The 70,948-nt window shown below is 37.3% G+C and overlaps 7 protein-coding genes and 1 long non-coding RNA gene across 8 annotated transcripts in view; 4 read left to right on the top strand and 4 right to left on the bottom strand.

Annotated features, from left to right (window-relative positions):
* Nucleotides 1–2,960: 2,960 nt before the first annotated feature.
* LOC139189530 (uncharacterized) lies at nt 2,961–3,719 on the top strand. Its single transcript, XM_070808499.1, has 2 exons — nt 2,961–3,134; nt 3,381–3,719. Exons 1-2 carry the CDS (start codon nt 2,961–2,963, stop codon nt 3,717–3,719), a joined length of 513 nt encoding a protein of 170 aa, XP_070664600.1.
* Nucleotides 3,720–7,760: 4,041 nt separating this feature from the next.
* LOC103448534 (autophagy-related protein 18f) lies at nt 7,761–15,398 on the bottom strand. Its single transcript, XM_029088945.2, has 8 exons — nt 14,487–15,398; nt 11,331–11,795; nt 10,813–11,244; nt 10,341–10,568; nt 9,418–10,236; nt 9,142–9,308; nt 8,618–8,986; nt 7,761–8,006 (listed from the first exon to the last, which is right to left on the bottom strand). Exons 1-7 carry the CDS (start codon nt 14,763–14,765, stop codon nt 8,620–8,622), a joined length of 2,757 nt encoding a protein of 918 aa, XP_028944778.1. The 5' UTR covers nt 14,766–15,398; the 3' UTR covers nt 7,761–8,006; nt 8,618–8,619.
* Nucleotides 15,399–28,112: 12,714 nt separating this feature from the next.
* LOC103430115 (uncharacterized) lies at nt 28,113–38,030 on the top strand. The gene is made up of 20 exons (XM_029088944.2): nt 28,113–28,477; nt 28,566–28,654; nt 28,985–29,091; nt 29,191–29,245; nt 29,916–30,004; nt 30,796–30,862; nt 30,952–31,014; nt 31,137–31,307; nt 31,456–31,549; nt 31,654–31,733; nt 31,845–31,920; nt 32,146–32,189; nt 32,476–32,543; nt 32,962–33,047; nt 33,174–33,331; nt 33,440–34,775; nt 34,923–35,209; nt 36,798–37,004; nt 37,084–37,240; nt 37,506–38,030. The coding sequence occupies exons 1-20, from the start codon at nt 28,366–28,368 to the stop codon at nt 37,808–37,810; spliced, it is 3,651 nt and encodes a 1,216-aa protein (XP_028944777.1). The 5' UTR covers nt 28,113–28,365; the 3' UTR covers nt 37,811–38,030.
* A 579-nt stretch (nt 38,031–38,609) lies between these two features.
* On the bottom strand, nt 38,610–42,357 carry LOC103419005 (polycomb group protein FIE2-like). The gene is given in 13 exon segments (NM_001328830.1): nt 38,610–38,791; nt 38,932–38,991; nt 39,088–39,151; nt 39,316–39,412; nt 39,810–39,869; nt 40,298–40,369; nt 40,444–40,523; nt 40,685–40,760; nt 40,920–41,012; nt 41,096–41,176; nt 41,353–41,475; nt 41,621–41,686; nt 42,149–42,357. Coding segments are annotated over 13 exon segments (1,116 nt in total). The 5' UTR covers nt 42,329–42,357; the 3' UTR covers nt 38,610–38,727.
* Nucleotides 42,358–57,176: 14,819 nt separating this feature from the next.
* LOC139189529 (uncharacterized) lies at nt 57,177–57,503 on the top strand. The gene has a single exon (XM_070808497.1). The coding sequence runs from the start codon at nt 57,177–57,179 to the stop codon at nt 57,501–57,503; it is 327 nt and encodes a 108-aa protein (XP_070664598.1).
* A 2,012-nt stretch (nt 57,504–59,515) lies between these two features.
* LOC103430126 (umecyanin-like) lies at nt 59,516–60,450 on the top strand. The gene is made up of 2 exons (XM_008368258.3): nt 59,516–59,699; nt 60,134–60,450. The coding sequence occupies exons 1-2, from the start codon at nt 59,516–59,518 to the stop codon at nt 60,448–60,450; spliced, it is 501 nt and encodes a 166-aa protein (XP_008366480.3).
* Nucleotides 60,451–64,861: 4,411 nt separating this feature from the next.
* On the bottom strand, nt 64,862–66,985 carry LOC103413263 (protein ACCELERATED CELL DEATH 6-like). Its single transcript, XM_029089419.2, has 3 exons — nt 66,343–66,985; nt 65,652–66,184; nt 64,862–65,553 (listed from the first exon to the last, which is right to left on the bottom strand). Exons 1-3 carry the CDS (start codon nt 66,935–66,937, stop codon nt 64,957–64,959), a joined length of 1,725 nt encoding a protein of 574 aa, XP_028945252.1. The 5' UTR covers nt 66,938–66,985; the 3' UTR covers nt 64,862–64,956.
* Nucleotides 66,986–70,854: 3,869 nt separating this feature from the next.
* Nucleotides 70,855–70,948, bottom strand: part of LOC139189119 (uncharacterized) — a 1,243-nt gene continuing 1,149 nt past the window's right edge. Inside the window, exon 2 of the long non-coding RNA XR_011572652.1 lies at nt 70,855–70,948. This exon is cut by the window's right edge and continues 184 nt beyond it. This is a non-coding gene — a long non-coding RNA (uncharacterized lncRNA).

The raw sequence follows: 70,948 nt of genomic DNA, 5'->3' as shown, positions 1-70,948 counted from the left end.
TTGTCATTCTCTTGCAACATTTTAGCAAGCCGGAGCCCGACAATCAACTAAAGTGCCAACTCTTCGGGGAGCTGTGTGCTCGAGTCAGGGACCCCTCCCCGCAAGATTTCCTGCCCGAACAATAAAATTAAGAAATTTCAACGTCAAGGTCCATTTTTTTGTCAAAAACAAAAAAGAAAAGTCCATGTTGACTCGTGTACTAATCTAGTTACTGGGTCAGAGTTGCTAGTTGAATAATTCAACTTGAAACATCAAAGAAAAAAAAATTAAAGTATGATATCACCTTCTGTGGTATCAAGTTTACATGTAGAGCAAGCCCGGCCCAGGCCCATTGCCACATGGGCAGCTGTCCAGGGCCCCAAAATGAAGGGGGCACCAAAATAAAAAAAAAACCAAATAACTAAGTATAAAAAATAAAATAAAAAATAAAATGTTCACAGCCCAAATAGGGGCTGGAGGGCAAGAGCCCAAGAGGCAACAAAAAGGCCCAGTTGCTAATTATAAAACAAAAAACAAAAAAAAGACAACAAAACATAACAGGGACCACTCGGTCGCAATTAACCCTAATCCCTAATACTTCCAACCCTTTCCCGATTCCCCACACTCCCCCCTTTGTTCCCTACTTCCCCTACTTCCTTGTTGCCATCCCCTGACTCTCCCTTTTCTTTCTCTCAATTCATTGGCTGCTGCAAGCTTTATTGTTTTGGTGTTTCCTCTTGAGTTGGCAACTCAAGTCAACTCTCAACTGCAGGTGCAAGCTGCTGCACGCAACTAGACAGGAAGGGTTGCAGGGCAATCCTCCACACTCATCAGCTCAGCGCCAGGTCATTCACCATTGGCACTGGCTGCAAGTGCATTCACTCACCACCAACCCTTTTGAGTTTTGAGGTAAACTAATTTTTAAAATTTGAATTATCAATTTATAATTTCATATAAAATTTTGCAATGCAAGTGACATAGAATTATATGATAAATTGATAATTGATGTATAGAATTGTTGCTGTTGATGAATTGAATTCTTGACTAATTGAATTATTTGATTTCATTTCAAACCCAATTTTTAGGTTCAATTTTTATTATATGTTAGACTATGTGTTAGTGTTTTTAAAATATATAATGTGTTGGAATGCTAATTTTGATAGGAAATTTTGTTATATCATGTGTAGGTAATTTTTACAAACAAATTATCGAAGCCATGTCTTTTAGGAAACAACTCTCTGGTAATAAGAAAAGGAAAAAACAAGGCAAAGGATAACGAAATTGCTAAAAGTTTAAGAGGATCTCTTAATAAATTTTTCTCTACAAAGAATGAGTCAGTTGAAAATTTGAGAGAAAATGATGGTGAAGAGCCACAAAATGTTGTTGGGGAGTCTCATGATCATGAAAATGGTAATGATTTAGAAGAAAATGTTGGTGATGAGTCTCAAGACCATGAAAATGGTGGTGATGTGGATTTAAATGTTGATGATGATCATATTGGTGTAGAGGAAAATATTGAATCTCCTGAACCTATTTTCCATTTAAACATTTATGATCCAAGAGTTTGGGATGGTCTTAATGCAGAAATGAGAGACTTACGTGTAGAAAAGGGGGCCAATTCGAGAAAATAATCTCACTTATCCTAAGGACAAACTCTTTAGAAAATTTTCCTCACACTACTATGATTGAAAATTACCAACGGGTGAAATTTATGATAGGAAATGGCTTGTGTACTCAAAAGATGGATAAATTATTTTGCTTTTGTTGTAAATTGTTTAAAACAATTGCCTCAAAAAGTGAGTTAGCAAAAGATGGAATTAATGATTGGAGACATCTTGGTGTGAAGCTTGACCAACATGAAAAGAATAAAGAGCATCTCACTAATTCGAGAACTTGGGTTAAGTTGAAAAGTAAATTGACAACAAATCAGACAATTGATAAAGAATTTCAAATGCGAATCAAGAAAGAGCAAATCATTGGAAACAAGTGATGCTTATAATTATTGCTGTTGTGAAATGTCTTGCCATACGTAATATAGCATTTCGTGGAACAAATGAAAGACCTTATGAAGACTCTAATGGCAACTTCTTAGGTTTACTTGAAATGATTGCGGAGTTTGATCCAATAATGCAAAAGCATTTTCGACTCATTGAGAATAAAGAGATTCATCACCACTATTTGAGCCATAAAATCCAAAATGAGTTGATAGCTACTTTAGCTTCAAAAGTCAAAATAGCAATCATTAAAAAGGTAAAATAAGCCAAATTTTTTTCTGTCATTCTTGATTGTACTCCTGATGCAAGTCATGTGGAATAAATGACTTTAATTCTGAGATGTGTTGACTTGTCAAGTAGGTCAATAAATATAAGGGAGTATTTCATGGAGTTTTTAAGTGTGGAAGATACATCAGGACAAGGACTTTTTAATGAGTTGCAAGATGTCCTAAAGTCTCTTGATCTTGATATTGATAATGTGAGGGGACAAGGTTATGATAATGGATCTAACATGAGAAAGAAACACCAAGGTGTCCAGAAAAGATTGCTAGACATAAATCTCAAAGCCTTTTACATGCCATGTGGTTTTCATTGTCTTAATTTAATAGTTTGTGATATGGCAAGTTCATGTCTTAAAGCAAAAAAAAATTTTGGAGCATGTCAATGCATATATACGGTGTTTTCCAACTCTACAAAGCGTTGAAATATTTTGCTTGAACATATTAATGGTTTAACTTTGAAGTCATTGTCAACTACTCGATGGGAAAGTCACATTGAAAATATTAAAGCAATTAAATCCCAAGTAGCCTAAGTTAGAAGTGTTTTATTTACGTTGGTGGAAATTTCTGAGAATCCCCAATTGAGTAGGGATGTAGAATGCTTAGCATCAAGAGAACTTTCCAGTTTTGATTTGTATTAAGTTTGGTTATTTAGTATGACATTTTGTTGAAGATTAACATGGTGAGCAAAAAAATACAATCTGAAGACATGTGTCTTGATGTTGCTGTAAAGGCATTGGAAGCACTTGTTACCTTTTTTGAAAACTACAGAGAAACTGGTTTTGCTTCTGCCATGCGTGATGCTAAAGAAATTACAAAATTGACCCTGTTTTTCAAACTAAACGTCATAGACCTAGAAAAAGACATCATGATGAAGTTGATGGTAATGAGAGGGAACAACAGTCTGCTGAAGAATCATTTAGAACAGATTATTTTCTTGTTATAGTGGATATTGCTCTTTCTCAACTGAAACATAGGTTTGAACAGTTAAAGGCTTTTGAATCTATTTTTGGCTTCTTGTTTGATGCACCGAAGTTAATTTCATTGGATGATCAACAGCTAAAAGACACATTTGAAACATGGAAATACTATGGATGTAGATGGAGCCGACTTATGTTCCGAATTACAGGTGTTGCAAATAATGTTACATGAAGAAGCATTTCTCTCTAATAACCCTTGGACATTCATGGAAATAGCAAACTTTGTACAAGAAATTGACATGTGTCATAATGTCTTGATTGCTTATCGTGTACTATTGACTGTACATGTGACTGTGGTATCTGCAGAAAGAAGTTTTTCAAAATTGAAATTATTAAAATCTTACTCGCGGACCACTATGACTCAAGATAGGCTCAATGGATTAGCAATCTTATGCATTGAAAATGATGAGATTGAAGACTTGGAGTATGATGATATAATTGATGATTTTGCTTCAAAAAATGTCAGCAGACAATTTCTTAAAGGTTGAAATTTCAAGGAGCTTTGCTAGGAATGGTTGTATATGATTGTATTTTTTATTGTGGGGGTTTAGGTACTATGTCCCCCCCCCCCTCCCGTTGTATATTTTCTCAAGAATATAATTTGGGCGTGAGGGCTTAGCCCCCCAGCCTCGACTAGGTTCTAGCCCTCGTTAAATTTTTTTTTTTTTAACATATGTTTCTATATTAAAAAAGGGCACATTTTGAGCTTTCGCATTGGGCACCCAAAACTCAGGACCGGCCCTAATGTAGATGGAGATTACTTAGTTATCAACGCGTGGTGGCATACCTTCTTTATTCCAAAAAAAATAAAAATTAAAAAAAGGTTTTTCCATCTAAATGTCAAAAACCTTTGAACTAAAGAAATTTACCGAATTTGACCAAAATTTTCTATTAGGTTTTTAAAGAATAAATAATTGATTTTATTAACCAAACTGAACTAAACCGATCTAGACCTAAGATCACCTTCGTAGTCCATACTGGGGTATTCCACCCCTAGTATAGTCGAGTTCTTTTGTAATAAACTTTAACACCTAGTAATTTATGATTAAGTTAGCACAATAAAAGTAACGCTATTGACATACTAAGTTGGGCTTACAAAATTTATCACATACAATACAAGAAGGTAAGAAACTTCAACTTCAGGTACCTTCTAGTCAAATTGAAAAAAGAGTGGTCCACTCATACTTTACAGAGATTCCAGTTCAAAGGTGAATCTTTCTCCAGTAATAATGAACTTGAACATCCAAGAAAAAGAAATCTCATGCATCATGAACAAGTGCCATATGGTAAAGCCCTTGGTCCAAAAATGACAAAACAAATTGCATGAATAGTCAAACTTCAAATGGAAAACGGCAAGTGGCTTAGTCAAGTTGATTAAAGCGGTTTGTTTCTTCTGCACAAATTTCTATTCCCGTGGTTTAGGTGAAGATATGGCGACTTTGGATATGTATTTATATAATTTTGGCTGAGAATTCTTAAATCCAAAGCATCATTTTCCCATGTTCTTGCCAACTGAACTTTATTAAGCATCTGCCATGGAAATTGTGGGTGATGTTTTGGGTGCTTTTGTGGGAGAAACCGTCTCGATATTATGTGGCTGTCTATGTTCTGCCGGCATAGACACTACCAGATTCCGAAAGAACCTTGACGAGTTAGAGAAGGAGATGAAACATCTTAAGGATCTTAGGAACAATTTCCAGCAAGAGATGGTCATATCATAAATGGAGAAAGATGGAAAGGTACTTGTTGCAGAACGAGAAGTGTGGTTTGGAGAAGTAGAACTGCTTGAGCGTAAAGTAGGTTTGTTGCAAGCAGGAGTGGTTGTGATGAACAATAACAAGAAGAAATTTTGTGGGTGTTTTCGTAATTGCGGTAAGCGGTGTAAGGCCGCTGAAGAAGCGACGAGATTGCTCAGGGAGATCGAAATCCTGCAAAGGCAAGGAGTTTCCTAGAAGCTAAAGATGGACAGAAAAAGTGAAGAATGTAGATTTCAAAAGCTCAACAGATATGATAAATTTTGCTCACGCTTAATTAAGAAGCATCAACTTTCTAAATTGATAACGATGCAGATTTACAGAAACATGTTACTTTGTACTATCTAATTCGTAAACATGTAGAGTTGTTTCTAAATGTCTTTTGTTTTTCTTCTTCTTAAGTTCTTACAAGTGTCGTTACCATTCTTTTGTTTTGCTTTCCAATCATGGCAAGAATATCCATGTCGTTGTACGCCCGCCTTCACCTGTTGTTTCTGCATGGCTTTTTATTCTTCTTCTTCGTACTTGCGTTGCTTCTCAGCTACAGCACGGATATCGGAAGATTTTCATGGATTATTTCCTTCAGTGGAAAAAGCGTATGATAGGGTCTCAAGAGACATTTTTTTTGAGGATTTTAGAGAAGAAAGGCGTACGAGTAGCATATATCCAAGCTATAAAGGATATGTATGATGGAGCAAAGACTGCCGTAAGAACTCATTAAGGATAAACCGAAAGCTTCCCCATAACTGATGGGTTACATCAAGGCTCATCCTTAAGTCCTTACCTTTTTACATTGGTAATGGATGAGTTAACGAGACATATTCAAGATGATATTCCTTGGTGTATGCTTTTCGCAAACGATATAGTGTTGATAGATGAAACTCAAAAAAGGATAAATGCGAAGCTTAACCTTTGGAGAGAAGTGTTGGAATCTAAAGGTCTTCGTCTAAGCCGATCAAAGACAGAATATATGGAGTGCAAGTTCAGTGCAAATGGAGATCAAAATAAGTTAGGGGTGAGGATCGAAGATCAGGAAGTACCAAAGAGCGATCGATTTTGCTACCTAGAATATATCTTGCAAAAGAACGAAGAATTAGATGGAGACCTCAACCATAGAATACAAGCTGGATAGATGAAGTGGAAGAGTGTATCCGGCATGTTGTGTGACTGTTGTATGCCACTGAAGCTCAAGGGAAAATTTTATAGGCCGGCGATGATGTATGGCACAAAATGTTGGGCAGTGAATCATCAACACATACATAAAATGGGTGTAGCGGAGATGATGATGCTTCGTTGGATGTGTGGGCACACAAGAAATGATAAGATTAGAAATGAGGATATCCGAGGTAAAGTAGGAGTAGCCGAAATTGAAGGAAAGATGAGAGAAAATCAGTTACGGTGGTTTGGACATGTGCAAAGAAGGCCTACTGATGCTCCGGTTAGAAGATGCGACTACGAGACAAAGGTCCAGGGCCGAAGAGGTAGAGGAAGACCTAGGAAAACTTTGGAATAGATTCTAAGAAAATACTTAAGAGTACTTGGATCTAACGGAGGACATAACACAGAATCAAGCGCAATGGCGTTCTAGAATTCATATAGCCGACCCCACTTAATGAGAAAATGCTTTGTTGTTGTATTTCCTTCCGTGAAAAAAAAAAACAAAACAAAACAAAAAAAACTGAGTGTAGGCATCAAGGTAGCCGCTGCAGAAGAGGACTCAAGGTGGGTTGTTTGGTTGAGAGGTAAGGATAGCTTGATTCACCGATTCGTTACAAGGATAGTATGATCGAGTCCTTGTTGCTTGGCCGAGGCTAAAAGGAAAGGGTGGTTTTTCTTGTGAGTCGAGAGAGGGATCGGATCAAGTGCCACAACCGGCCTAAGGGAGGCAACCTATTCGCTTGCCATAGCGGCAGTGGTCATTTACCTCGACCAACCACCTAGGCAGGCGTAGCACTTGAAAATAATACTGTCTGGATCACAAGTTGGTTTTATTTCGTTTACAAAAACACAAGCTCCTAATCCTAAATCACGGCCGTCTCTGACATTTTGAAGTCCTTGTGCGAATTTAATAAAAAGGCTCTCTTTGTTTAAAAAATTATAATTTTTTTAGCGATATATTCATACAGATTTCAACAATTTTTTAACGATATATTAATACAAAATTCAACAGTCAATATTCAAATTTAATTGAAATCAACCTCACTCTTAATAATTGAATTAACTCCAATTTCTTTTAACAATCTTTTTACAATATATTTATACTCATGTCATATATAGGAGGATGAAAAATTTTAGGAGCCCTCTGAAATTCAGGGCATGTACCACTACACCTTTTGCACACCCCCAACTCCGCATGAGTAGGGCACATTCTCTTGTTCAGGCGAGAGAATTTCCAAGGGGCGGCCAACACCACAAGGGTTTTCCTTAAAGAAATCTTGGAAGCTAACAAAGGTTGTACTAAGCATTCCTCAAAGCTTTTACTTTAAGTGATCCCCTATCAAGGACTTGACAACCTTCCAAACCATTTGAGGATACAGAGTTGGTCCTGGCCTCTTTGAAAACCTAACAAGCCCTAGCTGGCCAGACCAATGCCCATACCCCAAGGACTCGTTTGGTGAGCTGGATGGAATTTGACGTCAGGGATAGGATTGGATTGGAAGGGATTGGTTAGGCATTGAGTTCCAATCTATTGTCCTAAGTTAACAAATTGGGCCATGCAAGTGCAAAACACAAGAACAAGCAAGAATAATAGCCGTAGGAAAGTGTAAAACTAGCTGAATAAAAGGCGAGATTGAAATGAACATACCAACTTAACGCTGTTATTTACATATTATGACTGATTATGGAAATATATATTCATACCGTCACTTATTTACAACGTCAACATAAGATGAAACCGCAACAGAGTATCCACAGTTCAGCATCGGTAAAAAGCCCCTGTTGCTCATGCTTCTCTACAGGCCACCCCCCATTATATAAACAGTGTTAATCTCCCAGTAGAAGTAAAGAAAATCTGCACACCTGAAAACATAAAAGAAACAAAGACGGACTGAAAAATAGCACACAGAAAGGTACCGATGAAAAACCCATAGACCAAGGAGAAAAGTGAGAAGTTGCGAGGGAAAGAGTGAAAATCATGCTTCTCTGCATATAATTTGCTTGTTAAACAATTCATTTTTACAAAAGCCAACAGTAATTCAACAGCTCAGCATTGCCACGGTAAATGCCTGCGTACATAAGTAGGCAAGTGCCTCGCTCGCCTTTATGTACGAAGTGTGCAGTGTGTTTAAGGATATGACAAACCGTGATGGATAGTTTTTTCCTTTGAGTAGGAGAATTTGTGACGCACTGAGAATATATGTAAACCATTTTCGTAGAAGATTTGAAATTTAAGGAGAAAAAAAAAAAAAAAAAACTGAAAACCAAGTGGGAGAGAATGAATGTCATGCCTAGAATATCATGCTTGTACCAGGTCGTTATTTTCAAATCACGACACCTCACTGACTATATCATTCTCACTTCAGTCAATGAAGACATTTGCAGAAGATCACCCAAGCTAAATCACTATCCCGAACTCAGTAATCTTACTAATATATTCACCAAACAAATCTACAACAGTAAGAGGAACATACCTCTAACCAAACTCATCGCCTTCGCCTCCAAACAGATTCCCCAATCCCAGGCCTTCTATGTCATTATTTACAAACTTAAGTTGGGCCTCCGAGTTTAAGCTGCTCTCTCTATTATTTACAGTCTCAAGCTGAGTCTCTGTCTTCGGGCTGTAATTGTTATTTACAAAGCCCTTTCTTTCTATGGGCGTCTGAGAACCACCCCGTCCAGTTTCTTCAATCCCATTAGCAAGTTGTGCCACTCCAGCACCACTTTCAGTCATGGTGTCAAGAGAGCTTGAACTGTTTCTGCACGAAAGCCCGCTATTTTCAGATACACGAGATCTCTGATGTGAAAGTTGCCCGCTAAAATTGCTATCTACAGAAGCAACCCTGCATAAGAAAAGACGGTAATTCATACAGAGTATTATTAGCACTATGTTGTACATGATGAAGCATACATAATATATGCAGAGAGCATGTGAATATAAGCAACAATGACATGACCAGGGGCTGATAATAAATGGATGCATAGACCCTCAGCTCACCTTGTTTGTTGAAATATGGGAGTTTGAAGATATTCAAAAACTGGGACCAAATCCTTTGATCTTGCTTCAATCATGCGAGTTGGAATTCTCTCGATCTCAATTTCCCCTACTGAAGCAGTTTCATCATCCATTTTGACACCTTCCACTACTATCGACTGAAAGTATAGCTGGCAAACAATTTTACAAAAGCAAAGAGCATGTCGAACATCACAAACACAGAATTTATATGAAAAGAAAGCATAACCACAATTTTGCATTTTCCAACTCTCAAAATACCTCAGGTTTTGCCCACACTGGACTTTGAGCTTCATGCATCTGCAGTTCAGCTTCTGAAATATACAACTGATGTTTTTCCTCAGGGCTGATCTTTGCTTTTGTAACAGTACTGCAAGCTTCAGGGTAAATGGTGTTTCCCTTCTTCTTCCCTTCGCGACATATCTTATTGTTGTCGAAATTTCCATTCTCACCATATATGTCAGAAGTATCCTCACGCTCCCTTCGGTTTTGCTTTTGACATATATTCCATTTCTGGATAGCTTCAACTACTAATCTTGCATCATCCTCCAGGCCTGACTCATAAGCAGTGTTCAATCCAGCCACAGCTGTCGAATCTAGATCATTTGATATTCGCAATGCGTATTGTATCATGGAACCAGAAGGAGAAAAAACCAAGAGGTGGTACTTAGCCTTCGAAGAGTTGCGATCCACATAATGAGCATTGCCTTTGCAATTGTGGAATGAAGAAGCAACTGCCCCAGAAAGGGTAGTCATCTTGCCTGTTGCAGCTGCTGCAGCACCACTTACAGTGCCTCTCCAACTATTATTTCCATTTCTTATTCTACTAACAACAGAAAGTGTAACTGGGGGACCAGCTGAGCAAAGGCTTCGCTGATTAGGTGTTTGCAAACCTGGCCAACGAACTGACGATCTAGTTGTAACACCCAATCCTGTACTTTTGGTGGTAAAACCAGCATCAGTAGTTGGGAGATTTACTAATCCTCCCCAAGGATTTATAGCAAACAGATGGCTTGTCCCCCTAGAGGAACTAACCATGATCCAGTTGCTGTCAGCACTAAAACTGATGTCCTGTATGATCTGGAATTGAAAAATGAAAAAGAGGAAATTAATATCAAACACGTGATTGTTGAAACAAATGGCATACCCAACAAGGAATTCTGAAACAAGAGAATGGCTCCTACTGCATTTGTTAATCCACGTTGCAGCCTGTAAAGATGTACATATGATGCACCACCATCAGTTGAAGAAGAGATTCCAGGCATTAACTTAAAAACATTGATGTTATGCCCCTGAGTTGATGCAGTCACTAAAAGGGTGCCACTAGGATCATAGCGTAATGCAGAAATAGGACTCGTGTGCGCCCTAAACTGGGCAATAACAGCCTTACTGACAATATCTCTGACAATTACCTGACAAACCAAAGAACATGATAAGCACAGGGGACCCAAATAACTCAACAGTATCACTTACCCTTATAACAAACTTGATTTGGTAAAAAAATACAATATAACAAAGCATGCGCATGCATTTACTCATGCAAAGTTAGAAAGGTGACTCACTAAATATATGAACTCCAGTCAAAGTCTAAAAAGGAAAAAGTGAACTTACAACTACAAGTGAAAACAGAATTGAGGTCAACAATATGTACCATACCATTCCAACATTATCAGTGTCTGTGGACTGGCCATTGACAGTACCATTGACTTTCCAGACAGGATTCGCTGATTGAAGAGAAGTATTACTATCAGGTATAAGCTCAGAGCAGTACCGGGACAGCTTCTTATATCCCATGTCTCCCAGGGTTACAATCCCAGCAGCTAGTTGCTTGCTTGACTCTTTTGCATAGTGAGCAACCAGGCTTCCATTTGAAGGAAAACCAGAAAAACTTGCAGAAGGTTCCAGATGCTGTGGACTGACACGCCCGGAATTGGATACAGCAACAGGACTTCCACTATAAGCCAGCCATCTATTGCCTAATGCAAGAGGTCCACAACCTATACCTCCAGAACCAGGGAATCCCGTAACTATCGGATTGGTAAGAATAGTATATTCTCTCTCCAATGTCATGGAATCAAAACAGTGAATCTGCAATACATGAGACTAGATACTCAAATACTGGTTAAGCAGAAGATAAGAAATAATGGAGAAACTTTGCATAAACAGGTATCTACCTGAGCTGCTAGAGAAATAGCAACAACTCGAGAACTGCACTTTACTGAATAAACAACTGATCTGAACTTTAGAACATGAACATAAGATTGAGATTTCAAAGAATAAAACCGAACAACAGTAGGCACAAAACTGCTGTTCACTGTGTCATGGCTATATGCAGTAACACCATTGTGAGGAGTGGCGGTGCCATCCTGTATGATATTACCAACAGAAATGGACCCATCGGCACAAACTACCAGCAATGGACGGCTTTCTTCAAATTTGTCTTCTGATCTCTTTGATGCTATTGGTTTAGGTAGCATTTGCATGAATGAGGCAGGACCATCATATCTGGAAACCAGGTCCCGGACATTATCTGCTTCTTCAACATCCCAAACCTGGAATCCAGAACGGTAACCCAGAAGGAGAACTTGACGAGTGTCATTCCCCTCACCTTCTAACTTGTCAAAGCCAGCCCAGTTCACCTTTATTTATTCAAAAGATATATGAAAAGTCAACTCCATTCTCTACTACTTTGAAGACTCCAGAAGGGAAAAGTACATCTTAAAGTCATGCCCATATCAACATAAGAAAGAATGTAGTATCCTAATTTTCAATGAAAAAATCAAATACAGGAAAAATGTAACAAAACCAAGTTTAAAACAAACGAAGAAAATTTATAGAAAACAAGATAAAGAGTCATCAACCTGAAAGTGCACAATTAACACCAACTCTTAGGCCTTATATAATTTTCTTTTTAAATAACCCTTGGCGGAAAAAATGTTGAAAGAGAAAGAAAGACCTTGATGGAGTAACATCGAATTCAAGAATAAAAAATATGATCATGTGTATCCCTGTTGAATGGGAAACATGTAATGGTTAAAGTGCCAACAAAATATCATTTTACCACTTCTAACATATAAACAAAAAGCTAAAATTTCCAATCAATTACATACCTCCATTCAGATATTCATGTTTTGTTCATGTATTTTATACAAACATTAAACTTTCTAAATTGTTATATAGACAATAGAATCACGAAACTTCTTTAACAACAAATGCACCTCAATTGCTCCTTCCAAGTTCTAGTGCACAGGCATGTTTGATGTGAAATAACTATTTAATTGGGTGTCAAACGCTCAAAAAGGCACTGCAATTTGCATCAAATATTTTCATTATGCAAATGCTTTGTTGTTTCCATAGTAGCATTGCACAAAAATAACAAGCAAAAATCCGTTAGTATAATGTTTTCTGGATTCAATACAGTAGATGTAAGTATAATGTTCAAAACTCCTCCATCAGTGAATCACTATTACACCTTGTAAAAAACATGCATGTCATCTTCATCATAATGTTTCCAAAAAAAAAATCATAAAATCTATACTCATCAGAAGGCTTAATTTTTGTAAACAAATCATTTACTTCAAAAGGATAAATAGAGGCTCTGTTTGGCTGCAATTATCACTACCTTAAAATGACGTTTTCCTGATCAATTTTACTTTAAAAGAATGATCACTTCAGATGCATTTCCATTTCTACTGAAATAATTTGCCACTACGTCAACTGAATTATGAAATCTAGTTTACAATAAAATAATATTAACTATACTTATCACGAATTCACTACACCAATCACTAAACATTATTGCTAGTTGCAAAATATCTTTTAAAAAACTCCAAGACAACTATAATGTAACACCACTTAAGTCCCACAAACCCACACTCCATATATTGAACAGATTAGTTATGACTGTATTCTGGATATGCCAACGGATAACATTCAACCAAAGCGTTTACCATGCCTGAAGTAATTTTGTAGCAACTCCTTTATATAATAATTTGAAGGATAAACTCAAGTTGTTAACCGGAATGTATAGTTCCTGTAGCATCAAGTCAAACGTGATATGGAAACCTTCTAATCCTAATAATCTAACAATGAATAAACAAAAATGCTTCACTAAATGTTTTTCTATTGAATCTGGAAATTAGGATGTGCACTTGTAACAGACTTACTCAACAAAGTTTCCTTTACATCTGACCTGATTCACAAACTTTTGTCACAAAAAACATGATCTAATTGAAGTGATGCAATCAAAACTCAAAATTTAACCAAATATTTCCAAATTAATATAATTAATTGCAAAGAAAAGAGCTTAAACAAATAGAAAATTAATGTCATTTGAAATCAAACACGTGGAATATGTAGCACAAATCCGACAAAAGGTACCCACCATACCTCCCATAAGGCTCATGTATATCAAAACATACACGTCTAGAGCCTCATTACGCAACTGAACCAACTAACACACAAATGCTATCCGACATTAAACAAGCGACAAATCAAATTAGCTTGTTGCGAACACCGCATCTGAACTACCTATGAACCCAAACTGCCACTATCTTGAATACGCGTGGATCTTTTTTTTACAAAAATAATCTACTAGATTATCCAGTATGCCAACACCAAAACGACAATATTCATTAAAAATATTGCGTCAACAAGAATCAAATCTTGCGATACGTTTACAAAATAATCTACTAGGTTATCCAGTATCCCGACATGAAAACGACAAACCCTTAAAAAAATTGCGTCAACAAGAATCAAATCTTGCAATGCATGCATAACAACCTCGACCACCACAATCACCCTCCTAATGAATTGCAACTGCTCCACAACTAGTATAAACACTAATACCGTCCTAATTCAATCAGCTTCCAAATCAAGCTTTCTTAAACAATTTTCATCCCTTCGATTATTTGAGGAAATAATCATCACCTCCATAAACAATTTTCATCATTCACAGACCTATTTTGCATTCTCCTTCGGGTTCAAAACTTCAGATGCAACATATTGAAACTAAGTATTCACAGCTAACAATTTTGGCAACTTAAGTACTGCACATATTTTTTCAAGTTCAATCTGCATTTCAAAGTTTGTATTCATAAAAATAAAATAACCAATTTACACTAAATCCAGACTTTATTCCCAGATTTTCATAACAAGTTTAATTTATCTATCCATAAAAGGTAGCAACATCTAAAGTAGATTACACCATCATATGAACAGATACTTGTACATATACACAACAAATGAACTGAATTCTACACTTCTGAACTAATTTTCAACCGGAGTGCTACAATTTCAAATTAAGAAACCAAAGATTCAGCAACTCATACCTGATCATGGTTGGTATCATCATCCCTCTCCACAATCGAGGAAGCCACCGAAGCTGCGGACCTCGCAACGGTGGAAGCACCGGACGAAACGATCCTCAAGTAGCTCGAAATGGCCCGAAAAGAGTTGGGAATGAAGCTGTTGGACCGAGCGGGGCGAGGAACACCACCCTGCTGCTGCTTCTGACCGCCATCATTCCTCATCCCCAGAACCAGAGAGATCAAACTAGTCAATACCCAAATCACGAAAACCGATGATTCTTCGAAAACTGCCTTAATCATAACCCCAGAGCTGTTTCCCTTCAAACTTATAAGGCAAAACCCAAATAAGAAACAGCCCCAAATTCACAAGCTTTAGGTCCCAAGTGTCTCCATCTCCTCCTTACACCAAAAAGCATCCAAATTTTCACAAAAACCCAAAATTATAAAACCCCAAATCAAACCAAATTGGAAACACCCAGACACAGGGCCTTCGCCTCTGATTCCACGTCGTCTCCTCAATAAAAAGACAAAGAAACTCTTATGTAACAGCTTTCAAATACAAACAAAGAAACCCGAACGGACTTTATCTTCAATACCCAGAAGCTGAAATTTGAAAAAAAATAAACTGGGAAAAATGTACAATTTTGCTGAAGAATGAGGGGTTCTTTATACTCCTACAATGAAAAAATAAAAAAAATTTATGGGCTTTTTTTAATTTGAAATTTGATAAAAAAAGAAGAAGAAAAGAATGGGTGGAATTGGAATGGAAAGAATTTGTACAGAGGATTAAAGGAGGGATTTTTAGGGTTTTTGAGGGGAAATCCGCCGAGAAATCGCCAGAAAACCAGGGGAGGTCTGAGGAGAGAGAAAGGTGTTGAGAGAGAAAGAGATTGGATAATGGCAATGTTTTTTTGTGTGTATTTTTTTTGTTTTGTTTTACATTTTTTCGGAAATAAATAATAAAAATAAGAGACTATTCGTTTACGACTCTATCCATGCAAGGCATTTCAAAGTTGGGTTTTAGATTAGTTGAACCAAAACAACTTCAACCTCCTCTACAAGTTAAACCCCCCCCCCCTCCCCCCCCCCCCCTCTCTCTCCCGTTTGAAAGCTTTTTAAAATGATTGGAATTGTTTTGGTGAAGATGTATTTTAAATCAATTCTTAATAAAAATTCGAGTAAATTCTGGAAAAACACTTTAAGTATTTCTTGCAAAAAGTACATATATGATGCTTCTTAAGAAAAAAAAAAACATTTATAGTGCTTTTGGAACCCAAAATTAATTTTAACAAAAACGTTTTAAGTCATTTTACAAGCACTTCCAAACGAACCTTATAACTCTGGTCAAACGGTTTTCACCTATTTTCGAACTTAAATGGTCACTTAGTTTCAAGAGAATGAGACTGCTCATTTTTGTTTTGCGTTTTTTTGTAGGATTTCTTTTCATTTTTGTGAGTTAATTGTGGAATTGTGATGACATATAATGTTCATTTGCTTGAAACTATGTTAGTTAGCGGTGTGGCTACAATACTCGTGGCTTTAAGTGTATCTAGATGTTATTGGAGTATATGAAAGGGATGAACGTATAAATCTGTTATTTTAAATATTACTGGTTTAAATCACTTTGTTAAACTTCCCCATTAGTTGGATTGATTTTTTTTTTCAACCAATAAAAGTACATTGAACTAGCATTGTGTCTACGTGTTGGTAATTTCCCTCATGTGTAAGGTTTTGAATCACATACATAGCATTGTGTCTATGGCTTAACCCAAATTCCTTTAAGTTGAAATATTGATGTTTTAGGGAAGAAAAAAAACCGATATAAATACATTATTCAATGAAAAAAAAAAGTCTTGAGTTCGAGGCACGAAGCAGGTAAAAACACGAGTAATGTTCTAATTGAAAACTTTAGAAGGACATGTGCCATTTGATTATGGCCAGAGGTGGCTGAAATATCTTTAGCCTCTTCAAATCCCATTGAAAGATTAGTCCTACACATTAAGCATTTCAGACCCTTTAACAAGAGGGATCCCCATTTTTCTAAAAAAAATGGGGACATCCTCTTAACTGTTGGATTGACTTTAATGAAATTGTGTGGTTAAGATTAAATCATAAGCCACACAATTTCATTAAAGTCAAATCCAAAAGTCAAAAGAGTGTTCTCATTTGTTTTTAAAAATGGAAATCCCTTTTGTTAAAAGATTCCTTAAGCATTTATTTATTTTTAAGATATTGATCACCTTGTTTGCAGAGAAGGTGCCTTGCATACTCCAAGGGGACATTGATTGACCTCATCTTTATCATGGAGTTGAAACTTGAGTTGCTCATATTGTCTAACGATATATTTTATTAGATTAAATATTAGATTAATCATTAATGAAGTTTAAACTCACATCATCATGTAAAGGTTCAAACAATAAATTTTGTTAAATTAAATGTTAGATTAGATGCTATCACATTGTGATCGTGGTTTCCATGTTAAATAAGTAAAAATTCCATGCATGCGCGTGTGACACACTCAATCATAATAAAGACATCATTAAAATACTTATTAATCTGCAAACAATTCGGTATTTATTTTTTAACTTTCGTTCCCTTCTTTTCTTGTGTTCAGGGAACAAAGGAAATGTATCATGAAGAATATGTATATGTTTTGTTAGCAGCCTTTGGAGTCTGGACTCCATGGAAATTGTGAGCCAATTTATTTATTCTACATTTTTTTAAATATCACGAAAAACATGAATAAGTATAGCGAAGTAGTTGAACAATTTTGATTATAAACACGTAGTTTTATGAATCGGCAAGGTACAATTTTAAGTAGAAACTCATACTCATCCTGTGAGTACGTAGCGAAGTATTGTTCTTTGTATATTCTCTCTTACGTGAACTAATGAAATTCTAGGGGGAGAAAACTACTGAAATAACATATTGACATCTCACATTATTTTTATGGGAACTTTAACAAAAAGCTCTCGGTACTTTCACTTTAACGAAAAACCACATTTTTACATTAAAAGGTCAATCATGGTACTATTTACTTTACACTTTATTTTGTCTTTATCATTAAAACTCAAAGTTTTTAAATCATTTTCATTAGTTTCCTCATTTTTTTCCCCTTTTTTTTCCCCTACCATAAACTAATATGTTAACTAATTAATACTTTTAACCCCTACCATAAACTAATATGTTAACTAATTAATACTTTTAATTTTTATGTTCCGGTAAACGTAGAAGGAACGTATCCTCAATTGGAAGTTGACGTGATCCAACGGAGGAGACATTAATAAGCAAGCAAGACATTTTAGGAAGGGAATGACCCGTTTGTATTTCATTTTCTTGGAGGTCAAGCATAAAATAGGCGTGGATCAATTCTTTTACTTGGAGGTCAAGCATAATATACCAGTTCAAACTCTCTCTCTCTCTCTCTCTCTCTATCTGTCTCTCCCTCTCTCTCCCCCAACAATATTCTTTTCACATCTTTTACCAATTAACCCCCCCCCTAATATTTTTTTTCTGCATACTTACATCTCTATATTTTGGATAAAAAACAATCAAAGTAATTTTACACTATTAATCTTATTTTTAAAGAAGTGAGTGTTTACAAAAGCATTTGAGATCAGTAGAAGTTATTTTTGCTCCGCATGTTTTAATAGGGTAGCACATCTAGTGGGTTCTTTTGTTTCAGGAAAGGTAACCTTCATATATAGATGGGATTGGTTTTGAGTCAAAGCAATTGTTTAATACTTTGACGTCTGATGTAAACGTTTCCATTTGAGTTTAATGAATTCTCTATTGTTTGGAAGAAGAAAAAATATGACTACCGATGGTTTTGCTAATTTGGCAACATATCTATAGTCAATATCTTGTATTTGGTTTGAAAATTTTTCTCAAGCAATAGTTCATAGATTAATTTTCTTGATAAGTTCGAAAATCAGATACGTAAGGATTCTCGTTGTAAGTTATTTTATTCTTTAAAAAAATTATAACTCAAAGTAAATTAAGCGACAAAAATAAATAAAATGTGCACAGAAGGAAACATATAAATTTGATCTTTGGCCAACTTGCCTAGCAGAAGTTACATCCAATTATTTTCATTGAACTTTTTGCCTGCTAATCAAACTTTGCAAGTTGCAAAGCCAACAAGTAGGAAGTTGCCCTGCAATTTGACTGCATTTTTCCCAACTTGCAATATCAAGAGAAGCTTAATTTGGCTTCCTCAAGGCTTCCCATGCAATCATACAAATCATGACCATATATAATTTGAAGGGAAAATATATGGGCCATATGATTACCAAATAGTTGTGCTTTCTTTGATTTCTCAAGATGGGACTCTTTATGGATTCTCCACAGACTCTATACTACATTATGTTTTTGGCACAATATTTTATAATGTTGGTATAAGAATTAACGTGAAATTATGAGATAGCAAAGAGTCCACTTTGATAAGTCTCCTTAGCACTTCTCTAGATTAATAAAAAAAAAAATATTAAGAAGACTCTCTCAAAGTAAGACTCTCTATATTCTATATCACCTCACAATTTAACGTTAATTTTCATTCTAATATTATACATATTATATGTAAAATATGAGATGACAAAGTCTGAGAGAATCCCCGAACATTTCTCTTTAAAAAAATTGTGTGAAATGGTGAAATCACCTTTTGCATGCATGGCGTGTAAATGTGTTGATCTGCATGATGCTGATGTCAATTGGTAGAAGACAATCATATGCCCTAATAAAACCTGCATGTGGTGGTGGTGGAAACTAGTGACTCAAGGACAAGATGATGATGATGTAATCTGCAATAAATAAACAGGGGAGGGGATAAATTTAATTTATAATATTAATATACACAGCTGGGCAGTTTTGCTGTTGGTATGTATAATGTATTCATTTCATTTCAATTCCAAATCAGAGAGTGTCTCAGACTGCGAAAAAGTTAAAAAAAGACAGTACGGTGACGTTTGGTTGTCATCCAAATTATCAATGAAAACTACTGGCTTTTTTTATTGGAAATTTTAACGTAAAAGGTACTTTTTATTTTTAATGAAAAATTATATTTTTATTTTTGTTTAATGATATTCACATCTTTATTTATTATTTTTTATTAAAATAAAAGTTTTTTTGGAACTTTTCATTAGTTTTTTTTTTTATTTCATTATTTATTTTTGAAACGATATTGATATGAAGAGGAGTTATATGACCCAACAGGATCTTCTTCGGATTTTTTTGTGAGAATTCTGGAGATCCGTGAATAGTGTATGTCCATCGTACATCGTGTGATCAATTTTTATAAGGTAATTTTTATGTTTAATTTTAAATAAAAATATTTAAAATGATCCGATGAGGATCCGGCTTGTTATATGACAATACTTGACTACTCAAAAGATAATTAGGAGTTTTTACTCAAACAATTCGTTACCAATGCATAAAACTTGGTGTTTGTTGTGGAGCCTAATATAATTCCCAAAATTTTAGAGGTGACACGTTGACTTTTGCTGAAGAAAGACAAGATGACCCTCATTGAATGGGCATGCTCCTTAGATACTCCAACGTGCGGCTCACACTCATGAAGGTCTATACAGTTGAATATGACTACTCATAGCTCTCCTGCCCTTAGCAATGAAAAGTCAAAACATTAAAGATAAGGATTAATTACCAAAGAGATCCTACCTTTAATACATTCCGAATTGAATATTGACTTCATTCAAGTAAGTAATCCCTATTTAAATTAATGAGGGATATTTACTCCATTTTTTCAAGATATTATTTCTTATTTAATATATTCAGAATATTTCTCCATAAACCTTGGCCAATAAGATTCCGCCATGTGTAAGGAAAAACCCTAACACCATGGTCAACCCTCTCCCCTATATATATTCCTAATTGTACTAAATTTCGGTAAGCTTTTACAATCCTAAAAAGCCTTAAACACTTAATCGGTACCGTCCATATTAATAACTCCATAAAGACCACATCTGCAAAAAATCAATTAAAACTAAGGTCGTTTATTCATATAATTGTCTAAAAACAAATACAAACCTTCTATATATTCGCTACAATAGATTGACTAAACGACCTTACTTTTAATTCATTTTTTTGTATAGATGATCTTTACAACGTTATTCATAATAATATGAACGGTTCTGATCATAAACACAATACTCTATGATTCGAACGAAAAAAGTTTTGAGTATGAGTCCATACATATTATTGAGTAACCAAACACTGTTCATATGACTTTTGTTAAGTCACACAATATATTGATATTAAATTTATCATTCACGAGATTGATAAGAAATATTTAAACTTAAGGTATCTCGCTTACAAATTCAAAGAAATATATCACATAAGCTCACAGTACTAAGTGACGTAAATATTAAAGTGTAAAGACTACTGGGATATTTAATCCAACTGCTTCTATTAAGTTTAATATTTGGTAGTATCATTAACTGCTGCAATTGCAGTTTGTTTTATATACATCTTACACACACGCATGCATTTAAACAAATGCATGCAATAAACAAATGTGGTAAAGGTGGCGTGCTTGCTGCCCATGCTGCAACACATCAGAGCACAGGAGTCGAAACCATGTGGTAGTCTGCTGACAAGGAATATTGTACCCACGTGCAGTATTCCTTCTGTCCAGGTTAGTGGGACAAGTTCTCTCAACACTCCCCCTCAAGTTTGGAATGGATGTTGATTATTCCTAACTTGCAAAGCAAAGTCGTAAACTGGTATAAGCTCAGTGGCTTTGTGAAGATGTCGGCTGGTTGTTTCATGGTTGAGATGTGAGATGTCTCAATCATTCCACTTTGAACCCTTTCTCGTACAAGATGGCAGTCAATTTCTATGTGTTTGGTTCTTTCGTGAAAGACCGGATTCGAAGCGATGTGAAGTGCCGCTTGATTATCACAATATAACTTGACTGGACGTTTATGTTTGATACCCAAGTCTTGTAGAACAGATTTCAACTAAGTGACTTCACAACAAGTTGCTACCATTGAACGATACTCCGCCTCTGCACTAGAACGTGACACAGTATTTTGTTTCTTGCTTTTCCAGGAGATCAAGGATTCTCCAAGAAATACACAGTATCCGGTGGTAGAACGTCGTGTGTCTCGACATCTGGCCCAATCCGCATCACAAAAGGCATTCAATTGAATTGGACTTCTTGCAGAAAGGAAAATACCTTGCCCTGGCGTGTGCTTAACGTATCGTAAGACTCGCTGGGCTGCCTCCAAGTGTGGAGTTCGAGGCTTCTCCATAAATTGACTAAGAATGTGGACAGCATACACCAAATCAAGGCGCGTGATTGTCAGGTAGATTAGTCTCCCAACAAGTCGTCGATAAGAGGAAGGATCAGTAACCCATTGTCCTTCGTCCTTTCTGAGTGATAAGTTTTGCTCCATAGGAGAGGTGGCTGGTTTTGCGCCAAGATGACCTGCATCCTCAAGTATTTCAAGGGCATATTTTCGCTGTGAGAGGGTGATCCCCTTGCTAGAGCGAACAATTTCAATGCCCAAGAAATATTTTAATTGGCCAAGGTCTTTCAACTTGAATTGCTTCATAAGAAAAGACTTGGTATCTTCAATTGCTTGTATGTTATTTCCTGCCAAGATAATATCATCAACATAGACAAGGAGGGCAGTGAATTTACCATCATGGTTTCGGACGAACAATGAATAATCTGCCTTGGATTGTTGATAACCGGCCTTTCTAAGAGCACAAGAGAGTTTGATAAACCATTGACGAGAGGCTTGCTTAAGCCCATACAAAGATTTATGAAGTTTACAAACTCGTGTCTCCCCCTTTCGTCCGAAACCAGGAGGCAAGGACATGTAGACATCTTCTTCAAGATCACCATGGAGGAAATCGTTATTAACATCAAGCTGGTGGAGGTGCCATTGTTGGACCGAGGCAACAGCAAGGAGTAGACGAACTGTAGTCAATTTTGCAACTGGAGCAAAGGTCTCTCGATAGTCTAAGCCTTCAATTTGGCTATAACCTTTGGCAACCAAGCGTGCTTTATATCTCTCAATGGATCCATCGGATCGAAATTTGATTTTGTAAACCCACTTACATCCAACCGGCTTCTTGCCAGGGGGCAATGGTTGCAGAGACCATGTCCTATTCGCAGCAAGGGCTGCCAGTTCTTCTTCCATGGCTAAACGCCAGTGAGGGTCGCGTATAGCCTGGGAGAATGAGCTGGGTTCTATGGCAGCTGAAATGGAAGTGGTGAAAGCACGATGTCGAGCAGATAAACGATCGTATGTGAGGACATCAGACAAAGGGTAAGAAGTACCTGGTACTTTGGTCAACGCCGAGTGAGATGAAGGGACAGACCGAGAAGGGAGGTTGATGTCGATGTGATATTGTTGAAGATAACCAGGTGCATGAGTGGGTCGTTTAAGACGAGGTGGTGATGTGGAAAGAAAAGGAGATGAAACCGAAACAGGACTCACCGGCGAAGAAGAGGATGGATCGACGGAATCCTGCTCCAGTAGAGTGGACGGATGAATGATGGGATCATCACAGGCAGTATCTTGAGTATGTGGAAACACAAGTGGTGAAACTGCAGCAGAAGATGAAAAAGGGAACACATGTTCATGGAAAATAACATCACGGGAGATAAAGATTTTACCCGTGTGAAGGTCGTAAACTCGATATCCCTTTGTGCCATATGGATACCCAAGAAAAAGACACCGTGTGGCTCTTGCATCAAATTTTGTGGGACGATGGTGGTGGGTGGAAGAAAAACATAAGCAACCAAACACTCGCAAATGTGCATACGCTGGCTGTTTGTGGTGAAGTATTTCATAGGGTGATTTGCCTTGAAGAAGAGGAGTGGGAGTCCTATTTATGAGATAAGTGGCAGTGAGGATTGCGTCACCCCAAAATTTCTTAGGAAGATGGGATTGAAAAAGTAAGGCTCTAGCAACATTGAGTAAGTGGCGGTGTTTGAGCTCTGCTACCCCGTTTTGTTGGGGAGTAGAGACACAACTTGTTTGATGGAGAATCCCCTTATCTGAAAAAAATTGGGTCATAAAAAATTCTAGACCGTTATCACTACGAAGAACCTTGACTCGTGTGGAAAATTGTGTTTCAACAAGGTGGATGAAAGTGATGAGATAAGATCGTGCATCTGATTTGTGATTCATTAAATAAACCCATGTGCATCTTGAGAAATCATCCACAATAGTTAAGAAATATTGTGCCCCTGTGATAGTGGGAACATGGTAACCTCCCCAAATGTCAACATGAATTAACTCAAAAGGAGCCTTTGTGGTGATAGAACTCAAAGGAAAAGGAGCACGTGTTTGTTTGGCTAAGGGACAGATCAAACAATCATCAATGCTACAAAAATTCAAATTTTTAATGCAAGTAGAGAGATGCCGTAAGGTCGTGTTGGAAAGATGGCCAAGGCGTTGATGCCAAAGCTGAGAAGAAGAAGAGGCAACAATTGACGCTGAATTGCACCTGGTTTTCATCACATTATCAAGGTAGTAGAGTCCTTCTCGTTCAGTTCCCGTCCCAATCATCTTCCCCGATCGTTGGCCCTGAAGTAGACACATTTTATCAGTGAAGATGACAAAGCAAGAGGAGGTATTAGTGAGTTTGCTGACAGAAATTAAATTCAGTTTAAATGATGGAACACAAAGCACGTTGTGAAGGATGAGATCATTCGAGAGATGAACTGTGCCAATGTGTGTGACATCGGCAAGTGCATGATTGGGTAAGTGCACTTGTCGATTGTATACCGGAACACTTATGGTCATTAAGCTTGGTGAGCAGACCATGTGGTCTGTGGCGCCTGTATCGAAAATCCAGTTTCTTCCCTTATTGAGAGCAGAAGCACAAAAAACTCTATCTGACAAATTATTCATAGTAGAGGTGGTACCGACATGATTAGATGTGGAGTTGGATTGACTCTTATCAAGGAGTGCAAGCAGGTTGTGATATTGCTCGGAAGTGAGAGCCATGGTGTGTTTGCTGGAAGAGTCAGTTGCCATGTCGGCAGGCAGTGGCTGTGCTTGGCAGTGCTCTGCGGTTGTGCTTAATGGCTGTGCTCAGTGGCAGTGCTATGCGGCTGTGCTTAATGGCTAGCAGGTAGAGCAACGGCGATGGCTATGTAGTAGCTTGGCAAGGCAGAGAGTATGCAGCTTGCAGTGAGTGTGCAGCGAGTGTGCAGCTTGCAGTGAGTGTGCAGCGACGATGGCTGTGTAGTAGCTTGGCAAGGCAGCGAGTATGCAGCTTGCAGTGAGTGTGCAGCGAGTGTGCAGCTTGCAGCAGGTTGTGGCTGTACACAGTATAGCAGCGGAAGAGTGAAGGCAGAGCAGAGCAAAGGATTATCTGTGCGCTGATACCATATTAAGTTTAATATTTGGTAGTATCATTAACTGCTGCAATTGCAGTTTGTTTTATATACATCTTACACACACGCATGCATTTAAACAAATGCATGCAATAAACAAATGTGGTAAAGGTGGCATGCTTGCTGCCCATGCTGCAACACATCAGAGCACAGGAGTCGAAACCATGTGGTAGTCTGCTGACAAGGAATATTGTACCCACGTGCAGTATTCCTTCTATCCAGGTTAGTGGGACAAGTTCTCTCAACAGCTTCAATCACATTATCTTGCATTCAAAACATGGCACCCAGGATTTGGGTCCAGTAGACCTCGGACCCCAAGGCCACGAAGTCGGTCAGAATTTGACTTGAGGACACTGGTTTAGGAATTACGATTGTTAGAACGGGAACGCCGATTTCCTCAAATTTTGATGAATAGGACCAACTCTGACATTTCAGGACCAAATTGAATATAACCGATTTTTAGAACGTGGACGTGAATTTCCCAAACTCAAGATTCAACCCGAAAAACTCGGATGAATGAGACCGGCTCCGACGCTTCAGGACCAAATTGAGGGAGCCCGCGACCGCGACCTGTGGCCCATCTACATCAAAAGTGATACTGATGGTCATTTAGTTGGACGTCATTAGGGGAGAAAAGAAGAACAAAGGTGAAAGCATGATTTAAATTTTTTTATGGGATTAATACAGCTTGTTGAGTGGGACACAAGAAAGAGATTAATTGGCAACATATATATATATATATATGTGTGTGTGTGTGTACTCACATATTGTATCATATAAAAATCTTGAGTAGGCCTTGAGTTACAGTTATCTTTATCAGGCATTTGTCTATCTAAAAGATAACCTAAATATATTGTGACCCAACAAATAAGTTACATGTATCGGGTCCTCATCAAAAGAAACTTAAATGAAACGGATTTTCTGTCACGTGACATCCAGATTTAATAATGCATTGTCATGTGAAAAAAAAACTTGCATATGACAATGCATTACTGGACAAGGAACGTCAAGTGACGGTAAACCCGTTATATGTAAGTAATTCTCCTTCATCAAAGATAACAATGATAAGATGATAACAAATGAAATTGTTTTAGCTGTTTTGCCTTTGAAAATTGATATATACATTGAGAGTTATATACAGTTTGTTGTAAAATTTGGCCTTGTCCCCTGTTTTCTTATACAACTACATTTTATATCCAGGGGAGGGGTGGACAGCTAAGGTAGACCACACAATGGGTCAGTTACTAACTAGATATCCAAATGGATACAAAATAATATGCCAACGGCCCATCATCATTTATATGAGTTGAATCTGAAACTTCTCACTTATAAGTGAAAATAATTACTTTAGTACTAGTTAATTGTCTTGTCTCTTATTAAAGATGTTTTTAAGAGTTACATTGCCTTTTTTTTTGTTCGAAAATTAAGAGTCACAATGCTGATGCCAAAAAATTTGCCTTGCCACTAAAATACCAAATCATTTTTAATTTTTAGGAACTAATACCAAAAGCCATCTCAATCAAATCCCACAATTTTTGGGCTAAATATTAGTAAGAGTCCAGCTAATACCAGTTCACTTAGCATTGTTGTCAAGCAAAATTGCAGAGATTATTATTAATTAATCATTTGAGTTCGCAAAGCAACGGAGAAAGCAAAGAACCAACTGAGTCTTGGCACAAACAAGGCATATATTCAATTTCACATATTGTGGTCGGTTCAAATAGATAGTGGCAGATTTAGAATTATAATTTCGGCGGATCCTAGTGTAAAATAATTTATTTATTTATTTATTTTTACCAAAAATAGTGCGTTATTTTATTATTATTATTTTCTAATTCAATTAGATATTTCATCAAACATTTAATGTGTTTGTCATCCTATGTTGAGCCATGTAGCACTGCATGCTGACAAATGTTGACATTTGCCGAGTGTTTTCAAGACCCCCTTGCTGCATGATGTTGACACATCCAACCGAGGGCTGTTGACGCGTCTTATCTGAGTGCTATCTAGACATATAAAATACCTATCTCACCAAACACTTAGTGAATACTAAAAAGTCCCGTATGGACCGTACTAGACATTCGAAGAGTCCCTAGAGGTGGAGGACATTCTAGCTTTTTTTCTCATCCTCCAAAATGTCATGTAACGACCATCCCTCTCTATGTATATCTATCTCTAAATATATACAAAATCTCAATTCTAACTATATTTCTAAACTTAATTATACAAGCTTTACTTTCATACATCTTCTTTGACACTTCTTAAACTAATAAATTCATTCATAAAGATGCCTTAATTGTATACGGAAACCCACCTTTGTATTATCAACTGTAAGATTAGAGATGCATAATCATTATACGCATCATCTCTCCATTAAATAAGACTTATAATATTGGTTTATCACCCCTCTTTTTTCTTTTTATTATAAAAAAAAAAACACTTTTTCTAATTGTTTAATATGTAGTTGAGCTTGGAATAAAATATGAAACGAGAATTACTTATAGCTTTTTTTTTTATTTTTAAATTTTTTTTTAACAAAAATATTATCTACATTAAAAGTGGGGGTGGAGGTGTGGGCTAAATTTCATAATGGGCTGGTAATAATGTAATTTAAATTCGCCTTTGGTGTGAATCAAACCTAAGAATTTTCACTTATAAGTGAAGATGAACAACACTAGACGTAGTACTAAATGATTAAACAATTTTAATCAATTTTAAATTTAATTAACTTTATTTTTTGTGAATATAATTCTCAAAACGTCAATTAAGAAAATAAATTGTTACCAAATTAGGTTCGAATCTCGTAGATGTCGAATTTGATACCAAATTAGGCTGCTTATTATGTAATTTAGCTTAACTCTCTATTTTTTTAATATAAAAATATCGATACACACAAATTACTAAAAAAATAAAATAAAAAGTACTAAAAAAAATTATAAAAATCTATCGTATAACATTGCAAAATGATAATGAGCATCAACGGAAGGTCCAAAAATGAAAATGGTCATAGCATTTTGTATTTACAAATTGCAATGCGTTACATGATAAAAATTGGTAAAAGAAAAATCGCACTCCAATTACCGCTTTAGGAATCACTTTCCCCAAACACGAAGCCATGCCGACATCCACCACTCTTCCTCGGTCCCCCGATTCCGAATTTCTGACACCCCAGAAAACCCCAGATCCAATGCACCCCAATCCACCCTCTCCCTCACGTGTCAATCGTACGTTCCCCTCCCTTTCTCACGTGCCTCCCCATCACCGCCTCTCTTATGAGATTCCCTCCTGCAGCAAGAGCAAGAGAAAAAGCAAAAGCGGAAAGGGAAACAAATTCCCACTCGGTTTTGTGACACCAAATGCATGTTCCACCCGCCACTCGCAACCCCCGATCCGAACTCGATTAGGGTTTTCCGCATTTCGCATCGGCGCAGATCCGTGGAGCTTCGGCGAGAAGCTTCCATCGACGAGTTCTCTGAATTCTCGACGGGGTTCTAGAAGTTCAGGTTCTGCAAGTTTTCTTCAGCGATGGAGTCGATATTGGCTCGGGCGCTGGAGTACACTCTCAAGTACTGGTTGAAATCCTTCTCCAGAGACCAGTTCAAGTTGCAGGGACGGACAGTTCAGCTTTCTAATTTGGGTAAATTTCAGGGATTTATTTGCTTTAGTTTTGATTTGGTCGATTCGTTGTAGTTAGAGTTTCATTGATTTGTTTTTGGATTTGGCAGATATCAATGGCGATGCTTTGCACGCGAGCATGGGATTGCCACCGGCACTGAATGTAGCCACGGCCAAAGTTGGAAAATTGGAGATAGTGGTTGGTGACTGTTAATTCTGCATTCTTTAATCGTGTGTATTCGATATAATTCAATTGGTTTTGATTGATGTTGTGTCGAATCGGAAATCGGAAGTTAAATGGATTAGAAAAGGAAATGAGAAGTTAAAATGTGTTGCCTTTTTGTGCATGGTCTCTTAATTGTTACAGTAATCTCAAATTTAGTTGAGTGTATCGTTGCACAAGATGTGATGCTCTGGTGAGAGGTTAGGGTAGATGTATATTCCAGATGGTTTTCTTTATATGCATTTTTCTCAATTCATTTTTCAGATATGAGTTAAGTAAATGACTCTTCTTTGTGTGATTTGATAGCTCCCATCTGTGAGTAATGTGCAATTAGAGCCGATTGTTGTGCAAATTGATAGGCTTGATTTGGTTTTGGAGGAGAAGTCAGATTTGGATGAGAGGAGCCCAAGAAGGTAAAAAGCCCAACTGCATATATTGCTTTATTTTACAGATTGAAACAAGTTTTGTAGTGCAGTCATGGATTTACTGAGCAAATAAATTCTTGCATGCAGTTCCCCATCATCCTCTAGCTCAGCAAAGGGTAGCGGTTATGGATTTGCTGATAAGGTGAGGTTCAGTCAGTACAGTTATGTGTTTTCTATACAGAATGCAAATAATCTTGTCATTCTTTCTGACTAATGGAACTTGGAATCTCAGAAAGAATAAAAAAAATTAGCTAAGACTGGTAAAGGGAGAGATTGTTGCCCAATGCACTAGAGCTTTATATTGTATCTTGAATTCTTGGTGCGGAATGGCGATTATAGCTTGTTAACAAGATGAAATTTGTCAAGTTACAATATAAAGCTCCAGTCTTATTTAGTGTGTCTACCTAATTATCACCGAAGTATGGCAGATTGTATGTGTTTGGTTAGGTTCCGACCTTTCATTCATTCAATTCCTCCCTTGCTCTCATGCTTTTTGTAAACTTTCATTCCAACATTTCATCTATTTTACGTTCTTTGTTGTTCTGTGAACTAGAATTTCTGGTCCTCTGCTCTTGTATTTTTGCACAATTTTAATTGTTCAATAAATTTTGTTTCTTAAAAAAAAAAGTTCACCTCATACTGACTTTTTCAATGATATCATTAGTAGCTCAAATCAGTTGAGAATCCAGACCTGTAAAGTTTTATGCAAGCTTCCTTACTGACAAGTGTCTTCTTTGGTTTTCTTGAGCATGCATAGAGATTTGAACATTTATTCTGGAAGTTACGTTATTGATCTTTTAAAAAACTATCAGATTGCTGATGGAATGACTTTGGAGATTCTCACAGTTAATCTTCTACTTGAGACTCGTGGGGGTGGTCGAAGCCAAGGAGGCGCTAGTTGGTAATTTCCAAAGGCCCAGTTCTCTAGTTATATCTTTTCGTACACGAATATGGCCAGAAATGCTCTTATCCGCAATGAACTGGCCTTTGAAGAATACTTGATAACTATTGTAGGTTTTATAACCTTAGATTGAAGTTAAATATAGATATATCTGGCGGAAATTCTTCAATATGTGAAGTCATATTTACCATGTGCAATCATGATGTTCCTATTTATGGATCCCTTTTGTGGGAATTTAGTTTATGATTAAGAACTTTTGGGCTCCAAACAAGGAATTGAGTTTATACCAATCAACAAGTAGATCTTTTACCGCTTGAAATGACATAGTTCTAACTTATCATATGGGCCTGTAATATTTGCTAAAATGATCTTTTTGTTGACATAGGAGGACAGAGTAGGAATTAGCCTGTTGTGATCACTCATATGGTAATCATGGTTTGTGAGGATTTAAATGTTTAAGTTCTGGGTCTGTAAGAGGAGGAAGTATACTTTAGGAAAATAACAGAAAGGTAGTAGATATTGATGTCCAAAAGTAGCAGGAAGTCGAAGGTTTTGCTTGCTGGAGGTTTTTTTATTTTTTGGGGGGGGGGGGGGTGGGTTTATATCTTAAAGATTCAGGACGATAGTTTAGAATATTTAGATAAAAAAGTGCAGGACTGACAAGTTCAGGCTTTTTGGCAAAAACAGTATGGGACAGACAGACTCTAGGATTTCTTTGACATTTGAAATATGAAGTTGTATAGGTTAGTGCATATGCTCATTCTTCTCTCATTTTTTTATTTGTCCCACAGGGCATCACCTCTGGCCTCTATAACTATACACAACCTTTTGCTGTATACTACCAATGAAAATTGGCAGGTAATGTGTTAGTTGCTCTGGTCATACAAACATTTTTTTACCAGGTCTGTAACTTCACCGGCTTATTTGAACTAAATGTCCTGTTACAGGTTGTAAATCTTAAGGAGGCACGGGAATTCTCCAGCGACAAAAATTTCATATATTTGTTCAAAGTAATATGCTAATCTTTGTGCATCAGATCACTATTGTGTGTTCCATATTGTTCTCTGTCTAGCAGTGTTAGACTTCTCAATTTTGAATTAGTATTAAATGATGTTGAATTCTTTCTTACCAGAAACTTGAGTGGGAATCTCTGTCTATTGATCTCCTTCCCCACCCTGATATGTTCATGGATGCTGACATAGCACGTACTGAAGATGGAAGAAACCAGAGAGACGATGATGGTGCAAAGCGAGTTTTCTTTGGTGGGGAGCGCTTTATAGAAGGAATTTCAGGACAAGCTTATGTAATGCAGTTCTAAACTTTTTAGTTAATTATTGATGGATTTATTTTTACTCCATATATCAGTGTGAATCTAGAGAGTGTCCAGTGTTTTCTGTGTTTCTGTGCTTTTTTTTTCATGGAATCTTTCTTCACTTTGTGACTATGACCAGATCACAGTGCAAAGGACCGAATTAAACAGTCCACTTGGACTTGAGGTTCAGTTACATATCACAGAGGCCATTTGTCCTGCTATAAGTGAACCAGGTAACAAGTGAATTATATTTGATCACCTGTTTCACTGGTTCTATAATTATAATAAGACATTGTATACATATAGCTTGGTGCTAATATGTAATCATGTGGCACAGGACTACGTGCTCTTCTCCGCTTTATGACAGGATTGTATGTCTGTCTGAATAGAGGAGATGTTGATTCAAATACTCAGCAGGTATGCTGTTGGCTTTACTTCATTCTCAATCTATTTTTTGGCTAACATTTTATGATTCTCTTGCTGTTCTCTCTCTCTCTCTCTCTACATCTCTCATGGAATTTTTTGCAGCGATCCACAGAAGCAGCAGGACGTTCTATAGTCTCAATTGTTGTGGACCACATATTTCTCTGCATTAAAGATGCTGGTTTGTGATTTTCCTTTACAAATGTTATAGCGACTTAATACTTGTGTACATTGAAAAGACAGGATGTATTTTATGCAACCCAATTTATTGACAAAGAAAAATGGGCCAGGGAACCCAATTTGTTGGTATCTACAAGGTTGCATGTTACATTCATTCAAATTATTTCTTTTGTTATTTTTGTTTTTTAAATTGAAGCATTCTTAGAAGTGTTGGATTTACTTGCAGAGTTCAAGCTCGAACTTTTAATGCAATCACTCTTCTTCTCACGGGTACTGTCCCATGACTCTTACATATGTGATTAAACTTTTCTTTATCATCATCTCAGTCTTCGATCAAACTAATACGTATTTGACTCTTGGGTTTACATGTTACTGAAATGAGATTTCAGTTTAGAGTGCTTATGATCCAAGGAGGGTCCTGTAAGAAAAATATATTATACTTCCCAAATTTGTCACAATCAAAATTAAAAATATTTGGCATTTGAAATCTGTGCAATTTATTTCTATTTGACTCAATTAGGAGTCCAGAATCTTATATGGGGATCCACTTTTCCAGGCCAGTGTTTCAGATGGAGAAATTGACAACAACTTGTCGAGGGTTATGATTGGTGGACTGTTTTTAAGGTAAATATTGTTAATTTAGGATATTGCAAGACTTTTGGTGGTGGTAAGTACGTTTTCCCATCATTCTCCTGGAGCTCAGTTGGTCTTTGACTAGCTTTAGGGTGTTGTTTCTGCATTTGTGCATTTCTATTCCTGATTTCTTAGGTAGAAGTTCACATATAACTCTAACAATTGACAAGGATTATGTGTTAACCATAGATTGTTTGTTCATACCTGCATTGTATCTGCAGTGATTTTGTGACTAGACCTATTGCATTTCTATTTTTTGTCGAAGCCACGATGAATTATGGATGTAGTTATTAAAGATAAGTATGATTTTGTACATAGCTCCATGTGGGAGAAATGCCTTCCCCTTTCAATTCGATATATGTTCAGTTCTATGGCTAAGTTATAATTTATGTTGGTGGCTGGAATGTAGGGATACCTATTCACGGCCTCCATGCACTTTGGTTCAACCATCAATGCATGCAGTTTCTGAAGAACCTCTGCATGTTCCTGACTTCGGTACGGGATAAATTTATTTATGTAGACTAGAGAAAACGAAATTTAACCCAGTGGCCGTGTGCTGGATGTTGGGTATCTGTAGTTTGAAATTATTCTCTTATCAGTTTTGTATTATTGTTTGGACAGGTAAGAATTTTTGCCCTCCCATATATCCTTTGGGAGATCAGGAGTGGCAATTCATTAAAGGTGTCCCTTTTTTGTGCCTCCACTCTCTTCAGATCAAGCCATCCCCAGTCCCTCCATCTTTTGCTTCACAAACAGTAATTAATTGTCAACCCTTAATGGTATGTGTTGACATCTTTTATTTGTTCCATCTTTTATATGTTTTCCTTTCTGAATCTTTAAGTATCATTTTTCATTTTTTTCCCGTTTGTTTTTGGTTTAAATTCTAGATTGATCTCCAAGAAGGATCCTGTTTGAGGATCGCTTCCTTCCTGGCTGATGGAATTGTGGTCAATCCTGGTGCTGTTGTACCAGATTCCTCAGTAAATTCCTTGATTTTCACCCTCAAGGAGTTAGATGTGACTGTTCCTTTGGACATAGATAAGTTGTGTGACACTGCTAACAACAGGGACAATATCTACCAGAGTGCCTTTTCTGGAGCAAGGCTTCATATCAAGAACTTGTTAATTTCAGAGTCACCATCACTAAAACTAAGGTTACTGAATCTGGAGAAGGACCCTGCTTGCTTTTGTCTTTGGGAAGGTCAACCAATTGATGCCAGCCAGAAGAAATGGAGTGCTAGAGCATCACACATTAGTTTGTCATTAGAAAAGTGCACTAAGTCAGCTGGCTTTCAGAGTTCTATTGATTGGAATTCAGGCATGTGGAGATGTGTTGAGCTGAAAGATGCTTGTGTTGAAGTAGCTATGGTAACTGCTGATGGGAGCCCATTAACAAATGTTCCTCCTCCCGGTGGTATTGTCAGGGTGGGGGTAGCTTGTCAAAACTATCTCTCCAACACATCTGTTGAACAGTTATTTTTTGTTTTGGATCTTTATTCGTACTTTGGCAGAGTTAGTGAAAAGATTGTTCTTGTTGGAAAAAATACTGGAAAAAAGAAGAAGAGGGATCATTCTGTTGAATTAAAGCTGATTGACAAGGTTCCCAATGATACAGCGGTAAGCTTGGCAGTCAAAAATCTCCAGATTAAATTTCTGGAGTCATCTTCCGTGAATATTGAAGGAATGCCTCTGGTTCAGTTTATTGGTGATGATCTCTTCATAAAAGTTACTCACAGAACTCTTGGTGGTGCAATTGCTGTTTCATCCACTATTCATTGGGATAGTGTTGAGGTGGACTGTGTAGACACTGAGGGAAACTTGGGACATGAGAACGGCTCAGGTTTAACTTACATTGAAAATGGTCTTTCAACGAGTGGAAATGGGTACCCTCAGCTAAGACCTGTATTTTGGATACATAACCAAACAAAACATCAATCAAATGGCAAAGCTTTTGTGGATCCATTTCTGGACATAAGTATGGTACACGTAATTCCTTTAAATGAACGTGATGCAGAGTGTCATAGTCTGAATGTGTGTGCGTGTATCTCTGGCATACGCCTAGGTGGGGGAATGAACTATGCTGAATCCTTGCTGCATCGCTTTGGAGTACTTGGCCCTGATGGTGGTCCTGGAAAGGGGCTCTCTAAGGAGTTAGAAAAATTGCAAGCTGGACCACTGTCGAAACTTTTCAAACCGTCGCATCTCATTATTGATCTGAAAGAGGGTATGGGACAATATGATTTTGGTAATTTTGTTTAGTTATATACACGCAAAGTCTGTTTATCCTGTTCTTTTTTCCCTTGTCATTTGCTATCAGTACTGATTTTATTCACTGTTATACAAATCGCTCTAATATTCCATCTTTTTCCAGATGGAAGTTCACGAGACGGGAAAGAAAGTGGGGTCTTGCACTTGGGAAAGCCAGATGATGTCGACGTGTCCATAGAGTTCAAAAATTGGTTATTTGCTCTTGAAGGTGAACGGGAGATTGCAGAAAGATGGTGGTTTGATAATCATGAGGATGTGCAAAGAGAAGAGAGGTGTTGGCACACAACGTTCCATAGTCTGCATGTAAAAGCAAAAAGTAGTCCAAAGCATAGGCTGAGTGGCAATGGAAAGTCATACAGGACCCAAAAATATCCTGTGGAATTGGTTACAGTAAGGATTTCTCTCTCTTTCCATTGCGGCTCTCCCTTTTTAAGGTTTTAATGTGCTACTTGAGCCTGCTAAAGGCATGTTGGATGAAGCATACATGCATATTGATTATTAAAGGTGACATTTTTTGAAAAGGGTCAGCTTTACATGAATAAGCCAGCATCATTGAAGCATTTTGTCATTTTATTTTTTGGTCTTTTCTTGGGGGAAACAAGTAAATTATGGTCTTCCTAGGTGATATCTTAGGTATTTTAAAATTTGTAAGTTGCATGTATTGCTGAGATGATGTCCCTGTTATGGTGTTGGTTCACTCTATTATACTTGATCTCTATGGTCATAACAACAGTAACACTCATGAGACAGTCACAGAACACACCCGATGCACTCTTCCACTTCATCCATCCAGCTTGTATTTTATGGTTGAGATCTCCATCCTATCTTGCAAATGAACGGAGATTTGAATGAAGATTTCAACCATAGAATACAAGCTGGATGGATTAAGTGGAAAAGTGCACTGTGTGTTTTGTGCGATCGTTGTATGCCACTAAAGCTTAAGAGAAAATTTTATAGGACGTCAATAAGGCTAGCAATGCTTTATGGCACAAAATGTTAGGTGGTCAAGCATCAACACGTGCAAAAAATGAGTGCAGTGGAGATGAGAATGCTTTGTTGGATGTGTGAGCACACGAGAAAAGACGGAGTTAAGAACAAGGATATCCGAGGTAGAGTAGGAGTGGCTGCAATTGAAGATAAGTTGAGAGAAAATCGGTTAAGGTGGTTTGGACATGTGAAATGAAGACTTATAGATGTTCTGGTTAGAAATTGAAATTATGAGATTGAGGCTCAGGCCAAAAGGGGCAGAGGAAGACCTAGGGAAGAGACTTTAAAAAAAGACATGGATACTTAGAGATAACGAAAGACTTGGTGCAAATCGAGCGAAGTGGCATTCTAGGATTCATACAGGCGACACCACTTAGTGGGATAAGGCTTTGTTGTTGTTGTTGTTGTTGTTGTTGTTGTTGTTGCTGTGGTTAAGTAGTAGTGAAGTATGATTATTCTGGGGTTTACCATAAGTGGGTCCTTGTAGTAGGGTGAGAAGTTGTCTTGCTCATGCACTCAGAACTAGTTGTCTTGCTCATGCACTCAGAACTATCTCACGGTTGGGATTCAAATTGCAGATATCTAATAGTAATAGAGACCTAACAATTGGCAAGGCTTTATGTTAAGTACAACCGAGTCAATGTCTAGCAAGGATTAGTTTGAAATTTAGGCAAAATGAGCAAAGTACATTCATGCAAGGATTTTGTTCTTTTGTTTGTTTTCCCCCTTTTTTTTTTCAAATTTTAAATTTTCAAAATTCTAGTGAGCTTATGATACTAAGCATATACTTTGGTAGAACTTGGTTGGTTGTGCCTGTGCTGCATTCAAGATCAAATGTTCTGACACAATAGATATAGTTTGCTTCTATTAGAATATTATCGAATGCAAATATGTGCAACTGTGTGATTCATTTCAATTTCGTCATTTATGCACCTTCATTTTAATCACAGATATCGAATTCATCATCTCATGCATTTAAATATGGTTCCAGGTTGGTGTGCAAGGCTTGCAGATGCTAAAGCCCCATGCCCAGAAGTCTAACAATGCTGCTATCTTACCTGCGAATGGGATCAAGGAAACTACACAGACATCTGGAGGTATAGATCTTGAAATTCGCATGGTGATACCAGAGGACCCAGTCGATCATGAAATGGTGGTATGGGCTGTGGAAAATGTGAAATTCTCTGTTAAGCAACCGGTAATGCATTTTTTCAAGTTAACAACTGTATTTTATCTTCTAAAAACTGTTCTGCATTATGACACTTTTGTCTCCATAGATTGAGGCAGTTGTAACGAAGGATGAGTTGCAACATCTTACTTTTCTGTGCAAGTCGGAAGTTGAATCAATGGGTCGAGTCACTGCTGGAATTCTGAGGCTACTCAAGCTGGAGGGTTCCATTGGCGAGGCTGCAATGGAACAACTGAGCAACCTCAGTACGTTACTAAACATTTTGTCAGCCTATGAATGCATCTCTCCATTAATTCTGATCAGAGTTGAGCTGTTATTTTCTTCCAAGTCCTTACAATGCTAAAAAAGTTAATCAATTGACACCGATGTTTTACTCAATTCATTTGTACGTTTTTAAAAAGAATTTAGCCAACAAGATTTATCTGGTATATGTTATTGGGATACCACTGGAAGATTATCTATTTATTATTTTTGGGCCTTATGTAGTTTGGATCTGAATATGACTTTCAGGAACAGAGGGCATTGACAAGATATTCTCCCCTGGAAGGCTCACCAGGGGTGGCAGCTTTTCCAGTACTGGGCTCTCTCAATCAAACTTGGTTAATGAAACCCCAAGTACAACCCCCACCTTGGAATCGACAGTGGCTTCACTCGAGGTGGCATTTACAGAATCCCAGGCCAAGTGCACTGCTCTTCTTGCCGACCTAGATAGTTCAGAACAAGCCGCACAGCATCTTGCAACTGTTAAACAACTCAATGAGAAACTTCAGAGTATGCAGAGTTTATTGACGCAATTACGGTCACAGATATGGTAGGTCATTGTTTGCTATTCTTTTGCCCCCTCCCCTGTAATACCTTGGGATGAAAATGATCCCAATCTGTCTAGTTTACCCATTCTTTGTCTGTATATAAAGGGGAAACAGTTGCTGCAGAGATTATGCATGTATTCTAAGTCTGGTATAGCAGTTTTGTATCTAAGGTCCTACATATGTATCGATTTAAATTTCTAAAGGAATATACCCGTATTGTTAGCTATCGTAGTTGGCAAACCGATGATATTGGTACTCGATTTCATGTTCTACAAGCGTACATCAGATTAACAAGCGGTTGATAAAATAACTGGGACAACTAAGGGTGATTCCCTTGTCTATAAGCTTCTTACAAGCCTAAGTAGGGGTGACAATTTTTAATGCGACTCAAAATCCAGCGTGAAATTGTGGTGGATTTAAGTTAAGGAAAACTAATGAAAGGGGCTTGAAAACTTTGAGTTTTAACGATATGGACAAAATAAATGGTAAAATGAACAGTATCAAGTTTGACTTTGTAGTGTAAAAATATAATTTTTTGTTAAAGTGAATAATACCATAGACTTTTCGTTAAAACTTTCAAGTTAATTTGGTCCGATATGTGTTTTTCCATTGATAAAAGCCATATTGTTTGGCAATGACTCGAACTTGTCTTCAGCATTAAATATTCTTAGCCACTCGAGTTACAAACACCTTGTAAACATTTGTCTTACCTCGCATAAGTTACACAACAACTATGCTAGAGTAAAGGTTCGTCAAAGTATGCTTGTTCGTGCTCTAAATTTCGGTCACATATTACATATCACTAGCGTTGCTCTATCATGAATGCCACCAAATGCATTACCACAATCAACCAAAGCTAATCCCAATCGAACTGCGATAAGCATTTTTCTGGAGTAGTGGCAACAAACCAACTTGGATGAGCTTTAACAACTTTCCATAGCATCCCAACGCCAAATAGTTCCGTCCTCACAGCAGCTTAGAATGGTGCTGCAATATAGAATAATGCAACGAGGAAACACTTTCTCATTATCGCGGGATATGGCAATTACAAGATCATATAAAGAATAATGTCAAATAAAAGATAGTACAAAGTTAAAACAATGAGAAATAAACTATGCATGAATTACCTTCCATCAAAAGACGTAGCAGTTTGCCTAATCGGAGATTTTGATTGAGGATGTAACAACCTGAAAATACGGTGCAGGGTTATCATTAGTGGTTTACATTTCAAAGTTACAACTTTCTTCAGCATGTAGTTTTGGTAAACAGAAACCCGAACTAACTTTGCAATAAGAACAGGAGGGCTGGATTGTAGTTCCCAAATGAAAATCTTTCCCTCTCTATTCCCTGCAAGACAGAAAACAATTGAGCGCTAAGACGTCTGACATGTAGTTGTGCAACAGTTGGAACATCTAAAGTTACATGGTCCCTTAGATTTTGAAAGAATGAAGAATTATATCAACCGGTGCAATTACAACTGTTTAAGAAATTCCTTGTGCAGTTTGCAGTACCTATAGCAGCTGCATTGTAGTGGAAATCACAGGAAAACTTGATGAACCAAATATCACACTCTGGAACCGGATATTTTTGAAGGATGTCAACAGTACCCTAACCAGAAAGCAGCCAAATAACATTTTAGGCCACCATAAAGTAAATAACTGGAATTCTACAGAGTCAACTAAAATCAGCAATAATTCATGGAACAGACAAAAAAGACTAAGAAAAGTGGGGATTTCTTGGTAACTTTTTTGTTTTTAATTAGAAAAATAAAGGAAAGTGAGTAGCCAGATGATAGAGTTGAAGAAAAGACTATTTCGTTTTAGAATGCTTTAGTGTTTAGTGTGTGTTTTATATATTCCACCTCATTTCTTCCTCACCTTTCTGACCTCCTCTCTGTCTTCTATACATTTCCTCTATTTCTTTAATTAAAAGGAAAACACAGAAAACAAAAATGTTACCAATTGGCCCTTAACATTTAAAAACAAGAGGAGCAAGAAGTTCTAACCTCCCCAGGAGACTGTTCCTTCATTTTCGGTTCCCACAGCACAATTTCATTGTCAACACTCTGGAAATATTAATGTAATCATTAGAGAATCTAAGGAATTCAGCTACAACAGGCATCTAAAAGCAATTCAAGCTACTCATATTTGAAATTTATTTGTTAATATTAATATATAGACACAATTTATCACTCCATGCATGTTATTCTAAACAGCTATTAAACTAAATCTTGCTTTTAGGTGATCCAATAAGCTATGCAGAGGTTGATGCCACAAACAGATAAATCAACTTTTCCAGAATTGATGTGTTTCTCATTAACTCATTCGAACCAGGTGATTGTGCTGATTTAAGTTTTTGCCAATTAGTAAACGAAACAAACGATTTGACATATAAAGATTTTGCATCCTATACAATGTTTACATTTTCCATTTCCAAATAACCTTCAGATTTTATACGGAAAAGAATGAAAATAGGGATGAAATTGTGATTCACCTTTGAGAGGAGAAAATCACCAAGCCACCTATTACAGTCAACATAGTTTGTATGAATGGAAGCTATGAATACCTGAAAGGTTAAAGTAATCTCAGATAACAGGAGAATGAAAATGCTAATCTGTAACACAAAGAACAGGTACTTACAGGAAATTGCACATATTTTGTAGGAAATTTTGACGGAAGATCTGTCCATGTGAAAGATTTCTCTACATATGTCCAGAACTCTAAAACAAAGCAATGTATAAGAAAATAAATTAGAAATAACACTTGTTTTCATAAGAAATTAGAACTAACCATTGTGATCCATGCCATATAGTTACATAACTATGGTTTACCAAATCAAATTATGTAAATTGTCATATGGAGCAAAACCATGAAGTCCTACCTTTCATTGACCAGATCTTAACAGTGTTGTCCATGCCACAACTCGCAATACGATATATGTCAGAAGGATGAAAGTCCTATCAAAACCATGAAGAACAAGGTAAACATGATTAGCTCTCAGTCGTTTTCATTTATCAAAACTTCACAACAAAAAGAAAAAAGAAAACAATAAATTTATATTTTAAAAGATTTCATGGAAAGGTGGCGGGATATAACTCCCCATCTGATATGCTTACCACACTTAGGACTTCATTGCGGTGACCCCCTGCTCCAGCAAATATCAAAATGCATATTCCAGTCTGAACATTCCATAGCCGAACTGACTCATCCTGGAAATTTCTAAGATTACTAATAAAATAAACAACAAACAACATCTTAAAAGAAGAGAAAAGGAAAAGGTTATCATGTTCACTTTGCTTGCTGACACCACAAGTGATGACTTCAACGGTTGCGTCCTGATCTCATTTATTGAGTCCCCATGGCCAACAAAACTCTGCACATAGATGAGTACTTTAGGGAGAAAAAAGATGCAAAGAAAGAAAATCCTCTATTTTCATGGCCACTCAAGCACTTTTAAAATTTCAAAGATTTCAGATGTACACTTTCATCCTAATTGTATGCTAAGTATAGTTAAAAGCACCATTATAATGTACAGGAGTACTAAGATACCTTGTCTATCTTCTCACTGCCACAATCGATGACACGCATTATACCATTAATTCCTCCAGCCACAAGCAATGGGGATCCATCACTATTGCATGCCCAGCTCACAGTGTAAAAAGACTCATCCTTCTGATCTATACAAAGCACATGAAAATCACATATCCGCAAAAAGTTCTAAACATTAACAAATGGATGCTTAACTGTTTGATAAATGACCGAGAAAAGAACACTAATCCATTTGATCAATGATGGAATGATGGCTGTCTTTACTTACATCTTCATCAATGTAGGACTGCAACACAGCGATCACACCCCCTTCTAGGCATTGGTATACAGTCACCTGAAACAAAAAGAACAATATAACAATCACAAAACTTCAAAACAAATAGTGGAAAGAGAACCTTGCATTTTGTCTCTCTCGGATAAATTTTTTTACGCAAATGAACACTTCGGGGAACAAATTCACGTTGTTTATTTGAAAACGGAGTAATGAACCACACACTACCAGCTCAGAACAACCATAATTCACCACTACCAAGCCGCATTGTAATCCAATGCTGTTAATGTTAAAGATGATGCCTTGTTTTGTTTTACTCGGATTCCCAGAACACTAACTTAACGATCATGTACAAATAAATTACTAATCCATTCAATCTAACAAAACCCAGTAAACCAAATTACAAGAAACTCAAAAATTTACTAAATTTTCAGCCATAAAAGTATAAAACCCAAGTTTGGTTGCAGAGAAAACGCAGGAAAATCCAACTAACAATCCCGGAATTAGAACGGAAGAGTAACGAACCCGATTGCCACCGACTGTGGCGAAGACGTTGAAGTAGCGAGAGTCGATGAAGTTGAAAACGATGGCGTATAGGGGCCGCTTGCCCTCTTGGAGCCTGTTGGTGACTCTGTACTCTTTCTTCTTTGAGGGTGCGAGCGAACCCACCACCGGTTCCGACCCTAAAGCGAACTTTGCCGCCATGTCTGCGGCGCAGGATACCGAGAGACCTAACCTCTTCCCAAACAACGGAATTTCTGTTTAAACAGGACAAAGACTACATCGTGTAATAGTTCTAGCTTTAATTATTTACCAGAAAGTTAATAATTATCAAAAGAAAAGTGATTTAACATTATGTCTAGACGAGGGAAATAAACTTGGAATTTGAATAAAAGTCAGAATTTACAAATTGACATGCACAAATTCCTTTGTTTGACTTCATAAACATAGAAATTTAGAATTTTTGCATAGAAAAAAACTTGGAATTTGGAACCTCCAATTCCCAAGTTTAAATTCCATGTAAATATGTGTCATTTCCCAATTTTTATGATTGAGAATTTAAAAATAACAAATTCCATATTTAATTCTATTGTTTTTTTAGGTTAACCAAATAAGAAAATTCACAAATTCTAGAAAATAAAATCTCGTTATTTCAATTACTGTCATTTTAAAATTCTTTGGTAATCTTAAATTTCTTCATCCAAATATAGGGTAAAGTAATTTCTAAATTTCCAAGTACCGTCAAATTGAATAAATTAATAGTTATTTTATGTGTCATTTAGTAAATGAGAGATCTTAAGTTCGATTCCACATTATTGTTAGCACATTGTGAGGCTTAGCCACTCCCTCACCTGTAAATAATACTATTTGTTTAGAAAGAAAAAAAAATATTTTATGTAGATTTAAAGGGTGATTTGGTAAAGAATCAATAAAAAGTTACAATATTAATAATATATCAATAATATTTATATTAATTGTAAATAGGTCAATTATGTATTGTGATACTTAAAATGCATTTAAGATAAACAAAAATTACAAAATCTATCATTATAGCTGACACCCACTTTAAATGACACCCCATTCTCATATTTTTTTTATATTTTGGAATAGGTTAATATGGATTCAGACATTGCATTGCAATGCCTGTTTTCTGATTCTGGTTTTATCGGATTTAGACGCTTTGTTGCAGTGTTTGTTTTCTGGTTCAATTTTTTTATCACTCACACGCCTCTTATGCTTCACACCTCGTGTAACTCATGATTTTTGCATTTGGATTCAAGCACTGCAACACAATGTCCCTTTACTGTTTATGAGAACATTGAATATCTATTCTAGGGACATTGACTCAAGTTAGCATACATCAATCCCTATTGTACAGTGACTCGCGCCAACATACATTGACTCATGCCAACACTCACCCTCAAGATGGTCTGTAGATGTCTCTTAAGCCTAACTTGTCAAGTGAGTCATGAAACACTTTTGTGGACAACACATGTATTAAAACATATGTTGTTGTTTTGTCCTTATGTATGGAATGTTTGCTAACGAATATCCAACTTCTTCTTCATAAAATGAAGATCCACTTCGACATGTTTATTCCGATCATATTGTACCAGATTATTGGCTATCTCTCGTGCTGCTTGATTATCACAACATAAAAGCATAGGCTCATTAGGCTTGAAACCTATCTCTGTCATACCATGTCCCAATAAACCTCCAAGAATGCACGATGTTGCAACGACTTTTCCCAGCGATGGCGGCTCTGCCTTGGCAACTGCAACTTTTGTTGTGGATGGTTGCCAAGTTTTAAAGGTTTTGGTGGTGGTGTTGGTGAAAACCATGAAAAAGGATTCGAGGGAGGAGATGCTGAATAGGTTGAGTTAGCAACAAAGGGTTCTATGGACAGTGGTTTGTTGGCCAGAAGCTCAGACTTGTTAGTGATTCTTGGCGTGGGGCTAACTTGAGAATGTTGGTAGAAATGGGTATTGGGGGAGTTGCCCAGCTCAAGCAATTATATATATATATATATATATATATATATATATATACATATATATATCGCGAAGTGCTATCCTTCTGGAGATGTCTAAGTTTTTTGAGATCTGTTTCCAGACAGAACTCAAAAGTGACTTTCTGTCCTAAGACTTTTGAGGTAATCCTATTGTGATGTGTTTTAAAAGGATAGAGGAGTGCTATAAAGGGTAATCCTAATATGACAAGGTCAGATAAGTTCTTAATTAGAACGAAAGGTGTTTTGAAACAAACTTCACTTTGGCAGACATGTGCTTTAGGAAGTTCATATTTGATTTCCATTGGAGACTCATTAGCAGCACTAAGGATTTCCTTTGATTTGTGGAAATACCTAGTGGGAATTAGGCCTTCTTGAATACAATTCAAGTCTGCGCCTGAATCAATCAATGCGATTGTTTCGAAACGAAAATCTTCAATTACTATTGTTACTTTAGAATACCATTTTTGGATTCTAATTTTGTGAAGAAGATTCAGAACTAAGTGTTCTGAGTGTGTATCAGATTCTGATTCATGGTGACTACTGGAAGAGGAGGAACTAAATAGTTCTTCTTTTGGAGGAGTATTGGCTCTAGTGAGTTGTGTGCGAATGTTGTGGTTATCAGATTTCAAAAGCTTAATTTCTTCTTTAATTTGATTAATTTCTTTTTGGAGGTCACTGACCGTGATTTCTTTCTTAGTCTTATTAAACTTTGCTAGTGTAGAACTAAGAGAGATTTGAGGTTTCTGAATTTGAGATTGGCTAGTGCCTACTTCTTCTTGAGAGACTAAATTTTTAAGTTTTTTGAGGTAGAACCTTTTCAGTTCAGTGTCCTCAACATTGCTTATTAGCTCTAAGAGTAATTCTTCTTGTTTTTCTTGTTTAGTTAGTACTGATATATTTTTACAACAAGCATCGAGACATCCGAGCTTGATGTTAGAAGTAGAGTGCTTATTAGAAGCAGATTGATATGAGGATGATGAGGTAGAACCAAGATCATCTTCAGATGAAAGACTATTGTCAGTATCCTGGAGTTCTAAGGTTTGGATCAGTTGAAGTTTCTCTTCCTCAGAAATTTTCAACTGGCTTATGATTTTCTTAACATTACACTTATTAGCGTAATGTCCTTCTTTGCCACATTTGTAGCATTTTCCCTTATGACTATTGTCTTTAGAGTGGAATTTTCCAGAGGATTTTCTCTTTCCTTTCCATCTCTTCTGTTTGGGATTTTCATAAAATGGGTTTGGTTTGGCATACTTGCCTTTACGATATTTGGAGTAGTTGGTCCGTGGTTTAGAGATCTTTGATCTATTGAAGGTAGTTGATTTCTTTTTGAGATTGGAAGGAGTTATAGGTGGTAGACCATATTGCTCACAGAATGTTCCTAATTAATATATATATATATATATATATATAAGTACAAGAATGTCTGATACATTGAATCCGTATTATGAGAACATGGAATCTTTATTTTAGGTACATTGACTCAAGCTAGCATATATTGAGTCCCTATGATACATTGACTGGCGCCAACATACATCAAATCCTTATGGTACATTGACTCATGCCAACACTTACCTGCAAGTTGGTGCGTAGATCCCTCCTAAGCCCAACTTGTCAAGTGAGTCAAAAAACACTTTTGCGGACATGTATTCAAACATATGCATATGTTCTACCCCACGATATGAATGTCTACTAACTGAACATCTAGCTTCTCCTTGATAAAATGTCGATCCACTTCAACATGTTTAATCCGCTCATATTGTATTGGATTATTGGCTACCTCTCATGCTACTTGATTATCACAACATATGGTTATAGGCTCATGGGCTTGAAACCCGTCTACGTAATACCATGTACCAATAAAACCTCCAAGAATGCACGCTACTGCAATTGCATCTTTTTCTGGATGCGGTGGCTCGGCGCTGGCAACTGCAACTTTTGCCATGAAGGGTTTGTAAGGTTTTAGAGGAAGGTTTTGAGGGTTTGGGCGGTGGTGTTGGTGAAAACCTTGAAAAAAGGTTTGGGGAAGGAAAAACTGAATAGGTTAAGTCGGGGACAAAGGGTTCTATGGACGGTGGTTTGTCGGCCGGGAGCCCGGACTTGTTGGTGATTCTGTGTGTAGGGCCGACTTGAGAAAGTTGGTGGAATATGGTATTGAGGGAGTTGCCCTACTCAAGCAATTGTATAAAGATAATGTGGGCAGGGCTAGAATGGTAGCCAAGCCTGCGCGAAAAATATTTTTAATTTTTTAATTTTTTATGTTGTTTATTTTTTATTTTTAAATTGTCCATTTACAGCCATAATGCCATGTAGATGCACAATCATCATTCAATCAATGAGTCACATCAACAGTTAAGTTAACTGAACTCCTGACGGAAAGACTAACAGAAGTATGAAAATGTCACAAAAACAAAGCAAGATCCTTTTAGAATAATAATGTTGAGAGAGAGAAAGTTAGAGATGAGACAGAGAAGGGTGAGAAAGAGTGAACCAAAGCATGATCTTTCGGTGGGAGAAAGAGATACAGACATTTATCTTGAGATTTCAACGTTGAACAAAAGGTTTTTATTCTACAAGTGAAAGATGAATCTTTTGGAGAAAGGGTGAGACTAACATAGAGGACCAGACTCAAGGGTTACCAGATTTCTTTTGACTTGGGTTGTGTTTCCTGGCTCATAATCCAGTTGAAGGCAGCGTTAGAATCAAAGGGTCATAGGTTTTTTAGACAATACAGAAGGCACAGTTACAGTTTTGGGTGGAAAGTTTCAACAACAAAAATGGGGACTTCTTAAGTATTTCCAAAAATGAGCCAGATGGTTTTGTAAGGAACATTATTGTTCCCAAAAGGATTAATTTTTTTGGTTGGAAGAGGTGGGTTGAATTTTATCTGAAATTCTGTGCGGGGGAAAGAAAGTGGAGAAATTTCGTTGTAGTTCTTCTTAGGTGAATATGAATTTGTTGGAGGTGTCAAGGGAACCATAGAGAAGTAAGTCGAGAGTTGTCCCTCAGATTTCATTTAAAGATGCAGCTCTAAAGGGAAAACTTTCAAGTGAATTTATCTTAATTTGAACGAGACATTGAAATTATGGGTAGAGAACAACTAGAATAAGAGAAGCAATCCTCTGGAAGATTTTAAATGGGGGTGCGTGATTGTTTGTGAGAGACAACTGGTGCATCAGCCTTGGAAATAGGTGGAGAAAACACTTCTGAATTTGCTTGGAAGGGAGATTCGTTTGTCTCATTTTCAATGCCATAAGCTTTATTTGTTTACCAGAATTCAGATGAAGCAATGAAGATTGCATAATTGGGTTTTTTTTTTTTTTTTTACTATGAGTGAGTATCCAGATGTGTTGTTGTTTGGATGGTGGCAAGGCCTAAAAGCGGATGACCGAAATGCAATGAGTTATGGTGGCTGGATTGTTGTTGAGGGATTATCGCCTCATCTCGGAACTAACTTTTGGTTTCAAAAGATTGGTGAAGCTTGCGGTGGTTTAGTGGAAGTTGATCGTAGAACTGCAAAATTTGGTTTATCTGTTTGAAGCAAGGTTAAAAATTCAACATAATTTTACTGGTCTCATACCAGAGTTTGTTAATGTTGTTGATGGAAATCCCACTTTTAGAGTTAAAATCAGACAACTCTTGCCAACAAGAAGACCTAAACCTCTAGTTTTCAAGCGTGGAGAATCTTTGAATTCTAAGTATTTCCGAAGGCCTGAGAATGATGATCGAAATTTGCAGAGGGTGATTGGACACATTTCTCCGGCAAGTCCAGCCAAAGAGACAGTTCAAAAGTCAGCATGGAATATACGGATACCTGACTATTCTCAAAATAGGGAGCTTGATCGTCAAATTATTATAGATTCTCGAAGAAAGGAATGGGTGCTATTGGACAATGAGCCTTTGGTGGATGGGGAAATTTCTTGAGAATGATTAATTGGGGATAATTCCAACATACAGAGAAGGTCAGTCTTAAGTCTTCTACAAAAAATGGGTTTTTAAAGTCTCTGGAAAGTGATAAGTCTTTGGTGGTAAGTGGATTTCTTTTTAATGAGGTTGATATTAATGAAACTTCTGGTGGGACTAGGAGATAGAAGGCTGAATCTTATAAAGAGTTAGTTGGGCCTTTTCCCGTTGGGCCTTTGCACTCCTTTATTCATCAACAAGGTATTTTCTTGCCAACTTCTATGCCTTCTCGTCAGAGTGACAATGGGTCTGCTTTTATTAAAGAAGCATACTCTAATTGGACTTCTTTATCCGATTCTTTTTTTAAGAGATTTGGGCCATCAAAATTGTCTGCAGAGAGATTCAATTTTGCGAGTCCTTCTTAATTTGGGTCTCTGCAAAAGATAAGATTAAAAAAGCAAATAGATTATAATGTTTCTCAACATGGTGCTTCATCATTGTCTTAGGATGTTAAGGAGCTGGCTAAAGATTTGTACGTTTTATATGGAAAAAAAAGCTTCTACATGAGAAAAATGAGAGATGGGTCTAGTTGATCCCATTAAGGTCTTAAATGATTTGAATATCACAAAAGAGGAGTTTGATTTTGGGGATGAGATGTTACAAAGTCTTCCTTTGGAGGTTGAGAATAAGAATGGGGATTTTGATCGGGTTCGGGCTCTTATTGAACATTTTGAGTCTACAAAGTCAGAAGAAGAGGAGGAATCATATTTTTCTTGTGATGCTGAAAATATTGTTAAAAGGGATGATTGGTTGGAAGGTTCTGTGGTGAGTCTTTTAACGAAGAGGATGCTTCTCTCAATAAGATTGTCGATATTTCTGCCTTTTGCAATCCTTGTGTAGATGGTAAGCTTATTCCTGAAGAGAAGAATGAGAGGATGACTGTCTTAGATAAAAGGGGTTATAGGGGGATTTCTAAGAAGGGAAAAAGGTTGGTGTTGTAAAACCCCGTCCTGAATTGTGTATTTTGTAGTATTTACGGAAGTATGAAATGACAATTTTGTCTTTATCACTTACCCAATCAGGTTTCCCTTTTTGGATTTCTTCCAAATTCCCATCCTCTTTCTGCCTGCCACGTGGCAGTCTCCCATCTCATTTTCTCTTATTCTCTCTTCTTTCCCCGAGACATTCTCTCTCTCAGCTTTCTCTCTTAAACCCCTCTCCCCTTTCTCCTTCACGGCAGCACACACACTCACTTGCACACTCAAAGGACCATGACACCACCACCATTGAGTGAACCTTCTATCTCTCTCTCTCTCTCTATCTCCCTTTTCCTCTATGGAGCACTGAGATACCTAAAGGCCACCCCACTATCTTCGCAAGTCCGACGGCTTCAAACCAACTTTTTGGCCACAAGGAGAGACCACGAAGGTATGAAACTCTCCCTTTAGTCTCTATCTTCATTTTGGTAGTTAGATTGTACCTTAGGGTTATGAATTGGCGTCGATCGAGGCTCGGTAAGCTGCGGTCTCCCTATTCGGCGAAAATGGGTCATACTTGACCCGAGGCCCTAACCGGGTCCTCTAGCCCAGAGCATCAGGCCGAGCTTCCAAGCCCAAAGCCTTTTTAAACTAAGGTCCTAGGGCCGTGTAACCACGGGCCTTTGGCCCGTTAAACCCCAAACCCAAAACCCTGAAACCCTGAAACCTATATCTGTGACCCATTGGACTCAACCCAAAACCCCAAAGCCCAAACTCCAAATCCATTCCAAACCCAGCCCAAGCCTTTCGGCCATAGAACTTGGCCCAGTTATGGAGCCCAGGCCTAATTGCCTCTGCTTAATCCCGCCCAACCCAGATAACCCACGAACTCAGCCGCATATAGGCCTGCGCGTGGGCACACGTGAGAGGTTGCCGGTGCCGGTGCGTGGAGCACACGCCTCGCCAATAACTTTTCCAATGACCCATGGCAGCGCATAGCCGTCGGAGCCGCCACCTTGCGGCGGCGCGTGGGGGTACCCGATGTCCCCTTTAATGTTTTTCGACGTCCTAAATCCATTTATGACGTCTGTTTCCCGAAATTCAATCGTTATGATAGAGTTTTATTAATTGGACTCTTTATGTGCTTAGGTGCGACTATTAGCGACGATTTTGTCATTCCTATTTCGCACGGTTCATCGACGACGGAGTATAAATGAGTGGACCCCTTTTAAAATGCATGTTTTAATAGTAGAAATGCATACATGAAAAACATGATTTAATGGTTACGTTTTATGAGTAAATTAGATTTACATTTTATGATTTGTCATGCTTTATTGAGAATATTTTGGAATACCATACTTTATCAAATTTATGTTCTTTGTTGTATATATAATGGATGACTATATACTATTTATGAACATGTTTTTACACTCTTTGTAGTATATATGATGGACGACTATATACTATAAAGATGCTTTGAAATATATGTACTTATGTTGGAAAGATTATATTTAATGATTTTGGGCTTATCTAGTGGTTACTATATATGCCTTCGGGTGGGTGCTGTAGGAGCTTACTAGCGATTGTTACCATATATGCCTTCGGGTGGGTGTTGTAGGAGCCTACGGGCGATTGATATTATATATGTCTTCGGGTGGGAGTTGTAGAAACCTACATGCGATTAATACTATATATGTGGGTGTTGTAGGAGCCTTCGAGTGATTGATACTATATATGCCTTCGGGTGGGTGTTGTAGGAGCCTACGGTTGACTGATATGTGAAGTGTTTTGAATTATGGCCTTCGGGCAAATGAAGTGTTCTATATGCTTTCGGGCGATACTGATACCACTATTTAGCACACTATATACGATATATGTTTTACGAAAGTTTTATGGCATGCTAGGGTTTTCGGAAAACCTATCACATATTATGCTATTAGTTTTCATAAACTTTGGGAGTTAGTACGTTATTGAATAACTATGTTTGTAATACTTATATATCAACTTGGTCCACTCATATTTGTTTTGCGCCCTCTCAGGACATAGGAATGAGGCTTACGATCCGAGCTACGAGGCATTCCCCTATCAGTGCCATCGTGCCATCCTTTTTGCTTTGACATCATTGTAATCGCACCTTCTGCTTGTATTTTGAATAAGATGTATGCTCTAAATATATCATGCATCATCACTTTCATTATCATTGTTAGTAGTTGAATACTATTATATTATTTTATAAGGTTTATGTGGGAATATTACATTGCGTAGTTTGCGCGAAATTTACATGCATATTTCACATGTTCTCAACATATGCATTCATTAAATGGCTTATGTCACCCTTGGGTGTCGGCCAACACGTGACCATCTCGATATTCCCCGGACATTGGGATAGGGGCCTGTCAGGTGTTAGGAGCAGATGCCAAGAAGGGACCAAAGTATTTAAGTGTGACCTTCAAGCCTTCTGTGTCAGGTTCCAAACGATATTGGTGATTATGAGCAAAATCTGGAGCATATGGGGAAGTTTTTGTCGAAACTAAATATACCACTAATTCCTTTGAAAAGGAACTTGTTACAAAAATAAAAATAAAAATAAATTACAGGCAAAATTGTTAACAAGAAAAAGGAATCTGGAAGTGGGTCTACCTTAATCATGTACCAGAAGAAAAAAGTTAGAAGTGATTTGGGGGTTAATCCTCTAAAATGAAGATATTTTCTTGGAATGTCAGAGGGCTAGGGAGGAGAAATAAAAGAAGAGTGGTTAAAGAGCAGATTATAAATAGCGGGGCTGACAAAACATTGTCGTTTTACAAGAAAAAAAAACTAAAATTTGCAGAAGACTTGTTGGAAGCATCTGGAGGTTTCGTTACATAGAATGGCTGTCGTTGCCTTCTTTTAGGAAGGTCTGGGGGAATTCTTGTTTTGTGGAATACCAATTGTATCTCAGTTTTGGAATCTATGGTAGGTTAGTTTTTTGTTTCAATCAAAATAAAGGCTTCCGATGGCTTAGATTGGTGGCTTTCGGGGGTTTACGGCCCTAACAAAGCGAGGGAAAGAAACAATTTTTGGGAAGAGCTAGCTGGATTGTTTGGCTTATTTGGACCTAGATGCTGTCATACAAGAGACTTTAATGTGGAATGGTTTGTGTCAGAAAAATCCAATAGCAGTAGATTTATAAGAAGTATGAGGGTGTTCAATAATTTTATTTTGGAAATAAACCTTAGAGATCCTAATTTATTTAATGCAGAATTTACATGTCAAATATGAGAGAAAGTGCAGATGTGGTATGTCAAAGGCTTGATAGGTTTCTATTCACAAATGAGTGGGAAGCGTGCTTTCCTAACTCTCGCAGAGAGCTACTACCTGGTTAACTTCAGATCATTGCCCAATTGAATTGGATACAAGTTTTGTAAAGTGGGGACCTACACCTTTCAAATTCAAGAATTCTTGGTTTGACCATCTGTCTTTTAGGGATGGGTTCAAGTTCATGAGGAAGCTTAAAGACTTGAAACCTAAAGTAAAAGAGTAGAGCAAGGAAGTTTTTGGCAATGTTGGCCAAGAAAAGAAGCAAGTGGAGGCTAAACTATTGGAGCTTGATGCAATGGAGATGAGGAAGGGTCTTGGATCTCTTCTTGAAACTGGAAAAAGATGGTATACGGGCAATACTTGATGAGTTGTTATTTGAAGAGGAAAGTCATTGGAGAATTAGAGCCAAAGTTGAATGGGCTCAAAAATGAGACAATAACACTAATTTCTTTCACAAAATTGCAAACGGGAGAAGGAAAAAGAATTTTATTGATAATTGGAGCTGGAAGAGGGAGGAATTGTGGAAGATATTGAAGTCATCGAACAAGAATTGATTCAATTCTTTGAAAAACTTTATTCCAGAAATTTGAAGGTGAGGTGGGGTTTAGAAGGCATTGACTGGAGTCCAATCAGGGAAGGGGAAGCAATATGGCTGGAGAGGGCTTTTGAAGAAGAGGAAATAAAAAAGGCAGCGTTTGATTGTGGGGATGTTAAATCACCAAGTCTTGATGGTTTTACTGTGGAATTATTTCAGTAACATTGGAAGGTGGTAAAATCAGATACTGTGAGGGTTTTCAATGAATTTTATAGCAGCGGAATCATTAACGCAGTCATAAATGAAACATACATCTGTCTCATACCAAAGAAAGCAAATTCAATTAGTGTTGCCGATTATAGGCCTATAAGCTTGACAATGAGTTTATACAAGATTTTGTCAAAAGTGTTGGCCTCTAGACTAAAGGAGGTAATTAGTGGCACAATCTCACAGGCTGAATAAGCTTTTGTGAAAGGAAGGCAGATTCTTGGTACAATTCTAGTGGCCAACGAAGTGGTTGAGGAAACAAGGGTGAAAAAGAAGGAAGGTCTTGTGTTCAAAATTGATTTTGAAAAAGCTTATGATCACATTGATTGGGATTTCTTAGTTAATGTGTTGGAAATAAAAGGGTTTGGTGATAGGTGGAGAAAATGGATATTGGGCTGCTTGGAATCTACCAACTTTTCCATCATAATAAATGGCCGACCAAGGGGAAAGTTTGGAGAGTCAAGAGGACTTGGACAAGGCAATTCTCTTTCGCCTTATTGTTTAATATTGTAGTAGACATCCTCAGTACATTACTGGGAAGAGCCATCGAGGATGGATTGATTGAGGGGTTGTGTGATGGTAATGAGGGTATGGAAGTTACTCACTTGCAATTTGTCGATGACACTTTTTTTTCTTTCTATTTGGCAGTGAGCAAGGTTGGACTAATCTTTTATCAGCAATTGATTGTTTTTGTTCTATCTACGGATTGAAGTTGAATAAGGGCAAATGCTCTTTAATGGGTATTAATGCAGAGGAAGAAAAATTAGAGAAATTGGCTGGTTTGTGGGGATGCAACGTATGCTCTTGGCCTGTCAAGTATTTGAGTCTTCCTTTAGGAGGTAATCCCAGAGCTATCTCCTTCTGGAACCCGATTGTGGAAAAAGTCGAAAAGAGATTGCAGAGCTAGAAATGTGCCTTTCTTTCAAGAGGGGAAGATTAACTTTAATTCAATCAGTGTTAGGAAGTTTACCAATTTATTTTCTATCTTTGTTCAAGATTCCTAAAGGAGTAGTCAGGAATCTGGAAAGCTTAATGCGGAAATTCTTATGGGTTGGTGTTGGTGAAGATAAGAAAGATCAACTCATTAATTGGGAGACAGTTTCAAAACCGAAAGAGGAATGAGGTTTAGGTATTGGCAATATATTGGTAATAAACAAAGCTTTGTTAGCTAAATGGTTATGACGTTTTCATCGAAAGTGATTCTATCTAGCATAAAGTGATTAGAAGCAATTATGGTCTTAGTGACAATGGTTGAGATTCCAAGATAGTTCAGTTTGTAATAAGTAGAAGTCCTTGGAAGGATATTTCCAAAGGGTATAGTTCTTTTCTGGAGTGTTGACGTTTTGTTCTTGGTAAAGGAGATCAAATTAGATTTTGGGAAAACATTTGGCTGGGCGAAAGATCTTTACAAGTCTCATTTCCTAGGTTGTTCAAGTTATCCAAATTTCATAACAAGAGTATTTCTAATGTTGCTAGTATTGTTGAACATTCTTTGAATTGGGACTTTGGGTTTTGAAGGAATTTACATGATGTGGAATTAGACGAATTGTCATCTTTCTTGACAGGTTTAGATCAGGTTCGCATACACCCTTCAAGGGTTGATGCAAGAAATTGAATACTTGATTCTTCAAGAAGCTTCTCTGTTTAATCTTGTTGCAATTATCTTCTTAAAAGCTATGTTGATAAGGTATTTCAAGCTTATGGCCTGGTTTGGAAATCTAAAGTTCCTAATAAAGTGAAAGTCTTTACCTGGTTAGTGGCTCATGGGAAAATTAACACTTGTGACATGCTCCAAAAATGGCAACCTAGCTCATGTCTACAACTTGATTGGTGCATTTTATGCAAGAAAAGTTTAGAGTCTGTTGACCATCTATTTCTTCATTGTCCGGTGGCTTTAAATCTCTGGTTGAAGTTGTTTAAGGAGTTCGGTATCAGTTGGGTTTTACCCAGGCATTGTTATTCTCTTATGGTAGAGGAACATAAATTATCAGGAAAAGGGAAGAAAATCAAGGTCTTATGGGGATGTATAGTTTCAGCTATTTTTTGGGTCATTTGGATGGAAATAAATAAGAAGATTTTTTAGGACAACGAAGACAGTAAAGGGGAGGATATGTGGGATAATGTTTGGTTATGGTCATCTATGTGGGCTTCAGTTACTACAAAATTTAGAGATTTGTCTTCTTTTTTTTCCTTCAGATATTTGGCGTAACTGGAGTGTGGCTATTAGTTAGTTTATGTGTTGTTTTTAAAGTTTCTTAATGTTTGGGTGATGGTGCTTTTTATCTTGTTTTGTTTGTGCCTTTGCGGACTTCTTGTCCGCTTTTGTATTTTTATTGTTTCTTTTCAATAAAATTTGTTTCTTCTTCAAAAAATTGTCACAAAATTCAACTTTAAGTACGAAAGTTTAAATTTCTCAATGTTGGGGTAGTAAAGTGAGAATTACCCAAAAAAATGATAAAAATCCTTCTCTATGTTTGGCTTAGAACTGCAATTAAAGCCACTTAGTATGATTTATAGCAGTTCTAGTGTAGGAAGGCCCCCTAGGGCAATTGCCTATTGAATCCCCTCCAATGAATAGTAACTGCCTTTAATAAACAGTAATTGCCTTTTGCATCTCCACCCCTAACTGAATAGCTATGGCAATAGGCAATAAAATATTAGTATTTTTTTTTTTATAAAATAATACAAAATAATTTTATTTGTAATTTCGGATAAGAATTTTTTTAATCGTTCTCGTTGCTCCACATGTCATTATCCGAAAACACAATTTTTGGTGATAGATTTCGATAGGATTTTTATCCAATGCCGTCGCGCCACGTGTCACAATCTGTTTACAATTTTTGAGGATAGATTTCGATCAGATTTTTAATGAATGACGGCATGCCACGTGACATTATCTACAACCTAATCCTTTTTTTTACTCCATATTTCCCACCATCCATCATAAGAAATCACACACCAAAATCAAAATCTCTATCCTTATTCATAGTTTTTGTTTTCTTCTTACATTGTCTTCTTTAAGGATGTTGTGGGAAATTGATGAGCAAGAGAAAGAATTGTTTAAGCAAGGGGAAGAAATGTTTAATCTTCAAGGGGGCGAAAATGACATGGAAGAGGAAGAGGATGAAGATCGTAAAAGGAGAGATGACGAAAGAGCCTCACATTCCTGCCGAGTCATCCAAGATGTGGCTGAGATCTCCAGGCCTAACCGTTTCGCAAACATTGATAGAAGTAGGTAACGACGAGGTAAGGATCTCTTGGACGATTATTTTGTCTGTAACAGTGCATTCCCTGATACGTACTTTAGATGTCGTTTTAGAATGGAGCGACATTTGTTCAACAAAATCATGATTGCTGTTTGCAACCATTGTTCTTACTTTGTGTAAAAGAATGATGTTTTTTGGTATTATGGGTCTCCTTCATGAGCAAAACATTACTGCTGCCTTGCGGATGCTTACATATGGAGTATCTGCAGATCAAGTGGATGAGATAGTGAGAATGGGGAAATCAACCATTCTTGAGTCCCTGATGAGGTTTTGCTCCGCGGTCGAATCTATCTACACCACAGAGTACCTCTGGAGACCTACAACAATGGACTTACAAAGGTTTTTGAAGAGATGCAAGGTTTTCCTGGTATGATTGGAAGCATCGACTGTATGCACTGGACCTGGAAAAACTGTCCAAGTGCATGACAAGGAGCTTATAGGGACAGAAAATGAGCAAAAAGTATCATTTTGGAGGCAGTGGTATCATTTGATACATGGATTTGACATGCTTTTTTCGGTGTTTCGGGAGCTTAAAATGACCTCAATGTCCTTGCCCAATCCCTAGTGTTCAACGATGTCTTGCAAGAAAAAGCACCAAGAGTCACGTATTGGGTCAACAGACATAAGTACCACGGACCATACTACCTAGCAGACGACATTTACCCAAGGTGGACATCGTTTGTCAAAACAGTGCCACGTCTGTGAAGTGAAAAGGAAAAGCACTTCACAAGCTATCAAGAGGGGTGTAGAAAGGATGTGGAACGCTGGTATCCTCTAAGCTCATTGGGCGATTATGAGGGGTGCTGCTAGATTGTTTGATTTGGAGTTGCTTCTATCCATCATGATGATGTGTATCATTCTTCACAACATGATTGTGGAAGATGAGTATGATTATGATGCTGTTGATGAATATGAGCCAGACACGATGAACAATTCCAGAACACAAATATATTGTGCTCATGATGCCACTTTAGAACCTGTGCAACACGAGCCATTAGAAAGGGATAGACGTTACAATGAAAGGCTCATTCAACGATATACTTCAGTTCAATCCTCATACATTCACAAAGCTCGACAAATTGACTTGATAGAGCACCAGTGGGAATTGAAACAAGCTTAAGAAACTTAAGTTCATTTAATGCATTTTTTTTATTTGGTATCTTTATGTAATTTTATTTGGTGTGTTTTTTAAGTTCATTTAGTGGGGTTTTTTTTTGTATTTGGTGTGTTTATGTCATTATAATAAAAATTCTCTTAGTTTAAATAAAGTACCAAATTAAATAAATATACTCTTAGTTTAAATAAAGTACTAAATTCAATAAATTGGAAATTACGTAAAGTACTCTATTCAATAAATAAGAAATTACAACCCAAAGTGATTGGAAAATTATGGGCTCCGATTAGAAACAAATTCCCTAGTCCCTCGTGAATGGAAAATCATCACCTAACCAATTTGTGGTGCTAGGACTCCTCTTGCTCTCGTTTTTCTTGCACGCCTCTTTCGCACCAGGTCCGTTTTCTCCGAATTCCAAAAATATTTAGAATTCGGAGACATCGCCTTTACAAGCTTCTTCATAATGTCACGATCTTGTTGAGCCATTCTTTCTTCTTTAAACTCTTCCATTTCTTGCCTAAGTAGCTCTATTTCTCTCTCATGAGCTTGAAATAATCTCTCAGCAGCTGCAGCTTTTGCCTCATCTCTAGCCTTATCAGCCTTAAATTTAGCCATTTTTGCGCCAAAGTCAATTCACCTTGGTGAGCAAGTTCTTCCATATATTTTGCATAATCATTCTTGGAAGCACTCCCTTTTCTCTTTGAAGCCTTCTTACCTTGAAGCTAATTGGATAACGGGTTGACCCCGACCCTTGTTCAAGGGTTGCTTCCGGCACTTGTTCTGTGTCGCTTTCATGAACATACGAGTCATGATCGGGCATATAGTGTAGATGGGTGCTGTTCATGACAACTTCTGAACGGACATGCAAAACTCTGAATTTAGGGCAATCTTTGACAATATTCCAACATTCCCACCGGGTGAATGATTTGTTTTTGTTTTTGGTATTATACCAAGCTTGTGCTTGAAGTTTCTACACAATGCGGGAGAAGAAATAATTATAATCAAAGTAGCTAATGTAAATTTGGGTAAAATACAAACAAATAAATAATATGTTTTTACATGATCCGCGAAATTTTCCCCACTTTGAATATTACTGCTAGCTTGTGCCAAGGCATTTCTCCAATAAGTAAACGATTGGCTGAGTATTCTCCAACGACTAGAGAACGATTGTTCCATTCTTTTGCCACCAATTTTCTCAAGAAAAAAGGTATGAATATTGCTCCACATTTCTCACAACTGCATCTCATTACCCGTAATCGGATCATGAGTAACTTCAACCCAGCTAGAACACAACGTAACATCTTCAATAAGCTTCCAATTCGTACCTGCATCATTAGCCATTTTGTTGGAAACAAAAGTACATAGAAACTTTGAGAGAAAGATTGGAATGTGGTTGAAAGTATTTGAGAAAATATGAAATTGTGGTGTAAGGTAGAAGATAATGAGAAGGTATTTATAGAAAAGTAAAATCATTTTTTTTAAATTTTTAAAATTTTTTATTAACTTAATTAATTTTTTCCGTTGGATTAAAAAAAAAATTGAATCCAACCCTCTAGATTGTGTCACGTGGCACAACGGTAACATATCTGATTTTTTTTCTTCTTAAAAATTTTTAAAGGCGAATAACGTGGACTGTTGATCTGGAATCCAATGGTTGATATTGTGCCACATCATCTAGCCGTTGGGGGAGGTTTAAATTTTTTTTTTGACCATTGAAAATCCAACTGTCCAAAAAAATATTTGTTGACGAAGTCAACGTATCTATGATAATCTGCGCCTGCAAAATGCTAAGTGCCAATAATCAATTAGTTTTGACGATGTCAACGTATCTATGATAATCTGCGCCAGTACTAATATAGACAAATTAAGCCTTCAATTGCCGGATCTTGTACACAATGCTCGTAACATTTAGTTCTATAAATTGAGACATTTCAGGACCCCCAATATTGTATCAATCTCCTTCTTTACAAGAAGAACACAATTATTTAAGAGAGGGGAGTTGAAAAATGAGTATAAGCATGGATGTGAATGTGATGTTTCTAATCGTCATCGCAGTGGCAGCAACAGAAGCGACGTTATGCAGCGCAGAAGCTGCAGAATATGTAGTAGGAGACGACTTAGGCTGGACTATCCCTCCGGATGGCGCTGCCACTTATGCTGCATGGGCTTCTAACCATAGCTTGGTTGTTGGTGACATTCTTGGTAATCAACTACTGTGAAATTTTTCTTACTTTACGTTCTGTCTTTTCATTGTAGTTCGAAAATTTGTATTGGAATTTCATGGATCATATGCATAAGAAAATATTCTCGACAGTAGTGTAGAGATGTCACTATGTGTAGACATGCATGTAGCTATATTGCCTCGAGCAGTGAGCTCTTCCTTATGCACTCAAATTTGAAATCTCCTTCTCATACTTTAGATAAGAATATCGTTTCTCTCAGCATAAAAGAAAAAATTGTAGAAAAGCCACTCCCCTCTTTTCTCTTCTGCATCCTAATTTTCATCCTGTAACTTTCATTAGCATTTGTATTTATAGGATGAATTCGCATTGAATGCAAAGACAATCCAATGGCTTGATTTTGATCTATACTCTATGGTAGGTGCTGATTTCTACATGGTTGTGTTGGCTTTGCAGTGTTTAAGTTTGCAGCAGGAGAACAAGACTTGGCATTCGTAACCAAGGAAGATTTGGGCACTTGTAACACCGCAGATCCCTTGCATGTATTTGAGAAGGCAACCACAATAAAATTTCTTGGAACCGACACATATTATGTAACGTCAACTTTTGCCGGGCACTGCAGCAAAGGGCAAAAGATGACTTTTGACATCGCTCCCTCTTCAACTACCAGTACCATTTCACTAGCAAGTCCAAGTCCAAGTCCAAGTGCTGATAAAAAGCCCCTCCAGCAGTCTCTCAACTTTGTGTCTCAGATCTCTGGGCTGGTTTTCTAGTTTGTTTCTCCTTGTGCTTCGTCATAAGATCCTAGCAAATGTCTATTAACTACATTGAGAAAGAATCAAAGAGCAATGAGGAATGGAGAAAAATAAAGAACTTGAGAGAGAAACAACGGAGAGAAAGATAGAAAGAGTAGGCTGTATGAATTGTATTTCAGACTTAATGAATTGGATCCTCACAATTACAGAGCTTTTATACACATATATCTAGCTTAAAACTTCATTCTTACACTTCTAGGAGACTAACCTTTTTTAACAACCTAACAACTTTAGTATGACATGACAGCCTCACTAACTAACCAATGCTGAGCTGCCATTTATTGATACTCTACAATGTCATGCCAGTATCTTTTACGAGGATCCGTTTATTGACAAAAAAAATAAATAGCATGTACGTAGTGTGTAACTGTGAACTAGAAAGCAAAATTAATGCACGTTTTAATACTTGGATCGTACACATTTTATTTGTCAAATGAATTTTTGTTTCAAATTGAACTGATGTATTCAACTAGATCTATTAATTTCATCTTCGATAATTAAAGTCAGTTCTTAGCTCTTGGTATAAGAATTTATAAATTACTATTTCATGATCGTGCAATAAAGATAGGTCTTGTCGTGAAGCTGTTATACATGCATGCAAGATGCAACCAAAAGAGTGCTATTCTTGGGAGAAATAAGAAAAACACGAAAACGGAATTCAAGTGGTTTGAATCATTGATTCATGTGAAGTAGATTGTTACCCCGAAAGTATAGAAGCAGAAAACGGATGGATCGATAGGAATGAAAGGCTAAATACCGGAAGTAAACTTAAAGAGAGCAGGAAATGATGGATGAAGCACTGACCAAATTTACCAAGCCTGATCTTTTGGAGACTCGATAGAACTTGGGAAGATCCATACCCATTCAATTGACGGCTCTTGGATAACACCAGTGGCAAGAGGATTATGATAATATGCGTATGTGCTCATGCCCACATCAATGTCGTCTTAAGGGCTGTTTGCGATTATTGTGCTAATTTAAAAATAATCAATTGTAAATTAAAACAAAACCTTTGATAAATTATATTTTAAAAGTGTTGTATGAAAACAAGTGTAAAACCGTTTGGTAAATTCTAAGATTAGTAATATTATTGTACATAAAATGACAAAAATAGACATAGTAGTGGGGGGGGGTGACTACGATAGTTGTGGCTGCGTCAGTGGTTGCATTTGTGGCGGTAGTGGTAGAGGCGTTGTTGGCGGTGGCGGTTGAAACGTTGATAGTGGTGATGTCTTCAGTGGTATAAGGTTGGTGGTTGCAGTTGTAGATGGTACATATGGCAAACGTGATGGAGGTGGTGGGGGCGACTATTGTGATAGCAGTAGCAATGGTAGGAGTTTGGTGGGTGCCAATAGTGGTGGTTGGGGTGGCGACATCAACATTTGTGGTTATGGTTGTAGTGGTAGCGCTTGTGGTTGTGGTGGCGGCGATTGGCAGCAATGATGGTAGTGGAGATTGTTATGGTGGCAGTGGTCACAGTTGTGGTTGTGGCGGTGGTGGTTGCTATGGTAGCTGCGGTGGTGACGACTACGGTGGCAGCGATGATGCCAATGATGGTGGTGTAAGGTTAGTGGTTGTAGTGGTAGGTAGTGGTTAGTAATTGCGGTCACTCTGCTCTCAAATGGATAAAATGCGTGTTAAAGAATAAATAATGTCATCTTAAAAAACTAATGAAGGTATTACATGATTAAAATAATTCATTAATGGATTAATGGCTCAACTCCACTTTTTATAAAGCAGCTTTTAAAATCAACTTGATGTCTAGAGACCACTGTTTTTAAAATAAGCAAGATATTTTAGTTTTACCAAACACTTTTTATTACTTAATTTTAAAGTGAAGCATTTTTTTATTTAAAAAAATACCAAATGAAGCCTTAGAGAGAGTCACGGCGTTAGACACTCACTACTTCCGAACTCAAACATACCTCAAAACTTTAATATTCCCTTGTATTCTGGGATGGTACAACCTCTGGACGAGTGGCTTTGGTCGTTAACCTACAGTGTCTCTTTGTTTTTCAGGTACAATTTCATCAAATCTAAAGACGACAGAATTTTGTTACCACACCTACCACCAACAGTTTTTCTACCATGAATCGAATAAAGGGGATGTACCTTAGAGACAAATTGCTCGGATCGATGTTTCTTCTTGTTCTTGTTCTTGTTTTTGTTCTCTTTCTTCTCACTTAGCTCTGTGAACACCGGATTCTTGGACGTCATAAACACTTCGTCTCCATAATAAGGGTACATATATAACCAGAGTTCTTGGTATGGGATTTTGGCGACCATGTTGGACGGATAAAAAGCGGCCAATGAAACGAGGTTCGGAGATGACTCGGAGCGGACGCTTGGTGTTAAAATTCCTCCGTCCCACATCGGCCAAAAAGCTTGAGAACAAGCCATTTAAATAGAATTGCCCCACTCTAACTTACACCGATGTCTTTTGTATTAAAACCCCACACCTGACGGATTAAGTAGGTTGTCAAGTGGAGACAGTATCGGTGTTGTTGGAGTGGGCCCTCGATCAGTCGACCTAAAATTTAACATGGTATCAGAGCCAAGGGATGGGCCCGTATTGCCACTTGAACAGGTGGGTCCCCTTTGACCCCGCGCGAACGGGTGAGCCTCGACTTGCCTCCACGTAGGCTAAGAGATGCCACATGAATGAGTGGGTCCCCATTGGCCTTGGGTCTCACGTGCGAGGGAGTGTTAGAATTCTTATGTCTCACGAATTCTTATGTCTCACATCGGCCAGAAGACTTGAGCACAAACACTTTAAATAGAATTACCCCACTCTAACTTACATCGATGCCTTTCGTATTAAAACCCCGCCACACCTGATGGATTGAGTAGGTGGCCACGGGTGAGCCTCGACTTGGCTCCATATGGTTGTCGATGTGTGGAACTTCACGTGTGACCCATAAAATTGGGTCTCACGTGCGAGGGAGTATTAGAATTCTTCTGTCCCACATCGGCCAGAAGGTTTGAGAACAAGCCATTTAAATAGAATTACCCCACTCTAACTTACACCGATGCCTTTTGTATTAAAACCCCCCACACCTGAACGATTGAGCAGATGGCCAAGTAGAATTTAACACTTGGAAACACACTTGCATTGAACAATCAATTTTCTGCAAGGAACTTGACAGAGGATTTCAACGAGTAACCGGTCAGGGTCACCGTGTAAAGGGTCAGGAAGATTGTCAATTGTCAATGAAATTAGGTCGGGCTTGGCCTCTTGGAAGCTGATCTCCTAAACCCTATCCGGTACAGATAGATGGAAGAGGGTTTGGTTTATGTGTCTTGTGGGAAAACTAGCCTACATATTTTTAAGAAGAAAGCTACACATTTAGATGGTATTCCTCTTCGCTTGGAAGTGAGGTTTTAGATTTGAATCTCGTGAATGCAAATTTAATACCAAATTTTTGTCCATTTTGTGACTTAACCCAATTCTCCCACCCCCTTATGTAAAAATATATTGATGTATTCATAAAAAGAAGAATATATCGAAGTATTCATAAAAAGAAGAAAGGAAACAGTAAGAGGAAATCAACTAGGAGATGACATTCCGATTTATCAGAGGAAATTAATCACCCAAACTAAAACCGGAAAGTAAATATTGTAAAAAATGGATCACAAAAACTAGATCAATAAATATCTTTTCTCACCCCAGCATCAACGTTCGGCAAACCTACTGTAACAATGGGCATTCGGGGGACATCTGCCGAACCCATCAAAATCGAATGTTTTCACTATATCTCAACTCCAAACCTTACATTATCGATCCAAAAAGTACATTTGTACCCAACCCAATCTCTAAACCAATGGATATGAATTTAAATCCAAGTTTTGTGATGTACTATCTCAAAACTAAACTACCAATCGCTTGAGGAAATCAATGAAATCAAAGGCAGGAGTGATGAATTGGAGCAACTTACAAGTTCGGTAGCTTTGTCCCTAAATTATTGACCCAAAATTCTTGACATGGTTGATATGTTCCACTTTAGGGATGTAAAATCACTACCAGCACCAGGTCAGAGTTCTCTTACTTTTGGTTTGTCTTGCTGCTACATATATTAATCCTTGGCATTACTTCTATGATTATCCTTGCTTGGTTCATAGAGTAAGGGCTTTCATGTCTTTCATGACATGGTTTTGGAATTTCGGTCGGTAATTTGGTAGGAGTCCTTTTTGGCAAACATAATACAGCAGTGAAAACATTTTGTTTTCGGTATGAGGGAACCAGTCGTATGTATTTTTTGCTACACTGCTGCTATCAACATTCGTTGAAAGACGAAGTTTTGGATTTAGATACGATCAGATTCTATTATGGTAGACCGAATTGACCATGTTAAGAGATCACGCGACAATTGATACAACACTAAACGCTTATTTATCAATACGAAAAAGACATACGTTGACAATGGGCACCCAAATGAATGCAAGTACTAAGTACTGTAGTTTTTTTCAATGTTTATTCCCTATTTTGCTCTTGAGCTTCCTGTAGAGATGCGAAAACAATAATCTACAGGCTCCGAGGTTGGAAAATATTTGCACCAATTGTGAAAGAAGCAAGAAGGTACTAACATTAAAAGTGATTCCAACTATCAGTCCCAAGGTTTTGGCAAATTGCTGATGGGGCAGGACAGCCAGAATCCCAGTTGTGAATGCTATTGCAGTAGATTGCAGAGCAATATATGTAAGAGCAGCAGCACCTGTTAAATAGTAAATATACACCGACTCATTGCCGTTAACAGCTCCCCCAAATAAAAGGCAAGCTGCATTTATTGAGCAAGTCATTGCAATGGTGTCTGAGATTATGAACCACTTGAAATTTTCATTTGACTGCAGAAGAGCCACTCCTTGGTGTGGACCGACATCATTGTTATAGCCTCCGGGCATTGTGAATGCAGCTGTAAATGTTACAGTTGTGATAAGTGTTGCAACCACCAAAAGGGTCTGGCCCATTTCCCTGTAAGTTTGCACTGCACTGGCTTCTGCCCGTTCTGCTCTTTGGTAAAATTTGATGTTGCCTAACCAAGCATGCGGCGTACAGATTATATTCTGCACGTACATTAGCAGTTTACGGCAGATGAACTGTTGTAGTTAAGCATTTAGATCAATCATAAATAAAGGAGATTAGCTATGTTTTTGGTACTTACCATGGGAAATCTAAGACTGCATTCTTTGATTGATCTATCAACATCAGATGCTGTTTGGCCATATTTGTTCTTAGATCTTTGATTTACTCTTCCATCCCACATCAAGTAGTACAAAATCCATGTTTTTCTCTCTATGGTTGCGAGATGCAAAGGCGTGTTTCCATCAACATCCGGCTGATTTATGAGCCCCTCCAGATCGGGTGTTTCCAGTATATACCTGACAACATTTACTTGCCCACCTTGGATGGCAATATGAAGAGTGTTTCGCCCAAAAGGGTCAACAAGTTCACCCGAATCTGGGCAATGTTGAATAATTTCACTAATGACACTGCCACGCCCTTCCCTTGCTGCAACATGAATTGGTGACTGGCCCTCTTTATCCAGAACATACGCAGTAGAAGTATCGATTTCTAGTAATCGTCGAACTGTTTTGTGATCTCCAAGGGATGCTGCATAGTGGAGAGGAGTCCTGCCTTGGTGGTCAGTTTCTTTGACAAGTTGCTGTTTGAACCTTAGGAGTACTTCCACGATATCTACAATAACGAAATTTAAGTTTTTATAAGAAAATACTGAACTTGAGCAACTAAAATAAAAGAGGAATTATGCTAGTACTGACTGTTTGATGATGAATAATTAAACCGTTAATTGCAAAGCGAAGCTAAAACATAAAGGGAGCCAAAGTATGACGTACCAAAATGCTTCTCAATTACGGCAGCATGCAAAGCTGTTTCGCCTTCTGGTCCGCCATGAGCTGATGATGGCGTTGATCTTAAAATTTGATCCACGATCTCTAACACGTCCCCTCTTGCAGCCAGGTACAATGGAGACTCGCCATTGTCATTCTCAAAACAGGCCAATTTGGGATCAACTTTGAGCAAGCACTCAACAACTTTTGCATGACCATTCCTTGCAGCTTCGTGTAAGACCGTGTTGCTCCCCTTGTTTCCAATTCTCAGCGTCTCAAACACGCCAATGTTCGTGTTCACGAAATCTTCCTGTGACATGAATTGAATTTCGCGAACCAGATAATACACTATAGAGAAGGAACCAACCCTTGCAGCCACATGTAAAGGAGTATCTCCATCCGAATTTGGCTGTGTGAGAAGGGACCTGCATCTGTTATAAATTTCAGTGACAACATTTTTATGTCCGAACTGAACTGCGACATGGAGGGCTGTGTTTCCTCGGGGTGTAAGTTGATACAGTAGGCTCCGATTATCGTTAAGAAGTCGCTTGAGGATGTAAACATCCCCGGATTTTGCAGATTTGTAGAGCCTTGGATCCATGAAAGTTTATCAGGAATTAGCTTAAGCTAGTAGTGGTAAATATGTATCACGTAACTATGGTCTAAAGTTGATTGGTTCAACTTTGTTGACGATATATATGAACTACAGCAGAAGCCTTGCTCGATCTGACCATCACAATCCATTTGGAAAATCAAACTTTCAAAGTCATGAGCTGCATTAACTTTGTGACGTTAATAGTCAGAATTGCCAACGTGTTTGTGGGAGTCATCAAAGAAAGGAAAACATCAATTATACATTAAGAATGAATTTTACATTGATGGAAGGATAAACCTTGCAAATTGGTTTTATGGTGAAATCTCAATTTTCTTCATCATAATCACTATTTGATGTAATTGTAATTTTTGTTTATTTCTTTGGATACAAGCTATATTCTAACTAAATTCTTCATAAGTACGAGAATGAGGATTTGAACAGGTGTGCGAAAAAGAGAACACATTGTTTTAGTTAACCTGGCTAAATTCATGTCTTAATTTAGTTGTAAGTTTTATATTTTTTTTTCTCGACATTTATATTAACAGCAATGTATATATCTGTTGGAATGCATGCAAGTCTTATCTTTTGTTAAAATGCATGCATGAAATAAACATGTTGGATGACTATTGAAGTTAGGCTAGTCAACATTCCTTGTGTAAATTAGGCAAGTTAGGCAAGTTAGGAAATTAGGCAAGTTAGGCAAGTTAGGCTTATGTCTACTTTCTTTCCCTATATATATGTTTCATTTGTAATTGTTTCTTCATGAAATACACATCAAAATTCAACATGGTATCAGAGCAGGAACTCGAAATTCCTGGCTCTGTTGATCGTTTCCGCTAAGTTTCTTTTACTCTAAGCCAAGATGGCTGGAGAACATTATGAAGTTGAGTGCTCGATGGATGCTCTGTTGATCGTTTCTGCTAAGTTTCTTTTACTCTAAGCCAATATGGCTGGAGAACATTTACTCTAAGCCAAGATGGCTGGAGAACTTTTACTCTAAGCCAAGATGGCTGGAGAACATTATGAAGCTGAGAGCTCGATGGATGCTTTAGCTCTACCTAACGTTGTTCAAGTTTGTGGCACGAAGCCATTATTCTTTGTTTGCGGCACGAAGCCATTACTGTTTGTTTGCGGCACGAAGCCATTTCAAGTTTGTTTGTTTGTGGCACGAAGCCATTACTGTTTGTTTGCGGCACGAAGCCATTTCAAGTGGGAATTTGGTAACATGGCGCAGCAAGAAGCAAAGCGTTATTTTTACTAAACCTCTTCCTACGGTTCAGTTCATGCGCATTCTGTCCAAGCTTGGCTCAAGGAATCCCCTCGATCCAGCTTGAGGGGGAGTGTTGGAATGCATGCAAGTCTTATCTTTTGTTAAAATGCATGCATGAAATAAACATGTTGGATGACTATTGAAGTTAGGCTAGTCAACATTCCTTGTGTAAATTAGGCAAGTTAGGCAAGTTAGGCAAGTTAGGCTTATGTCTACTTTCTTTTCCTATATAATGTTTCATCTTGTAATTGTTTTGATATGAAATACACATCCAAAATTCAACAATATCAAATAATAATAATCCGACTGAGGATAAATGGATCTATTAAAATAATGGGTTTCTTATAGTTTATGTGATCAAGAAATCTTTTTGTATTCTGAAAGCGTGACGGTGATTGGGTAATACGATTAGACACATGAGCATTATATTTTATGTGTGAATATGATTTTGAGTCTTTCATGTTCCTTTTTCTATGTTGTTCTTGTTTTAAAGTCTCTCTGTTTGTTCTGCTTCTATCACATCAGTAGTCAGCTTGCGACTTCCAAGCCTGCTTCTCATTTTTTTTTTTTTAAAGATCTGATTTGGTACTGAGATAATTTAAAAAAAAATAAATATTAAAAAAATTGGGGGTTTTTTTGTGTTTGGTAAACATTCAGTTTCAGCTTTTTTTCATAGTTTTGGATGAAAAAAAAACCAAAAACACAAAGCTGCAAAACCCAACTTTGAAAAACCGATTTTTTTTCACATCTGTTTTACATAAAAGTTTATCAAACATTATAATACTGTTTTTTTTTTCAAAAACACTTTTACAAAAATGTTTATCAAACACTCTGTTGCCTTATTTTACAGCGGTTTATTCTCACAATACAACAGAAGCAGCTTTTTTTTAAATCACAGTAATACCGAACCAACCTGAATACCAACAGATCCTTTCCGGATCCTTTAGGAATCCTTAAATTATGTTTATTCATTGTATATTGTACGGTTAGTTTTTATCAGGTACGGTTTGTATTTAATTTTAAATAAAAATATTTAAAATAATTTCTAACTGTATGATGTACGATGAACATATATGATTCACGGATTCCCGAAATCCTCACAAAGAGAATCCGGATTCTTCATTAAAGTAGTAATCATCGAAGGCATACCGATACCGAAAGAGTCAAGGTAAAAAATCTACAGTTAGAGTTACCAAAAGAGCAACCCTAGCCCTTAGCGCAAGTACTAAGTAAGCAAGCTACCTTAGCGTTTCACGCGGATCCAGAGTGCACATTGTTGAACAAGCTCAATGGAATAAGCAGATCTTTCCCCTTTTAAATGTTATTTTTTCTCCTTTTTGATTCTAGTTCTTCTCCTATTTCTATTTGACTGCCGGATTCTATGGAATAAGCAGATCTTTCCCCTTTTAAATGTTATTTTTTCTCCTTTTTTACTCTGGTTCTTCTCCTATTTCTATTTGACTGCTTCTTTTCATTCTCCACGATTTGTGTATTATTGAGTAACCAAAAGCCTATGAATTCAAAGCGTGCACTTCACTTCGTGCATATAAGTTATAACATCAAGGGAGTTGATTTTTACATTTTTTTTAGCCGTCTTTCTAGCATTTGGAATGAATAAAGTGAAAGATGAAATAATTGTTTGGATCTAAATTAACAATTTGGTCGAGAATGGATTACCTCGAGTTAAAAAGCCATGATCCTCAACCAAGTAGTGATTCTCAAGCTAGTGGGCTTTCAACCCAAAAGAAGACTGATATGACCTAGTCCTTTCAGTACAAATAGTTTCTGAAATTGTTCAAAAATCTCATTTTTGTTTCTCAATTTCAAAATCAATCAATGTAGTCCTTGAAATTTACTATTTGACATCAACTTTGTTCTTTTGCTAGGATTCGGTCAGCTATATGGTTAGTGTGTTGACGTGCTCAATTTTTTTGTTTGGGTTGAAATTTTTTTTATCGTTGTATTTATACTTAAAATCTTTTTTTTTTTTTGGTTAAACGATAGATTTTGTTAGATTAGATATTAGATTAGCATCAATGGGATTTGAACTTACGCCGTTATACAAGGGCTCACCAAATTTTCACAACTGTGATAAGGTACTGTTTGGTACGCAGATGGGACGGAACGGAACGGGATGGGATGAGACGGGATAGAACGAGACGGGGCGGAATAGATGTTCCATGTTATGTTTGGTATGCGTAGGACGGAATGAGATTGTTGTTTCGTTCTGCGTTTGGTAAGCGCATGGACGGAACATAACCAAAAGGTAAATGACTAAATTATCCATGTTCCATCTGTTGTTTGGTACAACATTTATGTGTGTTACAGGACGAGATAGTTATTTTTTTAATTTTTTATTTATTTTTTAATTTTTTTAAGTTTTTCATATTTGAACACATATATACTTATTCATTATTTGTTTTTCTCCCATGAACTAACCTTATATTGAGATAAGCATTTCTACAGTTCTAGTAGAAGCAAGCATGCGCATAATTGCTTCCTAGAAATGCAGTCCCAAGAGAGGTGAACAACCAACTTAAACATGTTCCAAATTATAGCATAAATCATGGATACAGCAATGGAAAACATATATAATTCGATTGGATTCATTTTGTTTGGCAGAATATGCTGTTTCAAAAGCGACACTAGATAGTAAAAGTGAAAATGAGTAATTAAAACTGAAAATTTACTCGAGGAACTACAGTAAAATGGCAAAATCAAACAAATTGGTAGAACTTCATGTCATC

This window comes from Malus domestica, chromosome 11 (genome assembly GCF_042453785.1).
Source record: "Malus domestica chromosome 11, GDT2T_hap1".
NCBI lineage: Eukaryota > Viridiplantae > Streptophyta > Magnoliopsida > Rosales > Rosaceae > Malus > Malus domestica.
Note: the sequence above shows the minus strand (reverse complement) of the source record. Positions and strands in the feature narration are given on the sequence as shown.

Bases quoted from the DNA above. Each gene is read 5' to 3' on its own strand.
- LOC139189530 (XM_070808499.1), top strand. From the start codon at position 2,961: ATGTGTCTTGATGTTGCTGTAAAGGCATTGGAAGCACTTGTTACCTTT. The intron at 3,135-3,380 runs GTAATGAGAGGG...TCCGAATTACAG, and splicing joins ACATCATGATGAAGTTGATG to GTGTTGCAAATAATGTTACA.
- LOC103448534 (XM_029088945.2), bottom strand. From the start codon at position 14,765: ATGATTAAGGCAGTTTTCGAAGAATCATCGGTTTTCGTGATTTGGGTA. The intron at 10,237-10,340 runs GTAGGAGCCATT...TTTCAATTCCAG, and splicing joins AACGTGGATTAACAAATGCA to ATCATACAGGACATCAGTTT. The intron at 8,987-9,141 runs GTGAGCTGAGGG...TTTCTTATGCAG, and splicing joins CCCATATTTCAACAAACAAG to GGTTGCTTCTGTAGATAGCA.
- LOC103413263 (XM_029089419.2), bottom strand. From the start codon at position 66,937: ATGGATCCAAGGCTCTACAAATCTGCAAAATCCGGGGATGTTTACATC. The intron at 66,185-66,342 runs GTACGTCATACT...TCGTTATTGTAG, and splicing joins CGTAATTGAGAAGCATTTTG to ATATCGTGGAAGTACTCCTA. The intron at 65,554-65,651 runs GTAAGTACCAAA...ATGTACGTGCAG, and splicing joins GCAGTCTTAGATTTCCCATG to AATATAATCTGTACGCCGCA.
- LOC139189529 (XM_070808497.1), top strand. From the start codon at position 57,177: ATGAGGGGTGCTGCTAGATTGTTTGATTTGGAGTTGCTTCTATCCATC.
- LOC103430126 (XM_008368258.3), top strand. From the start codon at position 59,516: ATGGATGTGAATGTGATGTTTCTAATCGTCATCGCAGTGGCAGCAACA. The intron at 59,700-60,133 runs GTAATCAACTAC...TTGGCTTTGCAG, and splicing joins GGTTGTTGGTGACATTCTTG to TGTTTAAGTTTGCAGCAGGA.
- LOC103430115 (XM_029088944.2), top strand. From the start codon at position 28,366: ATGGAGTCGATATTGGCTCGGGCGCTGGAGTACACTCTCAAGTACTGG. The intron at 31,308-31,455 runs GTAATGCAGTTC...GACTATGACCAG, and splicing joins GAATTTCAGGACAAGCTTAT to ATCACAGTGCAAAGGACCGA. The intron at 37,241-37,505 runs GTACGTTACTAA...TATGACTTTCAG, and splicing joins GGAACAACTGAGCAACCTCA to GAACAGAGGGCATTGACAAG.